General features: G+C 44.3%; 3 protein-coding genes across 3 annotated transcripts in view; 1 reads left to right on the top strand and 2 right to left on the bottom strand.

Moving 5' to 3' along the window:
* Nucleotides 1–2,705, bottom strand: part of LOC109866786 (snRNA-activating protein complex subunit 5) — a 7,137-nt gene extending 4,432 nt beyond the window's left edge. The window contains exon 1 of the mRNA XM_020455621.2: nucleotides 2,408–2,705. The gene's annotated coding sequence lies outside the window, so the exon portion shown is untranslated. The remainder of the gene's footprint in view (nucleotides 1–2,407) is intronic.
* A 24,295-nt stretch (nucleotides 2,706–27,000) lies between these two features.
* On the bottom strand, nucleotides 27,001–45,253 carry LOC116356316 (collagen alpha-1(I) chain-like). Its single transcript, XM_031801476.1, has 3 exons — nucleotides 44,875–45,253; nucleotides 27,516–28,687; nucleotides 27,001–27,012 (listed from the first exon to the last, which is right to left on the bottom strand). Exons 1-3 carry the CDS (start codon nucleotides 45,251–45,253, stop codon nucleotides 27,001–27,003), a joined length of 1,563 nt encoding a protein of 520 aa, XP_031657336.1.
* A 1,966-nt stretch (nucleotides 45,254–47,219) lies between these two features.
* On the top strand, nucleotides 47,220–48,703 carry lg22h15orf61 (linkage group 22 C15orf61 homolog). The gene is made up of 2 exons (XM_020456513.2): nucleotides 47,220–48,018; nucleotides 48,311–48,703. The coding sequence occupies exons 1-2, from the start codon at nucleotides 47,661–47,663 to the stop codon at nucleotides 48,433–48,435; spliced, it is 483 nt and encodes a 160-aa protein (XP_020312102.1). The 5' UTR covers nucleotides 47,220–47,660; the 3' UTR covers nucleotides 48,436–48,703.
* Nucleotides 48,704–72,089: the final 23,386 nt, after the last annotated feature.

The following is a 72,089-nucleotide window of genomic DNA, read 5'->3' as shown; positions in this document are numbered from 1 at the left end:
AGAGATACTGGGGTGCAAAAGAGCAAGAGGGTAAGTAATAATATGGGGATGAGGTAGCTGGATGGGCTATTTACAGATGGGCTGTGTACAGGTACAGTGATCTGTGAGCTGCTCTGACAGCTGATGCTTAAAGTTAGTGAGGGAGATATAAGACTCCAGCTTCAGTGATTTTTGCAATTTGTTCCAGTCATTGGCAGCAGAGAACTGGATGGAAAGGCGGCCAAAGGAGGTGTTGGCTTTGGGGATGACCAGTGAAATATACCTACTGGAGCGCAAGCTACGGGTGGGTGTTGCTATGGTGACCAGTGAGCTGAGGTAAGGTGGCGCTTTACCTAGCATAGACTTATAGATGACCTAGAGCCAGTGGGTTTGGCGACGAATATGTAGTGAGGGCCAGCCAACGAGAGTATACAGGTTGCAGTGCTGGGTAGTATATGGGGCTTTGGTGACAAAACGGATGGCACTGTGATAGACTGCATCCAATTTGCCGAGTGTTGGAGGCTATTTTGTAAATGACATCGCCAAAGTCAAGGATCGGTAGGATAGTCAGTTTTACGAGGGTGTTTGGCAGCATGAGTGAAGGATGCTTTGTTGCGAAATAGGAAGCCGATTCTAGATTACATTTTGGATTGGAGATGCTTAATGTGAGTCTGGAAGGAGAGTTTACAGTCTAACCAGACACCTAGGTATTTATAGTTGTCCACATATTCTAAGTCAGAACTGTCCAGAGTAGTGATGCTAGTCTGGCGGGAGTGTGCGGGCAGCAATCGGTTGAAGAGCATGCACTTAGTTTTACTTGCATTTAAAAGCAGTTGGAGGCCCCTGAAGGAGTGTTGTATGGCATTGAAGCTCATTTGGAGGTTTGTTAGCACAGTGTCCAAAGAAGGGCCAGAAGTATACAGAATGGTGTCGTCTGTGTAGAGGTGGATCAGTGAATCACCAGCAGCAAGAGTGACATCATTGATATATACAGAGAAAAGAGTCGGCCCGAGAATTTAACCCTGTGGCACTCCCATAGAGACTGCCAGAGGTCCAGACAACAGGCCCTACGATTTGACACACTGAACTCTGTCTGAGAAGTAGTTGGTGAATCAGGCGATGCAGTCGTTTGAGAAGCCAAGGCTGTTGAGTCTGCCGATAATGCGGTGATTGACAGAGTCAAAAGCCTTGGCCAGGTCGATGAAGACGGCTGAACTGTCTTTTATTGATGGCGGTTATGATATTGTTTAGAACCTTGAGCATGGCTGAGGTGCACCCATGATCAGCTCTGAAACCAGATTGTATAGTGGAGAAGGTACGGTGGGATTCAAAATGGTCGGTGATCTGTTTGTTAACTTGGCTTTCGAAGATTTAAGAAAGGCAAGGCAGGATGGATACAGGTCTGTAACAGTTTGGGTCTAGCATGTCACTCCCTTTGAAGAGGGGATGACTGCGGCAGCGTTCCAATCTTTGGGGATCTCAGACGATACGAAAATTTCAGCAGATAATTATAGAAAGTGAGGGTCCAGATTGTCTCGTCCGGTTGATTTGTAGGGATCCAGATTTTGCAGAGGAGAAGCGGGGCGGGGGCTTGGGCAAGTTGCTGCAGGGGGTGCTGAGATGTTGGTAGGGGTAGCCAGGTGGAAAGCATGGCCAGCTGTGGAAAATAAGCATTTGAAATGATTGATTATCGTAGATTTATCAGTGGTGACAGTGTTTCCTATCCTCAGTGCAGTGGGCAGCTGGGAGGAGGTGTTCTTATTCTCCATGGACTATACAGTGTCCCAGAACTTTTTGGAATTAGTGCTACAGGATGAAAATATATGTTTGAAAAAGCTACCCTTAGCTTTCCTAACTGACTGAGTATATTGGTTCCTGACTGTGTCTGAGAGAGATAAAGTTAAGCCTACAGGAAACACAGCCCTTATTTTAAGTGTCTCTAAAATCCCCTAATGGGAAAATGAATGGTGGGAAAACTATTGGAACCATTTCCCTATTTGACCACTAGGTTTTATGGGACGCCTCCACTTTGGGGCTCTAATGTAATGGAACAGAGACTTATGATCAAGGGACTAGTTGAGTACAGTTTAAAAAAATAAAGAGTAGATAACATATGTTGTTAGGATGTATTGATGAGGGATGTGCTGAATGAGTCTAATTAAGATAAAATTCCCGCCAAAACATAATTCAAAATCCCTCTGTAGAGAGGGAGGGTGGTAGCTAGTTCATGTTCTCATGCAACTTTGTTTCCATTTTTCAACATTTTGGAACATTCTAGAACATGTGAAAAATAACCATCCCGTCTGCAGTTGATTCAATCAGGAAAAATAACCTTATCTGAAGCTAGCTAATATGCTACCAACAACAATATCGGGTTTGTAAAATCATGCACAATGGTATTGTAAATAGTTCACAACAAGTGCTTTACCGTTACAAAAACGCCCGTGTGTGTATCTCCTATTTGTAGCAGAAACAAATCCAAGGCTACTTGCAGGCTAGCTACGTGCACATTCCAAGTTGGTGCAGGCTTTGATTGAATGGTGATGGCTAGCCAGCCAGCTAACATAAGCAAGCTACCTCATGTTACGTTGTACTGTACCATACTGTTGGTTTTAAACTGCTACTCGTAATGTTTGGGATGAAACTAGGCTTTGTGCATTAAGCTGGTTAGCAATATTATCTAATGTTTTTGTAGCCTCCGTCATTCATTCATTCACGTGGGTTGTTTCCAGACATTTCCGGTTCTAGTTGCCGTCCACAACAGCTTGACGTGATCCTTTGGTGACACCTTGTGGTCTCCGACTTCATTACATTTCGACCCTTCTTGTGATTGAAAATACAATACCAGTCAAAGGTTTGCACATACTCATTCCAGCCTTTTCCTTTCTTTTTACCCAGTGAAGACAACACAACTATGACACTATGACACAACACATATGGAATCATGTAGTAACCAAAAAAGTGTTAAACATATCAACGTTTATTTTATTTTTAGACTCTTCAAAGTGGCCACCGTTTGCCTTGATGACAGATTTGCACACTTGGCATTCTCTCAACCAACTTCACCTGTCACCTGGAATGCATTTCCAGCAGACTTGAAGGAGTTTCCATATATGTTGAGCACTTTTTTTTGTTGAGCTGCTTTTCCTTCACTCTTTGGCCAAACCATCTCAATTGGGTTGAGGTTAGGTGATTGTGGATCCTTATTGGTCAAATAGCCCTTACACAGCCTGGAGGTGTGTTGGGTCATTGTCTTGTTGAAAAACAAATGATAGTCCCACTAAGCACAAATCAGATGGGATGGCGTATTGCTGCAGAATGCTGTGGTAACCATGCTGGCTAAGTTTGCCTTGAATTCAAAATAAATCACTGACAGTGTCAACAGCAAAGCACCCCCACACCATCACACCTCCTCCATGCTTCACAGTTGGAACCACACATGCAGAGATCATCCGTTCATCTACTCTGTGTCTCACACGGCGGTTGGGACCAAAAATCTAAAGTTTGGACTCATCAGACCAAAGGACAGATTTCCACCGGTCTAAAGTCCATTTCTCGTGTTTCTTAGCCCAAGCTAGTCTCTTCTTCTTATTGGTGTCGTTTAGTAGTGGTTTCTTTGCAGCAATTCGACCACGAAGGCCTGATTCACGCAGTCTCATCTGAATAGTTGATGTTGAGATGTGTCTGTTACTTGAACTCTGTGAAGCATGTATTTGGGCTGCAATTTCTGAGGCTGGTAACTAATTAACTTATCTGCAACAAAGGTGACTCTGTGTCTTCCTTTCTTGTGGCGGTCCTTATGAGAGACAGTTTCATCGTAGCTCTTTATGGTCTTTCTGACTGCACTGAAGAAACTTTCAATGTTCTTGAAATGTCCCGAATTGCAAGATCGAATCCCCGAGCTGACAAGGTAAAAATCTGTCGTTCTGCACCTGAACAAGGCAGTTAACCCAGTGGGTTCAGGTGCAGAACGACAGATTTTTCCTAGGCCGTCATTGAAAATAAGAATTTGTTCTTAATTGACTTGTCTAGTTAAATAAAGGTGTATATATATATATATATATATATATATATACATAATAAGCAAAGATTTACAAAATTTAAAAAAACATATATATTTATTTATTTATTTATTTTAATCTTTGCTTATTTGAGCTGTTCTTGCCATAATATGGACTTGGGCTTTTACAAATAAGGCTATCTTCTGTATACCACCCCTACCTTGTCACTACACAACTGATTGGCTCAAACACATTAAGAAGGAAAGAAATTCCCCAAATTAACTTTTAAAAAGGCATACCTATTAATTTAAATGAATTCCAGGTGACTACCGCATGAAGCTGGTTGAGAGAATGCCAAGAGTGTGCAAAGCTGTCATCAAGGCAAAGGGTGGCTACTTTGAAGAATCTCAAATCTAAAATATAAAAAGTGGTAAAATATAAAAAACCCTTGAATGAGTAGGTCCAAACCTTTGACTGGTACTGTATATAATATGGTACTTGCACTGTATATAATATGTACATGTTTTCAGACCCCTTGACCTTTTCCACATATTGTTACGTTACTGACTTATTCTAAAATGGATTAAGTAAATTCCTCAGCAATCTACACACAATAGCCCATAATGACAAAGCGAAAAGAGCTTTGTAGAAATTTTAGTAAATTTATAAAAAATAAAAAACAGAAATACCTTATTTACATAAGTATTCAGACCCTTTGCTATGAGACATGAAATTGAGCGTAGGTGCATCCTGTTTACATTGATCATCCTTGAGATGTTTCTACAACTTGATTGGAGTCCACCTGTAGTAAATTAAATTGATTAGACATGATTTGGAAAGGTGCACATCTGTCTATATAAGGTCCAACAGCAGACAGTGCATGTCAGAGCAAAAATCAAGCCATGAGGTCGATAGAATTGTCCGTAGAGTTCAGAGACAGGATTGTGTCAATGCACTGATCTGGGGAAGGGTACCAAAACATTTCTACAGCATTGAAGGTCCCCAAGAACACAGAGGCCCCCATCATTCTTAAATGGAAGAAGTTTGGAACCACCAAGACTCTTCCTAGAGCTGGCTGTCCAGCCAAACTGAACATTTGGGGGAATAGGGCCTTGGTCAGGGAGGTGACCAAGAACCCGATGGCCACTCTGACAGAGCTCCAGAGTTCCTCTGTGGAGATGGGAGAACATTCCAGATGGAGACCGAAGCTTCTCCTCAGGAAAAGGCACATGACAGCCCACTTGGAGTTTGCCAAAAGGCACCTAAAGACTCTCAGACCATGAGAAACAAGATTCTCTGGTCTGATGAAACCAAGATTGAATTCTGAATGCCAAGCATCTGGAGGAAACCTGGCATCATCCGTACAGTGATGCACGGTGGAGGAAGCATCATGCTGTGGGGATGTTTTTCAGCAGCAGGGACAGGATCAAAGATGAATGGAGCAAGGTACAGAGAGATCCTTAATGAAAACCTGCTCCAGAGTGCTCAGACTGGAGCGAAGGTTCACCTTCCAACAGGACAACGACCCTAAGCACACAGCCAAGACAACGAAGGAGTGGCTTCGGGACAAGTCTCTGAATGTCCTTGAGTGGCCCAGCCAAAGCCCGGACTTGAACCCGATCGAACATCTCTGGAGAGACCTGAAAATAGCTGTGCAGCGACACTCCCCATCCAACCTGACAGATCTTGAGAGGATCTGCAGAGAAGAATGGGAGATACTCCCCAAATACAGGTGTGCCAAGCTTTTGGCGACATACCCAGGAAGACTCAAGGCTGTAATCGCTGCCAAAGGTGCTTCAACAAAGCACTGAGTAAAGGGTCTGAATATTTATGTAAATGTGATATTTCAGTTCAAAAATTCCCCAAACCATGATTTTGTTGCATCGTTATGTGGTAATTATTGTTATTGAATACATTTTGGAATAAGGCCATAACCTAACAATATGTGGAAAAGGGGTCAGACTGAGACTGTCATGGTGCAAGGTAACAGACTATTTAAAACAGACGGAGACTGTCATGGTGTAAGGTAACAGACTGTTTAAAACAGACTGGGACTGTCATGGTGTAAGGTAACAGACTGTTTAAAACAGACGGCGACTGTCATGGTGTAAGGTAACAGACTGTTTAAAACAGACGGCGACTGTCATGGTGTAAGGTAACAGACTGTTTAAAACAGACTGGGACTGTTATGGTTCCATAGCTGCAGGCAGAACAGTTGAAACTGGAGTAGCAGGACAACCAGGTGGATTTTTTTTTTTTAAATGTAAAATATTTTGTTTACCTTTATTGAACTAGGCAAGTCAGTTAAGAACAAATTCTTATTTTCAATGACAGCCTAGGAACAGTGGGTTAACTGCCTGTTCAGGGGCAGAACGACAGATTTGTACCTTGTCAGCTCGGGGGTTTGAACTTGCAACCTTCCGGTTACTAGTTCGACACTCTAACCACTAGGCTACCCTGCCGCCCAAGGTACAGAGAGGATGTGGACAGCCAGGAGTCATCAGGCCAGGTAGCCAGCCCTGGGGCATGGTCCTAGGGCTCATGTCCTCCGGGAGGGGAGAGAGAGATCGGAGAAATTGTTAGTTAGTGGTCTGTTGATATCCTTCTAGTGGTGTGGGGGCTCTGCTTTGGCAAAATGGGTGGGTTGTCTCTGTCCGGGGGTGTCGTTATACGGGGCCACAGCAGGTGGCTGGTTACTGGATCGAATCCCCGAGCTGAGAAGGTACAAATCTGTTGTTCTGCCCCTGAGCAAAACTGCACAGCCCCCACACCACTAGAGGGATATCAACAGACCACCAATTTACTACCGTGAGACATGGCTGAGTACACCATTAAACCTCGTCCTGGAGTTTCCATTGAGCATGCTTTATAGTCCAGGAGTAGGCTTAATCCGGTTCCTGGAAACTGGCCTGTTTCAAAAGGATCTGAGTTCCTATCTAAGCCAAGTCTTCTATTTCAAAGCGGTTCTACAGTGGTTAAAACACTTCATAAGAGTGGTTGATTGGTTCTCTCTCCAGTAGATTATGTCGACAGTAGATTACTCCTTTCTAGGGAGTTTTTCCTAGCCACCGTGCTTCTACACCTGCATTGCTTGCTGTTTGGGGTTTTAGGCTGGGTTTCTGTACAGCACGTTGAGATATCAGCTGATGTACGAAGGGCTATATAAATACATTTGATTTGATTAAATGACTGAGGTAATATGAGTTGTTTTCAGTGTCAGTACATATTTTCTTTCTACTCTTAAATTGATGTGATTTGTATCCCTTTCTCTCATATAAATGTGTTTTTTCCTTGTGTTACTGTTGTGTGATTGTGGAAGCAGAGTTATTATTGTAATGATCTTTGTTTTGTTATCACCTTTTAATAAAATTGAATTAAATAAATAAACTACTTTTTCTTTTTTGTCCAGATGCAATATCTACACCAACCCCTTTAAAGGAGAGTTAATGACAATCTTTATGGAAAGCGTGTGGAGATGTCAACCTCTATATTATAATACCATTAGCCACAAACTTACCGTGGGCTCTGATCCTACAATTTTGAACAGATTTTCTTCATAATATAATAAAACAGACAGTTAATGAGATGACTTATCATTTATTTAGCTCTTTAACAATCAGAGAAGTTGAAAAGATGGAATGTAATTGCAATGTCTTACAAATTATTTGAAGTTAAAAGGCACTTCCCATCTAACAATAAACGCTCCCACAACTTTAGAGAATGTTCCCTTAAGAGTCTCATTAGGTCGTTGATAGGAATGTTCCCGTGATGTGCAAGGAATGCTTCAAGAGACCATTCACTTAATGTCAAATGTAACTTACCCAGAAAGTGGTTACCATGTTCTCAGAACTTGTTAATGTTCTAGTATGGTGACTCATATTCCGAAATTGAATTTCAGCCTAAAATACATTTCTATAGTTTTTCCCTATTTTTACACTTTTCTTGACAAACATACAGTATACAATGTTGCTGAAGTTATCTTACCAACAACCACAGATGGGGAGAGGGAGAGAGAAAGAGAATATGAACATAACAGAACCCAGCTAACAACAAACATTCCCACAATGTGAGAAAGTTCCCTTAAGAGTTTAGTTCATTAACTAACGTTTTCATAGGAATGTTCTCGTTATGTGCAAGGAATGTTTCCAAGAGACCATTCACTTAATGTCACATAGAACTTACCCAGAACATGGTTACAATGTTCTCAGAACTTAAAATAATAATGTTCTAGACACACTTCATGGGAACATTGCAAAGAAATGAATGTGTCCAGTTTCTGTGAGTTAGGAGAATATTCCATCAACATTCACCAAACAACCTGGTGGGTTTGAGACCCTACTCTCACATTCACCAAACATTCTGGTGGGTTCGAGACCCTACTCTCACATTCACCAAACATTCTGGTGGGTTCGAGACCCTACTCTCACATTCACCAAACATTCTGGTGGGTTCGAGACCCTACTCTCACATTCACCAAACATTCTGGTTGGTTCGAGACCCTACTCTCACATTCACCAAACATTCTGGTGGGTTCGAGACCCTACTCTCACATTCACCAAACATTCTGGTGGGTTCGAGACCCTACTCTCACATTCACCAAACATTCTGGTGGGTTCGAGACCCTACTCTCACATTCACCAAACATTCTGGTGGGTTCGAGACCCTACACTCACATTCACCAAACATTCTGGTGGGTTCGAGACCCTACTCTCACATTCACCAAACATTCTGGTGGGTTCGAGACCCTACTCTCACATTCACCAAACATTCTGGTGGGTTCGAGACCCTACTCTCACATTCACCAAATATTCTGGTGGGTTTGAGACTATACTCTCACATTCACCAAACATTCTGGTGGGTTCGAGACCCTACTCTCACATTCACCAAATATTCTGGTGGGTTTGAGACTATACTCTCACATTCACCAAACATTCTGGTGGGTTCGAGACCCTACTCTCACATTCACCAAACATTCTGGTGGGTTCGAGACTATACTCTCACATTCTTAGCATGTTAATGTCATTATTTCTGTTTTAACTTGGACATTTTGTTAGACGTAATATTTATGCATCTTTGTTTATTATAGCGTGTATAGATTCTCCTCTTTCACGCTTTGTGCACAAACTCCAGATGCTTCTTCAGGCTTGATGTGGTTTCTGGACCAAGAGATCAATGCTGCCTTTGCGTAGTTTGGATTTGACTGAAATGTTGTTCTCTTTCTCCTCGAATAACTAAAAAATAATGGGAGCATTTCTCTGAGAAAAATATTATAAGCGGGGTAAAAACCCAGCTGCCATCTTTCTCAGCTTTTACGATAGCCTGCAGCATAAATCCCATTAGCACGTGAGACAAGGCTTTCAAAAAAATACACAACACGCCGGTAGAGATATGCTTCTGAAAGTAATATACAGGCTATCAAAAAGAAAGGAACACCAAGGTACTTGCCTTGTTCATGTTCAATGGTGGTGGATAGATCCTCCACATCCATGGAGACTAATAAGGAACATGTAGCTATACAGGCTACATATATTACAACACTGGTCCCAAGATATTCTGTTCATTATAATTATTACTATTCTGTTGCCATTTGTCCATTGGTTCACATTAAAACTTGGAGATCTCTGTGTTGTCTGCTGTTTTGGTATAACTGGCATCATCATTGGTTAAATGACAAATGTAAGAAAGTACAGACATGCTACTGAAAATATACATCTTTCTGATATTCTGAGACTGTGTTTCTTATTAGCAGCAACCCTGACATGTTTGTTTTAAATGGTATACTGTATGTGGTGTGGATTTCAAAACCACGGTAGAGTTCTCCTTCAGATGCTCAGCTAGAATTCTACGAATTCCCATCTTTCAATGAGAAACTCATTTGAATTATATCAGATAAGTGTAACTGTTGCTAAAATAATTACATTAACAGATATTGCTTAGAATGTGAGAGAAGGGTGTCTTTCCTACCGGGTCTCAAACCCAGGCCACGAGCACCAATGACAAATGCCCTACACACTGTCCCAATAAGGGATATCTCTATGACATGTGCTTATTGAGCCAGTATAGTTAGGGCCTGTCCTGAATAACCCCTAACCCCTCCTCATCAGTATAGTTAGGCCCTGTCCTGAATAACCCCTAACCCCTCCTCCCCAGTATAGTTAGGCCCTGTCCTGAATGACCCCTAACCCCTCCTCCCCAGTATAGTTAGGCCCTGTCCTGAATAACCCCTAACCCCTAACCCCTCCTCCCCAGTATAGTTAGGCCCTGTCCTGAATAACCCCTAACCCCTAACCCCTCCTCCCCAGTATAGTTAGGCCCTGAATAACCCCTAACCCCTCCTCCCCAGTATAGTTAGGCCCTGTCCTGAATAAGCCCTAACCCCTAACCCCTCCTCCCCAGTATAGTTAGGCCCTGTCCTGAATAACCCCTAACCCCTCCTCATCAGTATAGTTAGGCCCTGTCCTGAATAACCCCTAACCCCTCCTCCCCAGTATAGTTAGGCCCTGTCCTGAATGACCCCTAACCCCTCCTCCCCAGTATAGTTAGGCCCTGTCCTGAATAACCCCTAACCCCTAACCCCTCCTCCCCAGTATAGTTAGGCCCTGTCCTGAATGACCCCTAACCCCTCCTCCCCAGTATAGTTAGGCCCTGAATAACCCCTAACCCCTCCTCCCCAGTATAGTTAGGCCCTGTCCTGAATAAGCCCTAACCCCTAACCCCTCCTCCCCAGTATAGTCAGGCCCTGTCCTGAATAACCCCTAACCCCTCCTCCCCAGTATAGTTAGGCCCTGTCCTGAATAACCCCTAACCCCTCCTACCCAGTATAGTTAGGCCCTGAATAACCCCTAACCCCTAACCCCTCCTCCCCAGTATAGTTAGGCCCTGAATAACCCCTAACCCCTCCTCATCAGTATGGTTAGGCCCTGTCCTGAATAACCCATAACCCCTCCTCCCCAGGATAGTTAGGCCCTGAATAACCCCTAACCCCTAACCCCTCCTCCCCAGTATAGTTAGGGCCTGTCCTGAATAACCCCTAACCCCTCCTCATCAGTATAGTTAGGCCCTGAATAACCCCTAACCCCTAACCCCTCCTCCCCAGTATAGTTAGGCCCTGAATAACCCCTAACCCCTCCTCATCAGTATGGTTAGGCCCTGTCCTGAATAACCCCTAACCCCTCCTCCCCAGTATAGTTAGGCCCTGAATAACCCCTAACCCCTCCTCATCAGTATAGTTAGGCCCTGAATAACCCCTAACCCCTAACCCCTCCTCCCCAGTATAGTTAGGCCCTGAATAACCCCTAACCCCTCCTCATCAGTATGGTTAGGCCCTGTCCTGAATAACCCCTAACCCCTCCTCCCCAGTATAGTTAGGCCCTGAATAACCCCTAACCCCTCCTCATCAGTATAGTTAGGGCCTGTCCTGAATAACCCCTAACCCTTAACCCCTCCTCCCCAGTATAGTTAGGCCCTGTCCTGAATAACCCCTAACCCCTAACCCCTCCTCCCCAGTATAGTTAGGCCCCGTCCTGAATAACCCCTAACCCCTCCTCCCCAGTATAGATAGGCCCTGTCCTGAATAACCCCTAACCCCTAACCCCTCCTCCACAGTATAGTTAGGCCCTGAATAACTCCTAACCCCTAACCCCTCCTCCCCAGTATAGTTAGGCCCTGTCCTGAATAACCCCTAACCCCTCCCCCCCAGTATAGTTAGGCCCTGTCCTGAATAACCCCTAACCCCTAACCCCTCCTCCCCAGTATAGTTAGTGCCTGTCCTGAATAACCCCTAACCCCTCCTCCCCAGTATAGTTAGTGCCTGTCCTGAATGACCCCTAACCCCTCCTCCCCAGTATAGTTAGGCCCTGTCCTCAATAACCCCTAACCCCCCCCCAGTATAGTTAGGCCCTGTCCTCAATAACCCCTAACCCCTCCTCCCCAGTATAGTTAGGCCCTGAATAACCCCTAACCCCTCCTCCCCAGTATAGTTAGGCCCTGTCCTGAATAACCCCTAACCCCTCCTCATCAGTATAGTTAGGGCCTGTCCTGAATAACCCCTAACCCCTCCTCCCCAGTATAGTTAGGCCCTGTCCTGAATAACCCCTAACCCCTCCTCCCCAGTATAGTTAGGCCCTGAATAACCCCTAACCCCTCCTCCCCAGTATAGTTAGGCCCTGTCCTGAATAACCCCTAACCCCTCCTCCCTAGTATAGTTAGGCCCTGTCCTGAATGACCCCTAACCCCTCCTCCCCAGTATAGTTAGGGCCTGTCCTGAATAACCCCTAACCCCTCCTCCCCAGTATAGTTAGGCCCTGTCCTGAATGACCCCTAACCCCTCCTCCCCAGTATAGTTAGGCCCTGTCCTGAATAACCCCTAACCCCTCCTCCCCAGTATAGTTAGGCCCTGTCCTGAATAACCCCTAACCCCTCCTCCCCAGTATAGTTAGGCCCTGAATAACCCCTAACCCCTAACCCCTCCTCCCCAGTATAGTTAGGCCCTGTCCTGAATAACCCCTAACCCCTCCTCCCCAGTATAGTTAGGTCCTGAATAACCCCTAACCCCTAACCCCTCCTCCCCAGTATAGTTAGGCCCTGTCCTGAATAACCCCTAACCCCTCCTCCCCAGTATAGTTAGGCCCTGAATAACCCTTAACCCCTCCTCCCCAGTATAGTTAGGCCCTGTCCTGAATAACCCCTAACCCCTCCTCATCAGTATAGTTAGGGCCTGTCCTGAATAACCCCTAACCCCTCCTCATCAGTATAGTTAGGCCCTGAATAACCCCTAACCCCTCCTCCCCAGTATAGTTAGGCCCTGTCCTGAATAACCCCTAACCCCTCCTCATCAGTATAGTTAGGGCCTGTCCTGAATAACCCCTAACCCCTCCTCCCCAGTATAGTTAGGCCCTGTCCTGAATAACCCCTAACCCCTCCTCCCCAGTATAGTTAGGCCCTGAATAACCCCTAACCCCTCCTCCCCAGTATAGTTAGGCCCTGTCCTGAATAACCCCTAACCCCTCCTCCCTAGTATAGTTAGGCCCTGTCCTGAATGACCCCTAACCCCTCCTCCCCAGTATAGTTAGGGCCTGTCCTGAATAACCCCTAACCCCTCCTCCCCAGTATAGTTAGGCCCTGTCCTGAATGACCCCTAACCCCTCCTCCCCAGTATAGTTATCCCTGTCCTGAATAACCCCTAACCCCTCCTCCCCAGTATAGTTAGGCCCTGTCCTGAATAACCCCTAACCCCTCCTCCCCAGTATAGTTAGGCCCTGAATAACCCCTAACCCCTCCTCCCCAGTATAGTTAGGCCCTGTCCTGAATAACCCCTAACCCCTCCTCCCCAGTATAGTTAGGTCCTGAATAACCCCTAACCCCTAACCCCTCCTCCCCAGTATAGTTAGGCCCTGTCCTGAATAACCCCTAACCCCTCCTCCCCAGTATAGTTAGGCCCTGAATAACCCTTAACCCCTCCTCCCCAGTATAGTTAGGCCCTGTCCTGAATAACCCCTAACCCCTCCTCATCAGTATAGTTAGGGCCTGTCCTGAATAACCCCTAACCCCTCCTCATCAGTATAGTTAGGCCCTGTCCTGAATAACCCCTAACCCCTCCTCCCTAGTCAGTTGTATAGATCTGAAACAACTTGATTGGTCTAATCAATAGGGTGAATGCACTTTGAAGTGAATCTCATCTCGTTAATAGTACACAAGAACAACGCGTTTTGATAGTAGTTATTCAGGAGTATCTTTAGCTAGGTTTCCATTGGTGACAGATTTACATACGAATATTCTAAAATCTGCATTAAAAACAACATGTGTACTTTCCATCAGAGATGTGTTTCCATCAAATTGACTTGTTGCAGATAAAAGGCTGTGCTTGATGATATAAAAATAGCTTTTGCGGTTAAATTCCCGAATAAAAAATACAAGTTAAATGGGTTTACATCACAGTTTCAACTGTATGTCAAATCTTTTATTTATCATAGTGATTCAGGAGTATCATTAAAACAGTTTAATATGCCCCACCAACATTAGACAACTATACAGAAAACCCTTAAATTGTTGAAATAAGTAAATCAAATCAATGATGACTGAATAGTCAAATTCAGCGATAACTGACACGGACATGCTGGCGTAGCAGGAAGATCTGAATGCTGTGAACCAAGAGATTGTGAGTTCAAATCCCAGGTGTTGAATAATAATTACTATAATAATAATTACTATGAACACGCACAATGTAATCATGTCAGAATGGGTTAAATATGTACGTTGAAAGCCTTGTGTGTGTATTCCTAACCTTGCCAATAGACAGAGCAATGAATGGATCAGTGGTTCACCAATCAGGGCCTTGATGGACTTGGCAACAGTAATGATGACAAAGGTTCTTATCAACATTCCCATGAAATGTGTCTAGAACATTAATCTTACATTGTAAGCAGAACTTAACATTGAGAGAATATTTCAACTTTATCACCAAAAGATGCTAAATAGGTTCTTGCTAATATATACCCAACAAAAACATAAACGTAAAGTGTTGTTCCAATGTTTTATGAGCTGAAATAAAAGATCCCAGGCACTTTCCATACACACAAAAAGCTTATTTCTCTTAAATGTTGTGTACAAAAATAGTTGACATCCCTGTTAGTGAGCATTTCTCCTTTGCCAAGAGAATCAATCCACCTGACAGGTGTGGCATATCAAGAAGCTGATTAAACAGCATGATCATTACACCGATGCACATTGTGCTGAGGAAATTAAAAAGCCACTCTAAAATGTTCAGTTTTGTCACACAACACAACGCCACAGATGTTTCAAGTTGAGGGAGCTGTTGCCAGAGAGTTGAATTTTCATTTCTCTACCAGCCTCCAACGTTGTTTTAGAGAATTTCCAACAGGCCTCACAACCACGCCAGCCCAGCACCTCCACATCAGGCTTCTACACCTGCAGGATCTTCTGAGACCAGCCACCCGGACAACTGATGAAACTGTGGGTTTGCACAACCGAAGAATTTCAGCACAAACTGTCAGAAACCATCTCAGGGAAGCTCATCTGTGTACCCTTCGTCCTCACCAGGGTCTTGACTTGACTGCAGTTCAGCGTCGTAACTGACTTCAGTGGGTAAATGCTGACCTTCGATGGCCACTGGTACGCTGGAGAAGTGTGCTCTTCATGGATGAATCCCGGTTTCAACTGTACCGGGCAGATGGCAGACGTCGTGTATGGCGTCATGTGGGTGAGCGTTGTGTCAACGTTGTGAACAGGTGTTGTCTGTCCCCTGTACGTCTCCCAACACCACCACAATGTTGGGCCTTATATGCGTCACGGAAGTTAGAATAACAATGATCCAGGGTTTTACCAGCCCTGGTAGCACAATCGATATGCTGATAGAATTTAGGTCTTGATTAGTCTTGTTAAAATCCCCAGCTAAAATGAATGCAGCCTCAGGATATGTGGTTTCCAGTTTACATAGAGTCAAATAAAGTTCGTTCAGGGCCATCGATGTGTCTGCTTGGGGGGGAATATTTACGGCTGTGATTATAAACGAAGAGAATTACCTTGGTAGATAATGCGGTCGACATTTGATTGTGAGGAAGTCAGGTGAACAGAAGGACTTGAGTTCCTGTATGTTGTTATGATCACACCACGTCTCGTTAATCATAAGGCATACACCCCCGCCCTTCTTCTTACCAGAAAGGTGCTTGTTTCTGTCAGCGCGATGCGTGAAGAAACCAGCTGGCTGCACCGACTACAAAAGCGTGTTTCGAGTGAGCCATGTTTCCGTGAAGCAAAGAACGTTACAGTCTCTGATGTCTCTCTGGAATGCTACCCTTGCTCGGATTTCATCAACCTTGTTGTCAAGCGACTGGACATTGGCGAGTGGTGCGCGATGTGCCCGTCTCCGGAGCCTGACCAGAAGACTGCTTCTTTTGCCCCTTTTACGGCATTGTTGTTTATGGTCGCCGGCTGGGATCCGATCCATTGTCCTGGGTGGAAGGCAAAACACAGGATCCGCTTCGGGAAAGTCATATTCCTGGTCGTAATGATGGTGAGTTGACGTTGCTCTTATATTCAGTAGTTTCTCCCGACTGTATGTAATGAAACCTAAGATTACCTGGGGTACCAATGTAAGAAATAACAAGTAAAAAACAAACAAAATACTGCATAGTTTCCTAGGAACGCGAAGCGAGGCGGCCATCTCTGTCGGCGCCGGAAGTATAGATTACATTGTTATGTATATCATTAACTTTTTATGGCTGCAGGGGCAGTATTGAGTAGCTTGGATGAAAGGTGCTCATATCAAAACTGCCTGCTCCTCAGTCATAGTTGCTAATTTTTGCATATTATTATTAGTATTGGATAGAAAACACACTGAAGTTTCTAAAACTGTTTGAATGATGTCTGTGAATATAACAGAACTCATATTGGCAGCAAAATCCTGAGTTGAAATCAAAACAGGAAGTCAGAAATCTGAGCTTGTTTGTATTCACCAGAGTCCCCAATGAAATCCCCTTGAGATATGAATGATGTTGCACTGCCTAGGGGTTCCACTAGATGTCAACCATCTATATAAATTATAATGAGGCTTCTATGTTGTGGGAGTGAATGAGAGCAGAATATATCAGATGTCCATCAAGCAGCCATTTTGTGATAGCACTTTTTCCTCATGGTAGTTACTTGCGTTCCATTGCTCACGTAGACAAGATGAATACTCCGGTTGGAACTTTATTGAAGCTGTATGTTAACATCCTAATGATTGATTCTGTACTTAGTTTGAACTGTTTCTTCCACCGGTAATATCACTTCTAGAAGTTCTTGTCCGATATAACACTGACCAGAATTAGCGTTTGGATATGTATACCAAACGCGCTAACAAAAGAAGGCATTTGGACATAAATAACGGACATTTTCGGACAAAACAAACATTTATTGTGGACCTGGGATTCCTGAAGTGCTTTCTGATGTAGATCATCAAAGGTAAGGGAATATTTATCATGTAATTTCTTGTTTATGTTGACGCCATCTTTGCGGCTGTGGTGTTTTTACTTTTGAACGCCGTCTCAGATTATTGCATGCGTTTCTTTTTCCGTAAAGTTTTTTTGAAATCTGACACAGCGGTTGCATTAAGGAGAGGTATATCTATAATTCCATGTGTATTATCATCTACATTTTATGATGAGTATTTCTGTTGAATGATGTGGCTATGCAAAATCACTGGATGTTTTTGGAACAAGTGAATCTAACGTGCCAATGTAACCTCAGATTTTTTTATATAAATATGAACTTTATCAAACAAAACATGTATGTATTGTCTAACATGAAGTCCTATGAGTGTCATCTGAAGAAGATAATTCAAGGTTAGTGATTAATTTGATCTTTATTTCTGTTTTTTGTGAATGCTATATTTTGCTGGAAAATGGCTGTGCTTATTGTGGTTTGGTGGAGACCTAACAATCGTTTGTAGTACTTTCACTGAAAAGCCTATTTGAAATCGGACACTTTGGTGGGATTAACAACGAGAATAGCTTTAAAATGATATAAGACATGTATGTTTTAGGATGTTTATGTTTATGTTTTACAGAAAGCCCTGGTTGGTACTTAATGTGGGCAAGACCTAAATACATGTTGTTCTCTAGTTCTAGCAAGAATGTTTCAGATGAACTACATATTCATTCTCCCATTGATCAGGTTCCCGCCTATAAATGTCTGGGCATTTGGATTGACAAAGTTATTGTTTAAAAAACGTACAGTATGTACTAGCTAGTTAAAAAGCAAAGATTTTTCTTATGTACAGTGCCAGTCAAATGTTTAGACACATGTACTCATTCAAGGGGTTTTCTTTATTTAAATAATGTCTACATTGTAGACTAATAGTGAAGACATTAAAACTATGAAATAAAACATATGGAATCCTGTAGTAACCAAAAAAGTGTAACAAATTAAAATATATTTTAGATTCTTAAAAGTAGCCACCCTTTTCCTTGATGACAGCTTTGCACACTCAACCATCTTCACCTGGATTGTTTTGTCTTGAAGGAGTTCCCACATATGCTGAGCACTTGTTGGCTGCGTTTCCGTCACTCTGCGGTCCAACTCATCCCAAACCATCTCAATTGGGTTGAGGTCGGGTGATTGTGGAGGCCAGGTCATCTGATGCATCACTCCATCACTCTCCTTCTTGATTGTGTCTTGAATTCTAAATAAATCACAGTGTCGCAAGCAAAGAACCCCGACACCATCACACATTCTCCTCCGTGCTTCACGGTGGGAACCACACATGCAGAGATCATCCGTTCACCTACTATGCATCTCACAAAGACAAGGCGGTTGTAACCAAAAATCTAATCAGACCAAAGGACAGATTTCCAGCGGTCTAATGTCCATTGCGGCAGGGTAGTGGTTAGTGGTTAGAGCGTTGGACTAGTAACCGAAAGGTTGCAAGTTCATATCCCCGAGCTGACAAGGTACAAATCTGTCGTTCTGCCCCGTACAGGCAGTTAACCCACTGTTTCTAGGCCGTCATTGAAAATAAGAATTTGTTCTTAACTGACTTGCCTAGTTAAATAAAGGTAAAATAAAAAATTGCTTGTGTTTCCTGGCCCAGAATTAACCAAGATGTGACAGACAAAGTATCAAACTGTAGTACATCTGAAATACCAAGCAAGCAATCCTGCAGAGCCATTAATAAAACCCCACCCTGCACCTGAGAGACCAGACCAAAAGCTAGGAGCTGACCTTTTCACATGTAATGTCACAGGCTCCTACTCCCTGTATCCAGAGGTTTGTAGGCTGAGCACCACCACCTCAGACGCTGTGATAACCTGTATGAAATCCAACTGAACTCCAACCTGGGGACAACGTGAGGAACAAGAAACCTACCTGAACTCCAACCTGGGGACAACGTGAGGAACAAGAAACCTACCTGATATCCAACCTGGGGACAACGTGAGGAACAAGAAATTACCTGAACTCCAACCTGGGGACAATGTGAGGAATAAGAAACAACCTGAACTCTAACCTGGGGACAACGTGAGGAACAAGAAGCGACCTGAAATCCAACCTGGGGACAACGTGAGGGACAAAGACAAACAAACACATGGACACAGAACGCAACAGTGATCCCTGAAGTACAGTCAAGATCATACAACATACAAACAGAAGATGCCGCTGTTCTACGGAAAAATTATTGTGTTCTTCTTCTAAGCAACAAACCATCATGACACAGACACTGTTGAAGAGGCTCTGGCAGCAGCCCAGCTTGAAGAACAAACCATCAGCACACAGACACTGTTGAAGAGGCTCTGGCAGCAGCCCAGCTTGAAGAACAAACCATCAGCACACACACTGTTGAAGAGGCTGAAAGCACAGCTCTGGCAGCAGCAGCCCAGCTTGAAGAACAAACCATCAGCACACACACTGTTGAAGAGGCTGAAAGCACAGCTCTGGCAGCAGCAGCCCAGCTTGAAGAACAAACCATCAGCACACAGACACTGTTGAAGAGGCTGAAAGCACAGCTCTGGCAGCAGCAGCCCAGCTTGAAGAACAAACCATCAGCACACAGACACTGTTGAAGAGGCTGAAAGCACAGCTCTGGCAGCAGCAGCCCAGCTTGAAGAACAAACCATCAGCACACAGACACTGTTGAAGAGGCTGAAAGCACAGCTCTGGCAGCAGCAGCCCAGCTTGAAGAACAAACCATCAGCACACAGACACTGTTGAAGAGGCTGAAAGCACAGCTCTGGCAGCAGCAGCCCAGCTTGAAGAACAAACCATCAGCACACAGACACTGTTGAAGAGGCTGAAAGCACAGCTCTGGCAGCAGCAGCCCAGCTTGAAGAACAAACCATCAGCACACACACTGTTGAAGAGGCTGAAAGCACAGCTCTGGCAGCAGCAGCCCAGCTTGAAGAACAAACCATCAGCACACAGACACTGTTGAAGAGGCTGAAAGCACAGCTCTGGCAGCAGCAGCCCAGCTTGAAGAACAAACCATCAGCACACAGACACTGTTGAAGAGGCTGAAAGCACAGCTCTGGCAGCAGCAGCCCAGCTTGAAGAACAAACCATCAGCACACAGACACTGTTGAAGAGGCTGAAAGCACAGCTCTGGCAGCAGCAGCCCAGCTTGAAGAACAAACCATCAGCACACAGACACTGTTGAAGAGGCTGAAAGCACAGCTCTGGCAGCAGCAGCCCAGCTTGAAGAACAAACCATCAGCACACAGACACTGTTGAAGAGGCTGAAAGCACAGCTCTGGCAGCAGCAGCCCAGCTTGAAGAACAAACCATCAGCACACAGACACTGTTGAAGAGGCTGAAAGCACAGCTCTGGCAGCAGCAGCCCAGCTTGAAGAACAAACCATCAGCACACAGACACTGTTGAAGAGGCTGAAAGCACAGCTCTGGCAGCAGCAGCCCAGCTTGAAGAACAAACCATCAGCACACAGACACTGTTGAAGAGGCTGAAAGCACAGCTCTGGCAGCAGCAGCCCAGCTTGAAGAACAAACCATCAGCACACAGACACTGTTGAAGAGGCTGAAAGCACAGCTCTGGCAGCAGCAGCCCAGCTTGAAGAACAAACCATCAGCACACAGACACTGTTGAAGAGGCTGAAAGCACAGCTCTGGCAGCAGCAGCCCAGCTTGAAGAACAAACCATCAGCACACAGACACTGTTGAAGAGGCTGAAAGCACAGCTCTGGCAGCAGCAGCCCAGCTTGAAGAACAAACCATCAGCACACAGACACTGTTGAAGAGGCTGAAAGCACAGCTCTGGCAGCAGCAGCCCAGCTTGAAGAACAAACCATCAGCACACACACTGTTGAAGAGGCTGAAAGCACAGCTCTGGCAGCAGCAGCCCAGCTTGAAGAACAAACCATCAGCACACAGACACTGTTGAAGAGGCTGAAAGCACAGCTCTGGCAGCAGCAGCCCAGCTTGAAGAACAAACCATCAGCACACAGACACTGTTGAAGAGGCTGAAAGCACAGCTCTGGCAGCAGCAGCCCAGCTTGAAGAACAAACCATCAGCACACAGACACTGTTGAAGAGGCTGAAAGCACAGCTCTGGCAGCAGCAGCCCAGCTTGAAGAACAAACCATCAGCACACAGACACTGTTGAAGAGGCTGAAAGCACAGCTCTGGCAGCAGCAGCCCAGCTTGAAGAACAAACCATCAGCACACAGACACTGTTGAAGAGGCTGAAAGCACAGCTCTGGCAGCAGCAGCCCAGCTTGAAGAACAAACCATCAGCACACAGACACTGTTGAAGAGGCTGAAAGCACAGCTCTGGCAGCAGCAGCCCAGCTTGAAGAACAAACCATCAGCACACAGACACTGTTGAAGAGGCTGAAAGCACAGCTCTGGCAGCAGCAGCCCAGCTTGAAGAACAAACCATCAGCACACAGACACTGTTGAAGAGGCTGAAAGCACAGCTCTGGCAGCAGCAGCCCAGCTTGAAGAACAAACCATCAGCACACAGACACTGTTGAAGAGGCTGAAAGCACAGCTCTGGCAGCAGCAGCCCAGCTTGAAGAACAAACCATCAGCACACAGACACTGTTGAAGAGGCTGAAAGCACAGCTCTGGCAGCAGCAGCCCAGCTTGAAGAACAAACCATCAGCACACAGACACTGTTGAAGAGGCTGAAAGCACAGCTCTGGCAGCAGCAGCCCAGCTTGAAGAACAAACCATCAGCACACAGACACTGTTGAAGAGGCTGAAAGCACAGCTCTGGCAGCAGCAGCCCAGCTTGAAGAACAAACCATCAGCACACAGACACTGTTGAAGAGGCTGAAAGCACAGCTCTGGCAGCAGCAGCCCAGCTTGAAGAACAAACCATCAGCACACAGACACTGTTGAAGAGGCTGAAAGCACAGCTCTGGCAGCAGCAGCCCAGCTTGAAGAACAAACCATCAGCACACAGACACTGTTGAAGAGGCTGAAAGCACAGCTCTGGCAGCAGCAGCCCAGCTTGAAGAACAAACCATCAGCACACAGACACTGTTGAAGAGGCTGAAAGCACAGCTCTGGCAGCAGCAGCCCAGCTTGAAGAACAAACCATCAGCACACAGACACTGTTGAAGAGGCTGAAAGCACAGCTCTGGCAGCAGCAGCCCAGCTTGAAGAACAAACCATCAGCACACAGACACTGTTGAAGAGGCTGAAAGCACAGCTCTGGCAGCAGCAGCCCAGCTTGAAGAACAAACCATCAGCACACAGACACTGTTGAAGAGACTGAAAGCACAGCTCTGGCAGCAGCAGCCCAGCTTGAAGAACAAACCATCAGCACACAGACACTGTTGAAGAGGCTGAAAGCACAGCTCTGGCAGCAGCAGCCCAGCTTGAAGAACAAACCATCAGCACACAGACACTGTTGAAGAGGCTGAAAGCACAGCTCTGGCAGCAGCAGCCCAGCTTGAAGAACAAACCATCAGCACACAGACACTGTTGAAGAGGCTGAAAGCACAGCTCTGGCAGCAGCAGCCCAGCTTGAAGAACAAACCATCAGCACACAGACACTGTTGAAGAGGCTGAAAGCACAGCTCTGGCAGCAGCAGCCCAGCTTGAAGAACAAACCATCAGCACACAGACACTGTTGAAGAGGCTGAAAGCACAGCTCTGGCAGCAGCAGCCCAGCTTGAAGAACAAACCATCAGCACACAGACACTGTTGAAGAGGCTGAAAGCACAGCTCTGGCAGCAGCAGCCCAGCTTGAAGAACAAACCATCAGCACACAGACACTGTTGAAGAGGCTGAAAGCACAGCTCTGGCAGCAGCCCAGCTTGAAGAACAAACCATCAGCACACAGACACTGTTGAAGAGGCTGAAAGCACAGCTCTGGCAGCAGCAGCCCAGCTTGAAGAACAAACCATCAGCACACAGACACTGTTGAAGAGGCTGAAAGCACAGCTCTGGCAGCAGCAGCCCAGCTTGAAGAACAAACCATCAGCACACAGACACTGTTGAAGAGGCTGAAAGCACAGCTCTGGCAGCAGCAGCCCAGCTTGAAGAACAAACCATCAGCACACAGACACTGTTGAAGAGGCTGAAAGCACAGCTCTGGCAGCAGCAGCCCAGCTTGAAGAACAAACCATCAGCACACAGACACTGTTGAAGAGGCTGAAAGCACAGCTCTGGCAGCAGCAGCCCAGCTTGAAGAACAAACCATCAGCACAGAGACACTGTTGAAGAGGCTGAAAGCACAGCTCTGGCAGCAGCAGCCCAGCTTGAAGAACAAACCATCAGCACACAGACACTGTTGAAGAGGCTGAAAGCACAGCTCTGGCAGCAGCAGCCCAGCTTGAAGAACAAACCATCAGCACAGAGACACTGTTGAAGAGGCTGAAAGCACAGCTCTGGCAGCAGCAGCCCAGCTTGAAGAACAAACCATCAGCACACAGACACTGTTGAAGAGGCTGAAAGCACAGCTCTGGCAGCAGCAGCCCAGCTTGAAGAACAAACCATCAGCACAGAGACACTGTTGAAGAGGCTGAAAGCACAGCTCTGGCAGCAGCAGCCCAGCTTGAAGAACAAACCATCAGCACACAGACACTGTTGAAGAGGCTCTGGCAGCAGCCCAGCTTGAAGAACAAACCATCAGCACAGAGACACTGTTGAAGAGGCTGAAAGCACAGCTCTGGCAGCAGCAGCCCAGCTTGAAGAACAAACCATCAGCACACAGACACTGTTGAAGAGGCTGAAAGCACAGCTCTGGCAGCAGCAGCCCAGCATAAAGAACAGACCAGCAGACGATCCACACGGCAGTGAAATACTTAGTAAGTGTTGTTAAGGACTCTAAGGACAATTCAAATAATAACCCTAACAACGCTACATTACGGTGTATCCATTGAACCCTAACAACGCTACATTACGGTGTATCCATTGAACCCTAACAGCGCTACATTACGGTGTATCCATTGAACCCTAACAACGCTACATTACGGTGTATTCATTGAACACTAACAATGCTACATTACGGTGTATCCATTGAACCCTAACAATGCTACATTACGGTGTATCCATTGAACCCTAACAACGCTACATTACGGTGTATCCATTGAACCCTAACAACGCTACATTACGGTGTATTCATTGAACACTAACAACGCTACATTACGGTGTATCCATTGAACCCTAACAACGCTACATTACGGTGTATTCATTGAACACTAACAACGCTACATTACGGTGTATCCATTGAACCCTAACAACGCTACATTACGGTGTATCCATTGAACCCTAACAACGCTACATTACGGTGTAACCATTGAACCCTAACAACGCTACATTACGGTGTATCCATTGAACCCTAACAACGCTACATTACGGTGTATCCATTGAACCCTAACAACGCTACATTACGGTGTATTCATTGAACACTAACAACGCTACATTACGGTGTATCCATTGAACCCTAACAACGCTACATTACGGTGTATCCATTGAACCCTAACAACGCTACATTACGGTGTATCCATTGAACCCTAACAACGCTACATTACGGTGTAACCATTGAACCCTAACAACGCTACATTACGGTGTATCCATTGAACCCTAACAACGCTACATTACGGTGTATCCATTGAACCCTAACACTACATTACGGTGTATTCATTGAACCCTAACAACGCTACATTACGGTGTATCCATTGAACCCTAACAACACTACATTACGGTGTATCCATTGAACCCTAACAACGCTACATTACGGTGTATCCATTGAACCCTAACAACGCTACATTACGGTGTATTCATTGAACACTAACAACGCTACATTACGGTGTATTCATTGAACACTAACAACGCTACATTACGGTGTATCCATTGAACACTAACAATGCTACATTACGGTGTATCCATTGAACCCTAACAACGCTACATTACGGTGTATCCATTGAACCCTAACACTACATTACGGTGTATCCATTGAACCCTAACAACGCTACATTACGGTGTATCCATTGAACCCTAACAACGCTACATTACGGTGTATCCATTGAACCCTAACACCACATTACGGTGTATTCATTGAACCCTAACACTACAAGTGGAGCTCTGTACACATACACCAACACAGACTAGACTGCATACATGGATCATTAGGCACAAGGGTGTTTAATAGTATCAACAGATGGAGTCTTTTGTCTTTCTGTTGTGTTGTCTGTAAACAGAGCTAAATGGCAAGATTATTCAAGGACACGGGTCACAATCACTATCATCACAAATATTACAAGTCTGCTTGTGTGTGAGGGGCAAGGAGCCTGTCAAGGACACTGGTCACAAGGAGCCTGTCAAGGACACTGGTCACAAGGAGCCTGTCAAGGACACTGGTCACAAGGAGCCTGTCAAGGACACTGGTCACAAGGAGCCTGTCAAGGACACTGGTCACAAGGAGCCTGTCAAGGACACTGGTCACAAGGAGCCTGTCAAGGACACTGGTCACAAGGAGCCTGTCAAGGACACTGGTCACAAGGAGCCTGTCAAGGACACTGGTCACAAGGAGCCTGTCAAGGACACTGGCCACAAGGAGCCTGTCAAGGACACTGGCCACAAGGAGTCACATTAAAAGTTGCATGAAGATGTTATAACAAAAACATTGTAATTTGAAGAGTTTTCATACGGTGTATATCATGTTAAACTCACTATTAACCTCACTAGCGTCCCACCTGGCCAACATCCAGTGAAATTGCAGAGCGTCAAATTCAAAAATAGAAATACTCATTATACAAATTCATGAAACATACAAGTGTTATACATGGGTTTAAAAATGAACTTCTTGTTAATCCAACCAAGGTGTCAGATTTCAAAAAGGCTTTACGGCGAAAGCATACCATGCGACTATCTGAGAATAGCGCCCAGCAGACAAATCATTACAAACAGTAACAAGCCAAGTAGAGGAGTTACACAAGTCTGAAATAGTGATAAAAGTAATCACTTACCTTTGATGATCTTCATATGTTTGCACTCACAAGACTCCCATTTACTCAATAAATGTTAATTTTGTTCGATTTAACTGCACATGGGGACAAAGATCGTACTTTTTGGAGAAATGTCCTAGAACTGTTTGGCCATAATGACCATCGCTATGTTTGAAGGAAAAAGGGAGAGGCTAGCAAGCCGAAGAACACCATCCCAACTGTGAAGCACGGGGGTGGCAGCATCATGTTGTGGGGGTGCTTTGCTGCAGGAGGGACTGGTGCAAAATAGATGGCCTCATGAGGAAGGAAAATTATGTGGATATATTGAAGCAACATTTCAAGACATCAGTCATCAGGAAGTTAAAGCTTGGTCACAAATGGGTCTTCCAAATGGACAATGACCCCAAGCATACTTCCAAATTTGTGGCAAAATGGCTTAAGGACAACAAAGTCAAGGTATTTGAGTGGCCATCACAAAGCCCTGACCTCAATCCTACAGAAAATGTGTGAGCAGAAATGAAAAAGCTTGTGCGAGCAAGGAGGCCTACAAACGTGACTCAGTTACACCAGCTCAGGAGGAATGGGCCAAAATTCACCCAACTTATTGTGGGAAGCTTGTGGAAGGCTACCTGAAACGTTTGACCCAAGTTAAACAATTTAAATGGCAATTCTACCAAATACTAATTGAGTGTTTGTAAACTTCTGACCCACTGGGAATGTGATGAAAGAAATTAAAGCCAAAATAAATAATTCTCTCTACTATTATTCTGACATTTCACATTCTTGAAATAAGGTGCGGTTACTAACTGACCTAAGACAGTTGCTAGGATTAAATGTCAGGAATTGTGAAAAACTGAGTTTAAATGTATTTGGCTAAGGTGTATGTAAACTTCCAACTTCAACTGTAATTATGCGATAAATAGCAGTCATCACATTAATGATAGTTATGTTACGACACAGTGCACGACCCAGAAGACCCTGTTCAAAAGACATGCACTCGGGTTCCATTTGAGACAACCTGAGACTCCTCAGTGTCTAGCGTCAGACTGGGACATAACCTGAGGCTGGGACATGAGGCGTCCCTCAGCTGTTTTAGTGCCTAATGGTCCGATCAAACATCAATCAAACAGCTGAAGCACAGCCATACACACAGATTTACATTCATGTCTCTGAGCTGAAGTAGTAGCTATCTGTTTTATTTTTGGCCAGATATCTCCTCTTTATGTGTACACACAACCAAACAAAGGCCCTCACAGAGTGTTGCTCCCTGTCCTTCTGTCCCTTTGAAGTGCATCTATAGTCAAAGTCTCAGGATGAGGTCGCTCTTCCGTTGAGAACTAATGACAAGCTTCCCTTCCTTACATATTTTTGCAGCACCATTGTGTGCTTTATGGTGTGTGGTTGGGTGGAATCACCATGGCAGCCTGTTGACCCTGGGATCTTAGTGTACACACACACACACACACACTGTTCTGGAATATGATGATGATGACTGGTGCATGATAGAAATATCAACATCAGAACTGGCTTGAAATACTATTCTAAATAATTTAAGGACAGGCTGGAGCAAACTAACGAGCAGGTCTGATATCCTAGTCTCTCTGCTCCTGTCTGATGTCTCATGTCCACTCACAGTGGAACAGCGCTGGCCCTGGCTTCCACTGGCTGGCCCTGGCTTTCCCTTGGCTGGCCCTGGCTTTCCCTTGGCTGGCCCTGGCTTTCCCTTGGCTGGCTCTGGCTTTCCCTTGGCTGGCTCTGGCTTTCCCTTGGCTGGCTCTGGCTTTCCCTTGGCTGGCTCTGGCTTTCCCTTGGCTGGCTCTGGCTTTCCCTTGGCTGGCTCTGGCTTTCCCTTGGCTGGCCCTGGCTTCCCCTTGGCTGGCCCTGGCTTCCCCTTGGCTGGCCCTGGCTTTCCCTTGGCTGGCCCTGGCTTTCCCTTGGCTGGCCCTGGCTTTCCCTTGGCTGGCTCTGGCTTTCCCTTGGCTGGCCCTAGCTGGGCCTGGCTTGCCCTGGCTTCCCCTTGGCTGGCCCTGGCTTCCCCTTGGCTGGCCCTGGCTTTCCCTTGGCTGGCCCTGGCTTTCCCTTGGCTGGCCCTGGCTTTCCCTTGGCTGGGCCTGGCTTGCCCTGGCTTCCCCTTGGCTGGCCCTGGCTTCCCCTTGGCTGGCCCTAGCTGGGCCTGGCTGGCCCTGGCTTCCCCTTGGCTGGCCCTGGCTTCCCCTTGGCTGGCCCTGGCTTCCCCTTGGCTGGCCCTGGCTTCCCCTCGCTGGCCCTGGCTGGCCCTGGTCTCCCCTTGGCTTCCCCTGGTTGGCCCTGGCTTCCCCTGGTTGGCACTGGCTTCCCCTGGTTGGCCCTGGCTTCCCCTGGTTGGCCCTGGCTTTCCCCTGGTTGGCCCTGGCTTTCCCCTGGTTGGCCCTGGCTTTCCCCTGGCTGGCCCTGGCTTTCCCCTGGCTGGCCCTGGCTTTCCCCTGGCTGGCCCTGGCTTTCCCCTGGCTGGCCCTGGCTTTCCCTTGGCTGGCCCTGGCTTCCACTGGCTGGCCCTGGCTTTCCCTTGGCTGGCCCTGGCTTCCACTGGCTGGCCCTGGCTTTCCCTTGGCTGGCCCTGGCTTCCACTGGCTGGCCCTGGCTTTCCCTTGGCTGGCCCTGGCTTCCACTGGCTGGCCCTGGCTTTCCCTTGGCTGGCCCTGGCTTCCACTGGCTGGCCCTGGCTTTCCCTTGGCTTCCACTGGCTGGCTCTGGCTTTCCCTTGGCTGGCCCTAGCTGGGCCTGGCTTTCCCCTGGCTGGCCCTGGCTTCCCCTGGCTGGCCCTGGCTGTTTGGTTGGAGTTAATAAAATAACCCTTTGATAAATGTACAAGCATAGAAAACAAAACACTTGTTTTCTAGCCATAATGTTCTCCCATTAACTATAAACATTTTTATAGTGCACTTTTAATGTTTATTATAAATATGTCTATTGTACTGGGATACTATACAATTAAAAGAACAATGAAGCTCTTTCTCATTCAAATACGTTTTATAATCCTGTTTACATGAGCATGAAATATACCTATAAACATTTTTATTTTCTTGTGAGCAAGTCAATTAAATTGCATATCAACGTGAAGGTATAAGCAGTTATGTAGCAGTTAAGCATTTAAGCAGTTATTATTGCAGCTGTTAATAACTACATTAGCACGGTGGGCAGGTGGGACAATCAGAATACAATCATTTGCTAAACTGTTTTAAGGGGATACATTCACTGAAAGTGAAACGTGGCAATTACCATTATAATGAAGTCACAGGAGGTTGGGGAGCACAGGCTCGTGGTAATGGCTGGAGTGGAATTATGGAATGGGATTCCATTTGCTCGGTTCCAGCCATTATTATGAGCCCTCCTCCCCTCAGCAGCCTCCTGTGAATGAAGTGTCAGAGTCATCATGATTGATCTCCTGATCCCCTGATATAAACTACAGGAGGTATTGATTAGAAACAGCCTGATTGATCCCCTCATATAAACTACAGGAGGTGTTGATTAGAAACAGCCTGATTGATCCCCTCATATAAACTACAGGAGGTGTTGATTAGAAACAGCCTGATTGATCCCCTCATATAAACTACAGGAGGTATTGATTAGAAACAGCCTGATAGATGGTGGAGGGCTGGCCAACGGACACAGAGACACACACGGACACAGGGAGGTTGTTATTGAGGGAAGGTGCTGTCCTGGTGATTAAGAATTAAAACCATTAGACTGGCCTGTCAGGCCCTCTGATCATAAACTGCCACTCACATAGAAAGCCCATTTAAATGTGGTGGACACAGGGAATGTCAAAGTAAGAGAATGTGAAACATTACAAAACGGTGGATCTAATCCAATTGTAATCTATGCCAGTTATAGAAATGGAAGAGAATGCGCAGTTCTGTTTCTTTTTCAGACAGATTACTGATACAGTAACCTCTCTTAGCCTTCGATTCACAGACATACAAATGAAAGACCATGGATATATCTTATCTAATTAAGACACACTGTATGGTAGTTGTAGAAGACAGCCTCTCCCTCAGTCTCCTCCTCCGAAAGATAGTAAACAGTAGCAGAAGCGTATGTGATGAGACAAAGTTAGTGCAAAAAGGGATCAATGCAGCTAGCTATTTAGCAGTCTTAAGGCATTGGGTAGAAGCTGTTCCAGAATTGCTGCATCAGTACCGCTTGCAGTGCAGTAGCAGAGCGAACAGTCTGACTTGATTGGCTGGAGTATTTGACAATTTTTAGGGCCTCCCTCTGACACCGCCTGGTATAGAGGTCCTGGATGGCAGGGGGCTCGGCCCAAGTGATGTACTGGGCCATACTCACCACCCTCTGTATCACTCTTTATTTTTTATTTTTTTAAATACCCTCTTCATGGCTGTGTTGGTGTGTGTGGACCATGATAGATCCTTAGTGATGTGGACACCAAGGAACTTGAAACTCTCGTCCCACTCCACTACAGCCCCGTTGTTGTGAATGGGGGCATACTCGGCCCTCCGTTTCTTGTAGTCCACGATCAGCCCCTTTGGGTTGAGGTTGTTGTCCTGGCACAACACTGCTGCCTAATCGTTGTCAGTGATCAGTCCTATCACCGTTGTATCATCAGCAGACTTAATGGTGTTTGAGTCGTGGCCACACAGTGGAGAACAGGGAGGACCTCCCCCATGTTGATGGTCAGCATGGTGGACGTGTTGTTGCCTACCCTCACTGCCTGGGGGCGGTCTGTCAGGAAGTCCAGGATCCAGTTGCAGAGGGAGGTGTTCAGTCCTAGGGTCCTAAACTTGGTGATGAGCTTGGAGGGGACTATGGTGTTGAATGCTGAGCTGTAGTCATTCTTACATGGGTGTTCCTTTTGTCCAGGTTGGTGAGGGCATTGTGGAGTGCAATAGAGAGCGTTATCTGTGGATCTGTTGGGGCGGTACTGTATGTGAATTTGAGTGTGTCTGGGATGATGGTGAGCATTTTATGGCTATAGATGTGAGTGCTACACGGCAATAGTCATTTAGGCAGGTTTCCTTGCAGTTCTTGAGCAGAGGGACTATGGTGGTCTGCTTGAAACATGTAGGTATTACAGACTGGGTCAGGGAGAGGTTGAAAATGTCAGTGAAGACACTTGTCAGCTCATGCTCTGAGTAAGTATACTAGTATTCAGTGTGACCCCGTGGCCTCTCAAATGTTAACCTGTTTGAAGGTCTTACTCACATCAGCTACAGAGAGCGAGATCACACAGTCGTCTGGAACAGCTGGTGCTCTAATGCATGGTTCATTGTTGCTGCCTCGAAGCGAGCATAGAAAGCTTGCGGCGCTTGCGGCGCAGGGAAGTTCGGTTTTGGGTTTCCAATTGTAATCTGTGATAGTTTGCAAGCTGCTCATCAACAGTAATGTTGGCCCCAGGGTTGTAAAACAGGTGAAGGTGGTCCACCCACATGTCCCACATGGACCTGATTGCAGCTAGCTTGTCTCTCTGCCGCGGATAATCCTAGAAATAATGTGGAAGTTTTCCAGAGACATTGTTGCACGGAAAAGTTCTCTGACAGTTTCTGCATTCCACAGAGATTCTGTGAATTCCCCATTGGATCAGAAAACACCAGCAAGGATAAGAACCCCAAAGTATGCATGTTAATGAGTTTGGTAACCTCTTAAAACAACACCATATAGTTTAGTAGAGTCCCCCAGCTTATACGGGGTGGCAGCGTAGCCTAGTGGTTAGAGTGTTGGACTAGTAACCAGAAGGTTGCAAGTTCAAATCCCCGAGCTGACAAGGTACAATTCAATTCTGTCGTTCTGCCCCTGAACAGGCAGTTAACCCACTCCCTCTAGGCTGTCATTGAAAATAAGAATTTGTTCTTAACTGACTTGCCTAGTTAAATAAAGGTAAAAAAGACAGGGTTTATTTTTATGGGTTAAATATATATCATGGAATATTATCCATCTGTCTCAATGACCCACATTGGTCCATGCAGACACAGTGTTGATTTATGAGCACAACTGGGCCCTGTTTCAGAAAGCGGGCTTAATGAAAAGTCATAGCTCTGAGTTGAAGGAAACTCAGGGTTTCAGTTCAGCTTAACTGTTACAACTGAATGGCGACATACTCTGTGAAGCTAACCTGCTCGCTGGCAGGTTTTTTTCAACTAACTCAGTTTCTCCTCTTTAGCTGAAGCCTGCATACTGAAGGAGGTGTCAGAGATGGCGTGTCCTTTTCTTGAAGAGCCAGTTGATATTGAAGGACGAATACTCAGGTCGGGAAGAGGGTGATCAGACCCCACTTGGATGTTTTATCCCTGATGACTATGTGTTTGAGCGTTTCTGCACAACCGATCATTCATCTGAACAATCTTCTCAGCCCTCATATCGTTCATATGACACATCGTGGACATGCTCTCAATTACCATCATTTCTGATTGACCATCACCTCCCCAGTGTCAAATAAAGACAATATGCTACCATCATTTCTGATTGACCCGTCACCTCCCCAGTGTCAAATAAATACAATATGCTACCATCATTTCTGATTGACCCATCACCTCCCCAGTGTCAAATAAAGACAATATGCTACCATCATTTCTGATTGACCCATCACCTCCCCACTGTCAAATAGAAACAATATGCTACCATCATTTCTGATTGACCCATCACCTCCCCAGTGTCAAATAGACTATGTTACCATCATTTCTGATTGACCATCACCTCCCCAGTGTCAAATAAAGACAATATGCTACCATCATTTCTGATTGACCCGTCACCTCCCCAGTGTCAAATAAATACAATATGCTACCATCATTTCTGATTGACCCGTCACCTCCCCAGTGTCAAATAAATACAATATGCTACCATCATTTCTGATTGACCATCACCTCCCCAGTGTCAAATAAAGACAATATGCTACCATCATTTCTGATTGACCCATCACCTCCCCACTGTCAAATAGAAACAATATGCTACCATCATTTCTGATTGACCCATCACCTCCCCAGTGTCAAATAAAGACTATGTTACCATCATTTCTGATTGACCATCACCTCCCCAGTGTCAAATAAAGACAATATGCTACCATCATTTCTGATTGACCCGTCACCTCCCCAGTGTCAAATAAATACAATATGCTACCATCATTTCTGATTGACCCATCACCTCCCCAGTGTCAAATAAAGACAATATGCTACCATCATTTCTGATTGACCCATCACCTCCCCACTGTCAAATAGAAACAATATGCTACCATCATTTCTGATTGACCCATCACCTCCCCAGTGTCAAATAGACTATGTTACCATCATTTCTGATTGACCATCACCTCCCCAGTGTCAAATAAAGACAATATGCTACCATCATTTCTGATTGACCATCACCTCCCCAGTGTCAAATAAAGACAATATGCTACCATCATTTCTGATTGACCCATCACCTCCCCAGTGTCAAATAAAGACAATATGCTACCATCATTTCTGATTGACCATCACCTCCCCAGTGTCAAATAAAGACTGTTACCATCATTTCTGATTGATCCATCACCTCCCCACTGTCAAATAGAAACAATATGCTACCATCATTTCTGATTGACCCATCACCTCCCCAGTGTCAAATAAAGACAATATGCTACCATTTCTGATTGATCCGTCACCTCCCCAGTGTCAAATAAATACAATATGTTACCATTTCTGATTGATCCATCACCTCCCCAGTGTCAAATAAAGACAATATTGTCACGCCCGCTCCCCCTCCCGGGCACTCGAAGGCGCCAGGTTCCCAGCATTACGTACTCTTGCCACCATCATTACGCAAACCTGCCTTTCCCTGTTACGCACATCAGCGATTATTGGACTCACCTGGACTCAATCACCTCTGTCATTACCTCCCCTATATCTCTCTGCTCCCAAACTCTGTTCCCTGTCAGGATGAATGTCTACCCGGTTCTGACACTGTCCTGGTTGATGTCTGTTCCCTGTCAGGATGAATGTCTACCCGGTTCTGACACTGTCCTGGTTGATGTCTGTTCCCTGTCAGGATGAATGTCTACCCGGTTCTGACACTGTCCTGGTTGATGTCTGTTCCCTGTCAGGATGAATGTCTACCCGGTTCTGACACTGTCCTGGTTGATGTCTGTTCCCTGTCAGGATGAATGTCTACCCGGTTCTGACACTGTCCTGGTTGATGTCTGTTCCCTGTCAGGATGAATGTCTACCCGGTTCTGACACTGTCCTGGTTGATGTCTGTTCCCTGTCAGGATGAATGTCTACCCGGTTCTGACACTGTCCTGGTTGATGTCTGTTCCCTGTCAGGATGAATGTCTACCCGGTTCTGACACTGTCCTGTTGGATGTCTGTTCCCTGTCAGGATGAATGTATACCCGGTTCTGACACTGTCCTGGTTGATGTCTGTTCCCTGTCAGGATGAATGTATACCCGGTTCTGACACTGTCCTGGTTGATGTCTGTTCCCTGTCAGGATGAATGTCTACCCGGTTCTGACACTGTCCTGGTTGATGTCTGTTCCCTGTCAGGATGAATGTCTACCCGGTTCTGACACTGTCCTGGTTGATGTCTGTTCCCTGTCAGGATGAATGTCTACCCGGTTCTGACACTGTCCTGTTGGATGTCTGTTCCCTGTCAGGATGAATGTATACCCGGTTCTGACACTGTCCTGGTTGATGTCTGTTCCCTGTCAGGATGAATGTCTACCCGGTTCTGACACTGTCCTGTTGGATGTCTGTTCCCTGTCAGGATGAATGTCTACCCGGTTCTGACACTGTCCTGGTTGATGTCTGTTCCCTGTCAGGATGAATGTCTACTCGGTTCTGACACTGTCCTGGTTGATGTCTGTTCCCTGTCAGGATGAATGTCTACCCGGTTCTGACACTGTCCTGGTTGATGTCTGTTCCCTGTCAGGATGAATGTCTACCCGGTTCTGACACTGTCCTGGTTGATGTCTGTTCCCTGTCAGGATGAATGTCTACCCGGTTCTGACACTGTCCTGTTGGATGTCTGTTCCCTGTCAGGATGAATGTCTACCCGGTTCTGACACTGTCCTGTTGGATGTCTGTTCCCTGTCAGGATGAATGTCTACCCGGTTCTGACACTGTCCTGGTTGATGTCTGTTCCCTGTCAGGATGAATGTCTACCCGGTTCTGACACTGTCCTGGTTGATGTCTGTTCCCTGTCAGGATGAATGTCTACCCGGTTCTGACACTGTCCTGGTTGATGTCTGTTCCCTGTCAGGATGAATGTCTACCCGGTTCTGACACTGTCCTGGTTGATGTCTGTTCCCTGTCAGGATGAATGTCTACCCGGTTCTGACACTGTCCTGTTGGATGTCTGTTCCCTGTCAGGATGAATGTCTACCCGGTTCTGACACTGTCCTGGTTGATGTCTGTTCCCTGTCAGGATGAATGTCTACCCGGTTCTGACACTGTCCTGGTTGATGTCTGTTCCCTGTCAGGATGAATGTCTACCCGGTTCTGACACTGTCCTGTTGGATGTCTGTTCCCTGTCAGGATGAATGTATACCCGGTTCTGACACTGTCCTGGTTGATGTCTGTTCCCTGTCAGGATGAATGTCTACCCGGTTCTGACACTGTCCTGGTTGATGTCTGTTCCCTGTCAGGATGAATGTCTACCCGGTTCTGACACTGTCCTGGTTGATGTCTGTTCCCTGTCAGGATGAATGTCTACCCGGTTCTGACACTGTCCTGGTTGATGTCTGTTCCCTGTCAGGATGAATGTCTACCCGGTTCTGACACTGTCCTGGTTGATGTCTGTTCCTTATTACATGTTCTACTCCCCGTACCTGCTGCTCTTCAGCATCGGTCCTTACAAATAGGTCTTTTTATGAAGTCTTCTTTATTTCCTGCAAGTACAGATGCAGTACAGTAGGTCATATTTTTGATGTTGTTCAAACAAGTAAAATCACCCACCTGTGGTCACCTCACCGACCTTTAACAAACTCTGAATTTAAATCTGAACTCTGGTTTAACTAACTCTGAGCTGTCAAACTCTGAGTTTTCGGTTTCAGAACAGGTGATAACAATTAGTTCAATCAACTCTGAGTTAAGTTAACCACTTGCATGAGGAGATAAAAAGCCCTCATCAATGGAACACAGATAACATGATTCATCATGGCAACGGCAATGGAGAAAAGGGCTCGAACCTCCGACTCCTCCCCAGTGGAGTTAGAAATATGAATGAATGTGTATGTAGAATATGAGTATATATTTATGAAAAAAAAGCAATCTAGTAGCAGCAGCAAATGAACGTGAGCTGGCGTGGCAGAGAATTGCTGACCGAGACAATGAGTGAGTATTAATTGTTTTATCTCGAGTGTTCAACTTATTCAACGTGTGTGTTTATATTTATGCAGGTGCAATCCAACAGACACAAAACATTCTTGGCAGCAACTGAAGATGAAATATAAAATATACTTCAAAACAAGGTATAATTTCATTACAAGCTATTGTGATGTTGTTTAGCTTACCCTACCTAATTAAACAACATTCAGTGGCTACATTCAACATGTGATATATTTAAGTAGTTTGTGAAATTTGAGGCAAAAGAAAAGTACATTTTTCAGCCATCCCAACACTGGCATTATATAATATTGTCTATTTGAAAGTAACACCCAAATGCCTTTATACAGTGGCTTGCAAAAGTATTTTTCCTATTTTGTTGCCTTACAACCTGGAATTAAAATAGATTTTTCATTGGGGGGTGTGTGTGTGTGTGTGTGTGTGTGTGTATATCATTTGATTTACACAATATGCCTACCACTTTGAAGATGCAAAATATGTTTTATTGTGAAACAAACAAGAAATAAGACGAAAAAACTACTTGAGCGTGCATAATTATCCACCCCCCCCCCAAAGTCTATACTTTGTAGAGCTGCCTTTTGCAACAATTACAGCTGCAAGTCTCTTAGGGTATGTCTCTATAAGCTTGGCACATCTAGCCACTGGGATCTTTTCCCATTCTTCAAGGCAAAACTTCTCCAGCTCCTTCAAGTTGGATGGGTTCCTCTGGTGTACAGCAATCTTTAAGTCATACCACAGATTGTCAATTTGATTGAGGTCTGGGCTTTGACTATGACATTTAAATGTTTCCCCTTAAACCACTCGAGTGTTGCTTTAGCAGTATGCTTAGGGTCATTGTCCTGCAGTAAAGTGGACCTCTGTCCCAGTCTCAAATATCTGGAACAGGTTTCCCTCAATTTCCCTGTATTCAGCGCCATCCATCTTTCCTTCAATTCTGATCAGTTTCCCAGTCCCTGCCGATGAAAAACATCTCCATAGCATGATGCTGCCACCACCATGCTTCACTGTGGGGATGGTGTTCTCAGGGTGATGTGAGGTGTTGGGTTTGCGCCAGACATAGCATTTTCTTGATGGCCAAAAAGCTCAATTTTAGTCTAATCTGACCAGAGTACCTTCTTCCATATGTTTGGGGAGTCTCCCACATGCCTTTTGGCGATCACCAAACGTGTTTGCAATTTTTTTCCCTTTCACTTCTTTCGGATCAGTGGGACGCTAGCGTCCGCTACTATAAATATTTAACTTCTTATGGCTGGGGGCAGTATTGAGTGGCTTGGATGAATAAGGTACCCAGAGTAAACTGCCTGCTCCTCAGTCCCAGTTGCTAATATATGCACAGTATTAGTTTATTTGGATAGAAAACACTCTGAAGTTTCTAAAACTGTTTGAATGATGTCTGTGAGTATAACAGAAATCATATGGCAGGCAAAAACCTGAAAAAGAATCCAACCAGGAAAGTAACAAAAGTAGCTAAATGGACATTATTGAACAAATCAAACATTTATTGTGGAACTGGGATTCCTGGGAGTGCATTCTGATGATCATCAAAGGTAAGTGAATATTTACAATGTTATTTCTGACTTCTGTTGACTGCACAATATGGTGGATATATTTTTGGCTTGTTGGGTCTCTGAGCGCCGTACTCAGATTATTGCATGGTTTGCTTTTTCCGTAAAGCTTTTATGAAATCTGATACAGCAGTTGCATTAAGGAGAAGTGTCTATATTTCCATGTATAACACTTGTATTTTCATCAACATTTATAATGAGTATTTCTGTACATTGATGTGGCTCTCTGCAAAATCACTCAATGTTTTTCTAATTACTGAACATAACGCAAACTTTATCGAACAAAACATACATGTATTGTATAACATGAAGTCCTATGAGTGTCATCTGATGCATATCATCAAAGGTTAGTGATTCATTCTCTCTCTTTCTGATTTTTGTGACTCCACTCTGGCTGGAAAAATGGCTGGGTTTTTCTGTGACTTGGCTCTGACCTAACAATTGTTTGTGGTGCTTTCGCTGTAAAGCCTATTTGAAATCGGACACTGTGGTGGGATTAACAACAAGATTACCTTTAAAATGGAATAAAATACTTGTATGCTTGAGGAATTTTAATTATGAGATTTCTGTTGTTTTGAATTTGGCACCCTGCACTTTCACTGGCTGTCATATCGATCCCGTTAACGGGATTTCAGCCCTAAGAAGATAATATAAATATTTAACTTTCATAAAATCACAAGTGCATCAAAATAAAGTTTAACTTATTGTTAATCCAGCCGCCAGATTTCAAAAAAAGCTTTACGGCGAAAGCAAACCAATGCGATTATCTGAGGCCCCGCATACCAACACATAAAAAGCATTTCAACCAGGCAGGTGCGGCACAAAAGTCAGAAAATGTGATATAACGGACGTCTGAAGAAGTGGACCAAAGCGCAGCGTGGTAAGCGTACATTTTATTTTATTTTGTCAAATGTCGCCAACAAAACAAGAAACAAAGAAACGACCGTGAAGCTTACGAGGGCTATAGTGCCACTAACAAAAATAATTACCCACAAATAACAAAAGGAAAAAAGTCTGCCCCATCAGAGACAATGATAGACAGCTGTCCCTGATTTGAGAACCATACCCGGCCAAAACATAGAAACACAAAACATAGAAATCAGAACATAGATTGCCCACCCAAATCACACCCTGACCAAACCAAATGGAGACAACAAAAGGCTCTCTAAGGTCAGGGCGTGACAATAATAAATGCATTACCTTTGAAGATCTTCTTCTGTTGGCACTCAAATGTCCCAGAAACATCAAATGGTCCTTTTTGTTCGATAAATTCTTTCTTTATAGCCCCAAAATGTCAATTTATTTGGTGCGTTTGATTCAGAAATACACCGGTTCCAACACGCCCAACAAAGTATCTAATAGGTTACCTGTAAACAAGGTTCAAACATTTAAAACAACTTTCCTAATCCAACCTTAGATATCCTAAAATGTAAATAATCTATCAAATTTAAGACTGAATATACTGTGTTCAATAATGGATAAAAACAACGTGGAGCGAGCTCCAGTTCACGCGTGCCACACAGAGTCCACTTGGCTTGACACTCAGTCTGAACAGCCCTACTTCTTCATTTCTCAAAGGAAAAACATCATCCAATTTCTAAAGACTGTTGACATCTAGTGGAAGCCATAGGAACTGCAACCAGGTGCCTCATGAATCTAGTTTCGCATAGAAACTAATAGAAAACACAGTGAACTGAAATGTATTTTTTCCTGGATGGTTTGTCCTCGGTGTTTCGCCTGCCAAATAAGTTCTGTTACACTCAAAGACATCATCTTAGAAACTTTAGAGTGTGTTCTAAAACTTATCTAAATCTACCAATTATATGCATATCCTAGCTTCTGGGCCTGAGAAACAGGCAGTTTACTTTAGGCACGCTTTTAATCCGGAATGAAAATACTGCCCCCTATCCTAATGATGTTAAGCAATGGCTTTTTTCTGGCCACACTTCCCTAAAGCCCAGCTCTGTGGAGTGTATGGCTTAAAGTGGTCCTATGGACAGATACTCCCATCTCCTCTGTGGAGCTTTGCAGCTCCATTAGGGTTATCTTTGGTCTCTTTGTTGCCTCTGTGATTTAATGCCCTCCTTGCCTGGTCTGTGAGTTTTGGTGGGCGTCCCTCTCTTGACATGTTTTTAAAATATTTATTAATATTATTAATATTTACAATAAGAAATTTAATAAAGACAGCAATACTAACATTGACATTCATTGTCCTGTTGAATGTGATTTAGTACTTGTACTGTTGAATGGGATGGCCCATTTAGAGGACAAAACTTAACTCACACACACACAAAATAAAACAACATCCTATTAGGTGGTACATGTATAAGAAGACAGCATATAGTCATTACAAGCAGTGTAGTTAAGCCAAAAATAAATATTGAGTGGAGTACAACACAGAGTAGCAGCAGATCGTGGAATCGATTCGATACAATACCTCCAATAGAAGTTCAATGTTTAAAAAAAATTGGCAGGTTTGTTGTGGTGCCATATTCTTTCCATTTTTTAATAATGGATTTAATGGTGCTCCATGGGTTGTTCAAAGTTTCTGATATTTTCTTTAACCCAACCATGATCTATACTTCTCCACAACTTTGTCCCTGACCTGTTTGGAGAGCTCCTTGGTCTTCATGGTGCCGCTTGGTGGTGTTAGACTCTGGGGTCTTTCAGAACAGGTGTGTGTGTGTAATATATATATATATATATATATATATATATATATATATATATATATATATATATATATATATATATATATATATATATATATATATATATATATATATATATATATGAGGTCATGTGACACTTAGATTGCACACAGGTGGACTTTATTTAACTAATGATGTGACTTCTGAAGGTAATTGGTTGCACCAGATATTATTTAGGGGCTTCATAGCAAAGGGGAGGGGCTTCATAGCAAAGGGGAGGGGCTTCATAGCAAAGTGGTGAATACATATACACACACCACTTTTCCGTTAACTTGTAAAATAATGTAATTGTTTTTCATTTCATCAATTTGGACTATTTTGTGTATGTCCATTACGTGAAATCCAAATAAAAATCCATTTCAATTACATGTTGTAATGCAACAAAATAGGAAAAACGCCAAGGGGGATGAATACTTCTGTAAGGCCCTGTACATACAAGTTTCCAAATTTGACCTCCATTATAGCGAATAGAAAAAAAATCTGAGGACCACAGAGGCTGAAGAGATGTCCCTCAGTCAAAACAGGTGGGGGTCCACCACAACTCTGAGGCTGAAGAGAATTCTGCCAATTACTGATGGTGTCACCTGTCTGGTGGAGCCTTCTGCCAGTTACTGATGGTGTCAATCTGTCTGGTGGAGCCTTCTGCCAGTTACTGATGGTGTCAATCTGTCTGGTGGAGCCTTCTGCCAGTTACTGATGGTGTCAATCTGTCTGGTGGAGCCTTCTGCCAGTTACTGATGGTGTCAATCTGTCTGGTGGAGCCTTCTGCCAGTTACTGATGGTGTCACCTGTCTGGTGGAGCCTTCTGCCAGTTACTGATGGTGTCAATCTGTCTGGTGGAGCCTTCTGCCAGTTACTGATGGTGTCAATCTGTCTGGTGGAGCCTTCTGCCAGTTACTGATGGTGTCAATCTGTCTGGTGGAGCCTTCTGCCAGTTACTGATGGTGTCAATCTGTCTGGTGGAGCCTTCTGCCAGTTACTGATGGTGTCAATCTGTCTGGTGGAGCCTTCTGCCAGTTACTGATGGTGTCAATCTGTCTGGTGGAGCCTTCTGCCAGTTACTGATGGTGTCAATCTGTCTGGTGGAGCCTTCTGCCAGTTACTGATGGTGTCAATCTGTCTGGTGGAGCCTTCTGCCATAACAGACCTCCATGCAGTTATTATAAGTACTCTTAATACTCCACAGATGTTTCATAATGGGTTTAGAGTGGAACACTATATACAGATGTTTCATAATGGGTTTAGACTAGAACACTATATACAGATGTTTCATGGGTTTAGACTAGAACACTATATACAGATGTTTCATGGGTTTAGACTAGAACACTATATATAGATGTTTCATAATGGGTTTAGACTAGAACACTATATACAGATGTTTCATAATGGGTTTAGACTAGAACACTATATACAGATGTTTCATAATGGGTTTAGACTAGAACACTATATACAGATGTTTCATAATGGGTTAGAGTACAACACCAACATTGTTCATTTTCATTACAGAAGGATGAAGACAGTCAGCTGCCACAGAGAGGGAAGCTGCCACAGAGAGGGAAGCTGCCACAGAGAGGGAAGCTGCCACAGAGAGGGAAGCTGCCACAGAGAGGGAAGCTGCCACAGAGAGGGAAGCTGCCACAGAGAGGGAGGCTGCCACAGAGAGGGAGGCTGCCGAGAGGCCTATTGAGGTTTACACCTTAAAAATAACATCGAACTGTTGATGATAGTGTTGTACCATAATAAAACGTGCACCTTCCTTTTCTCTAACAGAGCAATGCTGGAATTTACAATGAGGAAGAAGGGTTCATCCACCTTCACGGCACAACTTACCTCAGTAAGATGTTGTTCAGCATTGACCCATTACTTACAATGAAACTAAGTAGACCTGGCACTGTGAAATTCAATGTCATTTTTGTGTTCCTATAGCTCCCTGTGAAACAGCTGTACAAGGTGTACTTAGAGAAACAAATTGAAAATGTAATTTAGAAATTGAACATAGAGCAGTTTACACTCGGTAATCCGCAACTGCTGTTATTATATCATACATTAATTTACATTCTGTGTGTGTGTGTGTCACTGAAGCAGCAGCACAGCGTTTTATCTCATACTAGTCGCTCCACAACGTGATGATGTCTGTAGAACTGGCCCGTCATTAGAGACCGCTGGATATTACAAACAATTAAATCTGCTGGACAGACAGTCTTTTGAACACAACAATAAAAGTCTGTCTTTGATTATTGTTGTGTGAGGAGTCTGAGGAGACGGGCTCTGACAAGTGGAAGCACATGGCCATCACAACGACTTCTGATCTTAAACTGGGTCTGAAGCACACGGACTTATATGCTGCTGCCTGTGTTCTGTTAGCTGGCCCTCAAAACTGCTGTCTGTGTTCTGCTAGCTGGCTCACGACCCTGCTGCCTGTGTTCTGCTAGCTGGCTCACGACCCTGCTACTGCCTGTGTTCTGCTAGCTGGCCCACGACCCTGCTACTGTCTGTGTTCTGCTAGCTGGCTCACGACCCTGCTGCCGGTGTTCTGCTAGCTGGCCCACGACCCTGCTACTGCCTGTGTTCTGCTAGCTGGCCCACGACCCTGCTGCTGCTGCCTGTGTTCTGCTAGCTGGCCCACGACCCTGCTACTGCCTGTGTTCTGCTAGCTGGCCCACGACCCTGCTACTGCCTGTGTTCTGCTAGCTGGCCCACGACCCTGCTGCTGCTGCCTGTGTTCTGCTAGCTGGCCCACGACCCTGCTACTGCCTGTGTTCTGCTAGCTGGCCCACGACCCTGCTACTGCCTGTGTTCTGCTAGCTGGCTCACGACCCTGCTACTGCCTGTGTTCTGCTAGCTGGCCCACGACCCTGCTACTGCCTGTGTTCTGCTAGCTGGCCCACGACCCTGCTACTGCCTGTGTTCTGCTAGCTGGCCCACGACCCTGCTACTGCCTGTGTTCTGCTAGCTGGCCCACGACCCTGCTACTGCCTGTGTTCTGCTAGCTGGCCCACGACCCTGCTGCTGCTGCCTGTGTTCTGCTAGCTGGCCCACGACCCTGCTACTGCCTGTGTTCTGCTAGCTGGCTCACGACCCTGCTACTGCCTGTGTTCTGCTAGCTGGCCCACGACCCTGCTACTGCCTGTGTTCTGTTAGCTGGCTCACGACCCTGCTACTGCCTGTGTTCTGCTAGCTGGCCCACGACCCTGCTACTGCCTGTGTTCTGCTAGCTGGCCCACGACCCTGCTACTGCCTGTGTTCTGCTAGCTGGCCCACGACCCTGCTACTGCCTGTGTTCTGCTAGCTGGCTCACGACCCTGCTACTGCCTGTGTACTGCTAGCTGGCCCACGACCCTGCTACTGCCTGTGTTCTGCTAGCTGGCTCACGACCCTGCTGCCGGTGTTCTGCTAGCTGGCCCACGACCCTGCTACTGCCTGTGTTCTGCTAGCTGGCTCACGACCCTGCTACTGCCTGTGTTCTCCTAGCTGGCCCACGACCCTGCTGCTGCCTGTGTTCTGCTAGCTGGCCCACGACCCTGCTGCTGCCTGTGTTCTGCTAGCTGGCCCTCGGCCCTGCTACTGCCTGTGTTCTGCTAGCTGGCTCACGACCCTGCTGCTGCCTGTGTTCTGCTAGCTGGCCCACGACCCTGCTACTGCCTGTGTTCTGCTAGCTGGCCCTCGACCCTGCTACTGTCTGTGTTCTGCTAGCTGGCTCACGGCCCTGCTACTGTCTGTGTTCTGCTAGCTGGCCCTCGACCCTGCTACTGCCTGTGTTCTGCTAGCTGGCTCACGACCCTACTACTGCCTGTGTTCTGCTAGCTGGCCCACGACCCTGCTACTGCCTGTGTTCTGCTAGCTGGCTCACGACCCTGCTACTGCCTGTGTTCTGCTAGCTGGCCCACGACCCTGCTACTGCCTGTGTTCTGCTAGCTGGCTCACGACCCTGCTGCTGCTGCCTGTGTTTGCCTCAGAGTAGAATCACACTTAGTATCTTGTATCTGGCACCAATTAATTATGGAAGGCCCAACAGTTAACCCACATGCCCCTGCTACCCAGTGCTCATCATGTTCACTAAACCCACATAGCCCCTAAAACACCCTTATTACAATCCCACATTGTATTACTTACACAACTAATATAAGGACATGACATGAGAGTAGAAACTAACATGGGCATTGTTTAATGCGTTTTACAGGAAAAACATTACAAGCATTCCAATGTATGTAAGCAGGGGGGTGTTACAGGTGCCCTAAAGGGACAAACTACAATATCAATACACAACACACAGTCCCTAAACACCATTATTACAATCCCACATAGTCCCCAAACACCGTTATTTGTCACGCTGAGCGCAAGAGCAGACTCAGACGAGGAGACTGGGATGAGGTAACCAAGATATTTATTGAAACACAGGGGTATGATGGGGTGCAGGCCAGGGGAAGCTCGGGCGGGTTGCAGGAAGCCTGGCGCAGAGGCTGAGGCTGGAGCGAGGGGAGTTGGGACTGGGCTAGCAGGTCCAGAGGCTGAGGCTGGAGCAAGGGGAGTTGGGACTGGGCTAGCAGGTCCAGAGGCTGAGGCTGGAGCGAGGGGAGTTGGGACTGGGCTAGCAGGTCCATAGGCTGAGGCTGGAGCGAGGGGAGTTGGGACTGGGCAAGCGGGTCCGGATAGGAATCCAAGGACGCAGTGGAGTTGGGGGGGTTCAGGAGTAGCAGGACTGACGAGATGTGGGACTGGAGACGGACCAAAGTCAGAGCGGGCAGAACTGTAGCGGACAGGACAGAAAGCGTCAGGCAAGGGAAAACAGGCATAACACAAAAACAAGATCTAAGCAGGAACAAAAGCAACAACAAAAACTGACTGCCTGAGCAGCAGTTACGATCTGGCAGCGTGGAAGTGGCAGGGCTGAGTATTTGTAGAGGCCTTGATTATGAAACAGGTTGCAGCTGGTGGGGATCTGCTCTGCCTCCAGCACACTTGTCTCCAATCACACAATCAGATGCACCCACACAGAGAGAGAGAGAGAGGGAGAGAGCACTGGGGGATTAGCTAACACAACGTGCCATTGGAACACAGGAGTGATGGTTGCTGATAATAGGCCTCTGTACGCTTACAATTGGCTCATTCATCCCCCTCCTCTGCCCTCTAACTATTCCCCAGGTCGTTGCTGTAAATGAGAATGTATTCTCCGTCTACTTGCTTGGTAAAATAAAACATTTTATGTAGATATTCCATTAACAATCTGCTGTTTCCAGCTACAATAGTCATTTACAACATGAACAATGTCTACACTGTATTTCTGATCAATTTGATGTTATTTTAATGGACAAAATAAGGACATTTCTAACTTGACGTAATTTATTTTTATGAATTGTAATTTTCTTCCTGGAAGTGTATATGAACAGATTTCATGTTTCTAAAATCGTGTCAGTTCCATTTTAAGGTACGCTTTTAATGAGCTAACAATCTGAAAAATAAGTTACAGCCAATGTGTGGTGTTATGATATTAGGGTCCTATTATGACTTGATGAACAACTTAACAGTGAAGTGAATGTTCAGTGTATTCCTGAGTTATGAAGCTGTATCCACTGCAGGACCAGATTAGGGACATAGAAGATGTGTTGGGAATGACATTCCAGAAAAAAGCCCAGGGTCCAGGGAATGACAGTCCAGAATAAAGCCCAGAGACCAGGGAATGACAGTCCAGAATAAAGCCCAGGGACCAGGGAATGACAGTCTAGAATAAAGCCCAGGGACCAGGGAATGACAGTCCAGAATAAAGCCCAGGGACCAGGGAATGACAGTCCAGAATAAAGCCCAGGGACCAGGGAATGACAGTCCAGAATAAAGCCCAGGGACCAGGGAATGACAGTCCAGAATAAAGCCCAGGGACCTGGGAATGACAGTCCAGAATAAAGCCCAGGGAATGCCAGTCCAGAATAAAGCCCAGGGACCTGGGAATGACAGTCTAGAATAAAGCACAGGAACCTGGGAATGACAGTCTAGAATAAAGCACAGGGACCAGGGAATGACAGTCCACAATAAAGCCCTGAGACAAGGGAATGACAGTCCAGAATAAAGCCCAGGGACCTGGGAATGACAGTCTAGAATAAAGCACAGGGACCAGGGAATGATTGTCCATAATAAAGCCCTGAGACAAGGGAATGACAGTCCAGAATAGAGCCCAGGGAATGACAGTCCAGAATAAAGCCCAGGGACCAGGGAATGACAGTCCATAATAAAGCCCAGAGACCAGGGAATGACCGTCCAGAATAAAGCCCAGGGACCAGGGAATGACAGTCCAGAATAAAGCCCAGGGACCAGGGAATGACAGTCCAGAATAAAGCCCAGGGACCAGGGAATGACAGTCCAGAATAAAGCCCAGGGACCAGGGATGGTATACCTTCCAGAGGTTGTAGCTATATTGTATAGTGTATTACTGTGTGATTATGTTTAGGCTTTTTAAATTGAACCTTTATTTAACTAGGCAAGTCAGTTAGAACAAATGTTTACTTACAATGACGGCCTACCGGGGAACAGTGCTGCCTTGTTCAGGGGCAGAAAGACAGATTTTACCATGTCAGCTTGGGATTCGATCCAGCAACCTTTTGGTTACTGACCCAACGCTCTAACCAGTAGGCTACAGTATGAAATATCAAGCTGTACTTATTTAGAACAACTCAAGTTATTAAGAAGATACAAACGTTATTATAGATTAAAATAGAAATTTAAATGTAAAGAGCGATCTATTTAGATCACTATGGGGGAAAGCGCAGACTTCAGCTAGGAACTCCAGTTTGATGTGCTGTGTTGCTAGACGGACGGAACACGTTTCCGGTTTAGTTACGACGGTGAGTTAAAAGTTGATCGATAAAAAGGTTTGAATGAACAACGGACTTGAGATGACATTTTATGGAGCATGCTGTCTTGCGCTTAAGAGGAGACTGTTTGCCAAATAATACACAGATCTGTTCGGCTCGTACTCCTGTGTTGAACTCTAACAGAGCTAGATAACTAGTTGGCGTGGTGGTCTTTACAGCTAGCTTCATAGCTAGCAAGTGACTTTGCTTATATAACATGACATTAATGAATAAGACACAAATTAGAAGGTATTCGTGCTTTGAACAACGTCCACACTTTATCCCCTCTGCACTAACATTATACTGGTGGCATAAGCTAGCCATTTTACTGGTAAAACCACCTGCCAATCAATAAGCTATGATCCATAGCATGAAAGAAGTACTCCGGCGGATACACAACATATTCCTCAAAGTCGCTCTGTTTCCGAGCGCACTGCGGACGAAAGGACGGCTGCGTCCCGCAGCTTCGGAGGTGTTGACATGTCACCTGCTCCAGCGGAACCTCCCTCCCTGGACCTCCTTCTGTGTCCGCTACAGCGTCGTCAATAACGACCAGTTCGGGAGGTCCAACTTCAACTGGACGGTACAGGGAGCCAATTACCAGATACTGAGGACGGGGTGTTTCCCCTTTATCAAGTACCACTGTTCCAAAGCACCAGCACAGAACTTAGACTACGAAGACACGTTTTTCAGCATGTTAAAAGTCATCAATCTAGGTCAGTGGAAAAAAAGCCAAGGGGAGACTAGTATTTAATAGTGTCTCTTGAACCTCAACCTGGCCTTCACATGATTCATATTGATTTAGTAGACAGTTAACTAGTTGTTTCCCCTCATTTCGAGAATAACTTCTTATTCTCATCATGTATGTTTTTTTGTTGTCCCAGAATTGTACATGTCATGAACCGTAAGCATGTCACACTATAGACCTTAAACTGTACATTCTACTGCAAGCAGAGTGCAACACAAAACACATTTAATTGTTCCATGTTTTCTTCCCCTGTCCTGCAGGCATCCCGTGTTTCGCCTATGGCATGGGCTGTCTGATGGTAATAACAGCTACAGAGATTGTACAGACTAGTGCTGGACCTGTCACTGTATATTTTGCCTTCAAAGAGAAAGACACACACTATTAAAACGATCTATTTATGTGCTTGGAAGCTAGTTTATTTTCAGTGTTAATATCGTGCACTGAATTGAGACACTTGAACTGTCATGTTTAGATTGAACTGTGCCTGTGGTGACAACAAGCAAATCCTAATACGACCTGATATTTCAGCACCACAGGGCAGTGGACAGCTGTAAGACGCCTGAAGGGGAATGCTCCCCAAGACTGTTCTGCCATAATGATTTCAATCCCTTAAAATTGTAAATATTAGGGAATAAATCTGCAAATAATTGAAATAGACGTCTCCAGTGATGATTTGTTATACTGCATCAACTCTGCTCCCGATGAACTTGTCTTCTGTAATGTTCATCAGATTCCTATTTTGTTTTTTTTTTGGGGGGGGGGGGGGCTTCAGCTTTAATATTGCATATAGATTGTGGCGTCCAATGTAATTGTCGTCTGTAGAATTTCCAATCCCCTATTAAAAAAAGTGTAAATATACAGTACCAGTCAAAAGTTTGGGGACACCTACTCATTCAAGGGTTTTTCTTTATTTTTACTCCTTTCTACATTGTAGAATATTAGTTAAGACATCAAAACTATGAAATAACACATATGGAATCATGTAGTAACCCAAAAAAGTGTTAAACAAATCAAAATATATTTTATAGCCACCCTTTGCCTTGATGACAGCTTTGCACATGCTTGGCATTCTCAACCAGCTTCACCTGGAATGCTTTTCCAACAGTCTTGAAGTAGTTCCCACATATGCTGAGCACTTGTTGGCTGATTTTCCTTCAGTCTGCGGTCCCACTCATCCCAAACCATTTCAATTGGCTTGAGGTCGGGTGATTGTGGAGGCCAGGTCATCTGACGCAGCACTCCCATCACTCTCCTTCTTGGTCAAATAGCCCTTACACAGCCTGGAGGTGTGTTGGGTCATTGTCCTGTTGAAAAACCAGATAGGATGGTGTATCGCTGCAGAATGCTGTGTAGCCATGCTGGTTAAGTGTGCCTTTAATTCTAAATAAATCACAGTGTCACCAGCAAAGCACCATCACACCTTCTCCTCCATTCTTCACGGTGGGAACCACACATGCGGAGATCATCCGTTCACCTACTCTGCGTCTCACAAAGACACGGCGTTTAGAACCAAAAATCTCAAATTTGGACTCATCAGACCAAAGGACAGATTTCCACCGGTCTAAAGTCCATTTCTCGTGTTTCTTAGCCCAAGCTAGTCTCTTCTTCTTATTGGTGTCCTTTAGTAGTAGTTTCTTTGCAGCAATTTGACCATGGAGGCCTGATTCACGCAGTCTCATCTGAAGAGTTGATGTTGAGATGCAATGTTACATAGATGGAAAAAAGCTGTCTGTCAAAAGAGATCAGGGTCCAGAGTAACGCCGAGGTCCTTCACAGTTTTATTTGAGACGACTGTACAACCATCAAGATTAATTGTCAGATCCAACAGTAGACATCTTTGTTTCTTGGGACCTAGAACTAGAATCTCTGTTTTGTCCGAGTTCAAAAGTAAAACATTTACCTCCATCCACTTCCTTATGTCTGAAACAAAGGCTTCCAGGGTAGGCAATTTTGAGGACAGATACAGAGCAGAACAGTCCGAAGCCATTAATATTTAATTCACCACCTTCATGAGTGCAGTCTCAGTGCTATGATGGGATCTAAAACCAGACTTTTTAAAACATTATATTTTACCTTTATTTAACCATTTACAACTGCGACCTGGCCAAGATAAAGCAAAGCAGTGCGACAAAAACAACACAGAGTTACACATGGAATAATCAAACGTACAGTCAATAACACAATAGAAAATCTTTATACAGTGTTTGCAAATGGAGTAAGGAGGTAAGGCAATAAATAGGCCAATAGTGGCGAAGTAATTACAATTTAGCATTAACACTGGAGTGATAGATGTGCAGATGAGGATGTGCAAGTAGAAGTACTGTTGTGCAAAGAGCAGAAAAAACAAATATGGGGATGAGGTAGGTAGTTGGTTGGATGGGCTATTTACAGATGGGCTGTGCACAGGTACATCGATCGGTAAGCTTTTGTTTTTAAATTTATTTAATGCACTTTGAGATTATTCTGTATAATGAAAAGTGCTTTACAAATGTAATTTATTATTATTCTTATATTAAGCTGCTCTGACAGCCGATGCTTGAAGTTAGTGAGAGAGATATAAGTCTCCAACTTCAGTGATTTTTGCATTTCGTTTCCAGTCATTGGCAGCAGAGAACTGGAAGGAAAGGCGGCCAAAGGAGGTGTTGGCTTTGGGGATGACCAGTGAGATATACCTGCTGGAGCGTGTGCTACGGGTGGGTGTTGTTATCGTGACCAGTGAGCTGAGGTAAGGTGGAGCTTTACCTAGCAAAGACATATATGACCTGGAGCTAGTGGGTTTGGTGGCGAATATGTAGCGAGGACCAGCCAACGAGAGCATACAGGTCGCAGTGGTGGGTCGTATATGGGGCTTTGGTGGCAAAACGGATGGCACTGTGATAGACTGCATCCGATTTGCTGAGTAGCACCTCAGGTGCTGAACAGTTGAAACTGGAGCAGCAGCACGGTCAGGTGGACTGGGGACAGCAAGGAGTCCTCATGCCAGGTAGTCCTGAGGCATGGTCCTAGGGCTGAGACAGGAGGGTCAGGGGTCAGGAGATGCTTAATATGACTGAAGCATTTCGTATACATTCCATTATTTGCTGCCAACAGCTTTTGATTTTTTTGTGAGAGGAATGGAAGATTTGATTCGTTTTTTAAATTTATTTTCCGGGTCAAGTTTTTTATTTTTTTTGTAGGGGCTTTTAGTGAGTTTGGTTCACATCCTGAGGATAGGGAACCATTTTTTATGTTCAACATAGGAGTCCAAGCACAGGAAGTAGCTCTTTCAGTAGTTTTAGTTGGAATTGGGTCCAGTATGCAGCTTGAAGGTTTAGAGGCCATGATTATTTTCATGAATGTGTCAAGAGATATAGTACTACAAAACTTGAGTGTCTCCATTGATTCTAGGTCCTGGCAGTTCTGTGCAGACTCAGAACAACTGAGCTTTGGAGAAATATGCAAATTTAAAGTGGAGTCTGTAATTTGCTTTCTAATGATCATGATCTAAAAATCTGTTGTTCTGCCCCTGAACAAGGCTGTTAACCCACTGTTCCTAGGCCATGATTGTAAATGTGAATTTGTTCTTAACTGAATTGCCTAGTTAAATACATTTTAAAAAAATGCAAAAATAAGTTCTGAAAGCCTCTCTTGGGGATCATGATCTTTTCCTCAAAGAAGTTAATGAATTTCTCACTGCTGAAGTGAAAGCCATCCTCACTTGGGGAATGCTGCTTTTTAGTTTAGCTTTGTGACAGTATCCAAAATACATTTTGGATTGTTCTTTTTCTCAATTAAATTGGAAACACAGGATGATGGAGCACCAGTGAGCGCTCTTCGATACTGCACGGTCTTTCCAAGCTAGTCAGAAGACTTCCAGTTTGGTTGAGAGCCATTACCGAAACAATTTTCTGGAAGCTTGTTTCAGGGGTATTTTTTGTATACCAGGGAGCTAGTTTCTTATGACAAATGTGTTTAGTTTTTAGTGGTCCGACTGCATCTATGGTATTATGCAAGGTTAAATTAAGCTCCTCAGTTAAGTGCTCAACCTATATCGAGGCACAGACACGGTCTCAATGGGGATAGCTGACTGTGCTACATTGACTGTGCTAGTGGCAGACTCGACTATGCTGGCTGGCTAACAGCCTGCTGCCTGGCCTGCACCCTATTTCATTGTGGCGCTAGAGGAGTTAGAGCCCTGTCTATGTTCGTAGATAAGATGAGAGCACCCCTCCAGCTGGGAAAGAGTCCCTCACTCCTCAGCAGGCCAGGCTTGGTCCTGTTTGCGATTGAGTTGTGAGACTCTGCTGTAGAGCTCATCACTCCCCCTAACTGGGAGGGGGCCAGAGACAATTACTCGATGCTGACACATCTTTCTAGCTGAAGCTATGTTGTGATCTCCTCTCAACCCCTCCCATCTATCTATGAACACGATCAAGTTTTGATATATTTTTGCCATATACTTTTCAACTGTGATGTAATGTTTCACAAAAGTTCTGAACCTTTCTGTTCTCATAGATTCTACAAATAATGTTGTAATGTATCGGTATTTATGTAGTCTAATATAATGTATCTGTGTCTATGTAACCTAATGTAATGTGTCTGTATATATGTAGTCAAATAAAAGATGCTCGACTATGCATATAATTGACAGCTTTGGAAAGAAAACACTCTGACGTTTCCAAAACTGCAAAGATATTGTCTGTGAGTGCCACAGAACTGATGTTACAGAAAAAACCCAGATAAAAATCCAAACAGGAAGTGCCGCATTATCTGAAACCGCCTCATGGCAATGACTCCTTATATGGCTGTGGAGGAGCTAGGAGTCAGCTTACCTTTTCCACGTTTTCTCCAAGGTGTCTGCAGCATTGTGACATATTTGTAGGCATATCATTGGAAGATTGACCATAAGACACTACATCTACCAGGTGTTCGCTTGGTGTCCTCCGTCGCAATTATTGCGTAATCTCCAGCTGCAGTATTTTTCCGTTTGCCTCGGATGAGAAACCGACTGCCAGGAATGATTTTTCATCGAATAGAATTGTGAAAAACACCTTGAGGATTGATTCTAAACAACGTTTGCCATGTTTCTGTCGATATTATGGAGCTAATTTGGAAAAAAGTTTGCCGTTGTGTTGACTGCATTTTAGTTTTTTTACTTAGCCAAACGTGATGAACAAAACGGAGCTATTTCTCTTACACAAATAATATTTTTGGAAAAAATGAACATTTGCTATCTAACTGAGAGTCTCCTCATTGAAAACATCCGAAGTTCTTCAAAGGTAAATGATTTTATTTGAATGCTTTTCTTGTTTTTGTGAAAATGTTGCCTGCTGAATGCTAGGCTAAATGCTATGCTAGCTATCAATACTCTTACACAAATGCTTGTGTAGCTTTGGTTAAAGCATATTTTGAAAATCTGAGATGACAGTGTTGTCAACAAAAGGCTAAGCTTGTGTTTCAATGTATTTATTTCATTTCATTTGCGAAACGTCGCGTTATGGTAATGAGCTCATTATGGTAATGAGCTTGAGGCTATGATTACGCTCCCGGATACGGGATTGCTCGACGCTAGAGGTTAAAAAGGTCAACATTCACAAAGCCGCAAGGCCAGACGGATTACCAGGATGTGTGCTCAGAGCATGCGCGGATCAACTGGCAAGTGTCTTCACTGACATTTTCAACCTCTTCCTGACCGAGTCTGTAATAACTACATGTTTCAAGCAGACCACCATAGTCCCTGTGCTCAAGAACACCAAGGAAACCTGCCTAAATGACTACCGCCCCATAGCACTTACATCAGTAGCCATGAAGTGCTTTGAAAGGCTGGTCATGGCTTATATCAACTCCATCATCCCAGAAACCCTAGACCCACTCCAATTCACATACCGCCCCAACAGATCAACAGATGATGCAATCTCAATCGCACTCCACACTGCCCTTTTCCCCTGGACAAAATGAACACATACTGTATGTAACAAGTTCATTGACTACAGCTCAGCGTTCAATGCCAATGTGCACACAAAGCTCATCACTAAGCTAAGGACCCTGGGACTAAACACCTCCCTCTGCAACTGGATCCTGGACTTCCTTGAAGGGCCACCCCCAAGTGGTAAGGGTAGGCAACAACAGATCTGCAACGCTGATCATCAACACGGGGGTCCCTCACGAGTGCATGCTCAGTCCACTCCTGTACTCACTGTTCACCCATGACTGCAAGGCCAGGCACGACTCCAACACCATCATTAAGTTTGCTGATGACACAACAGTGGTAGGCCTGATCACCGACGACGATGAGACAGCCTATAGGGAGGAGGTCAGAGACCTGGCAGTGTGGTGCCAGGACAACAACCTCTGCCTCAACGATGAGACAGCCTATAGGGAGGAGGTCAGAGACCTGGCAGTGTGGTGACAAGATAACAACCTCTCCCTCAACGTGAGCAAGACAAAAGGAGCTGATTGTGGACTACAGGAAAAGGAGGACCGAATACACATCGACAGGACTGTAGTGAAGTGGGTCTAGAGTTTCAAATTCCTTGGAGTCCACAAACTATCATGGTCCAAACACACCAAGAAGTTGTGAAGAGGGTACAACAATGCCTTTTTCCCCTCAGGAGACTGAAAGGATTTGGCATGGTTCCCCAGATCCTCAAAAAAGTTCTACAGCTGCACCAGCGAGAGCATCCTGGCCGGTTGCATCACCGCCTGGTATGGCAACTGCTTGGCATCCGACCGTAAGGTGCTACAGAGTGTGGTGCGTACAGCCTAGTACATCACTGGGGACAAGCTTCCTGCTATCCAGGACCCTTATACCAGGTGGTGTCAGGAAGGCCAAAACATTCTCAGACTCCAGTCACCAAAGTTGTAGACTGTTCTCTCTGCTACTGCACGGCAAGGGGTACCGGAGCACCAAGTCTAGGTCCAATAGGCTCCTTAACAGCTTCTACCCCCAAGCCATAAGACTGCTGATTGGCCACCCGGACTGAAATGGCCACCCGGACTATTGACATTGACACCCCCGCTTTGTTTTTACACTGCTGCTACTCGCTGTTTGTTATCTATGCATAGTCACCCCTACCTACATGAACAAATGACCTCAATTAACCTGTACCCCCGCACATTGACTCGGTACCGGTACTGCCTGTATACAGCCTCCACATTGACTCGGTACCGGTACTGCCTGTATATAGCCTCCACATTGACTCGGTACCGGTACCCCCTGTATATAGCCTCCACATTGACTCTGTACCGGTACCCCCTGTATATAGCCTCCACATTGACTCTGTACCGGTACCCCCTGTATACAGCCTCCACATTGACTCTGTACCGGTACTGCCTGTATATAGCCTCCACATTGACTCTGTACCGGTACCCCCTGTATACAGCCTCCACATTGACTCGGTACCGGTACTGCCTGTATACAGCCTCCACATTGACTCTGTACCGGTACCCCCTGTATATAGCCTCCACATTGACTCTGTACCGGTACTGCCTGTATATAGCCTCCACATTGACTCGGTACCGGTACTGCCTGTATATAGCCTCCACATTGACTCTGTACCGGTACTGCCTGTATATAGCCTCCACATTGACTCGGTACCGGTACTGCCTGTATATAGCCTCCACATTGACTCGGTACCGGTACTGCCTGTATACAGCCTCCACATTGACTCTGTACCGGTACCCCCTGTATATAGCCTCCACATTGACTCTGTACCGGTACTGCCTGTATACAGCCTCCACATTGACTCTGTACCGGTACCCCCTGTATATAGCCTCCACATTGACTCTGTACCGGTACTGCCTGTATATAGCCTCCACATTGACTCTGTACCGGTACCCCCTGTATACAGCCTCCACATTGACTCGGTACCGGTACTGCCTGTATACAGCCTCCACATTGACTCTGTACCGGTACCCCCTGTATATAGCCTCCACATTGACTCTGTACCGGTACTGCCTGTATATAGCCTCCACATTGACTCGGTACCGGTACTGCCTGTATATAGCCTCCACATTGACTCTGTACCGGTACTGCCTGTATATAGCCTCCACATTGACTCGGTACCGGTACTGCCTGTATATAGCCTCCACATTGACTCGGTACCGGTACTGCCTGTATACAGCCTCCACATTGACTCTGTACCGGTACCCCCTGTATATAGCCTCCACATTGACTCTGTACCGTAATACCCTGTATATAGCCTCCACATTGACTCGGGTACCGGTACTGCCTGTATATAGCCTCCACATTGACTCGGTACCGGTACTGCCTGTATACAGCCTCCACATTGACTCGGTACCGGTACTGCCTGTATACAGCCTCCACATTGACTCTGTACCGGTACCCCCTGTATATAGCCTCCACATTGACTCTGTACCGTAATACCCTGTATATAGCCTCCACATTGACTCGGTACCGGTACCCCCTGTATACAGCCTCCACATTGACTCTGTACCGGTACCCCCTGTATATAGCCTCCACATTGACTCTGTACCGGTACTGCCTGTATATAGCCTCCACATTGACTCTGTACCGGTACCCCCTGTATACAGCCTCCACATTGACTCGGTACCGGTACTGCCTGTATACAGCCTCCACATTGACTCTGTACCGGTACCCCCTGTATATAGCCTCCACATTGACTCTGTACCGGTACTGCCTGTATATAGCCTCCACATTGACTCGGTACCGGTACTGCCTGTATATAGCCTCCACATTGACTCTGTACCGGTACTGCCTGTATATAGCCTCCACATTGACTCGGTACCGGTACTGCCTGTATATAGCCTCCACATTGACTCGGTACCGGTACTGCCTGTATACAGCCTCCACATTGACTCTGTACCGGTACCCCCTGTATATAGCCTCCACATTGACTCTGTACCGCAATACCCTGTATATAGCCTCCACATTGACTCGGTACCGGTACTGCCTGTATATAGCCTCCACATTGACTCGGTACCGGTACCCCCTGTATATAGCCTCCACATTGACTCTGTACCGTAATACCCTGTATACAGCCTCCACATTGACTCGGTACCGGTACTGCCTGTATACAGCCTCCACATTGACTCTGTACCGGTACCCCCTGTATATAGCCTCCACATTGACTCTGTACCGGTACCCCCTGTATACAGCCTCCACATTGACTCTGTACCGGTACCCCCTGTATACAGCCTCCACATTGACTCTGTACCGGTACCCCCTGTATACAGCCTCCACATTGACTCTGTACCGTAATACCCTGTATATAGCCTCCACATTGACTCTGTACCGGTACTGCCTGTATATAGCCTCCACATTGACTCTGTACCGGTACCCCCTGTATACAGCCTCCACATTGACTCGGTACCGGTACTGCCTGTATACAGCCTCCACATTGACTCTGTACCGGTACCCCCTGTATATAGCCTCCACATTGACTCTGTACCGGTACTGCCTGTATATAGCCTCCACATTGACTCGGTACCGGTACTGCCTGTATATAGCCTCCACATTGACTCTGTACCGGTACTGCCTGTATATAGCCTCCACATTGACTCGGTACCGGTACTGCCTGTATATAGCCTCCACATTGACTCGGTACCGGTACTGCCTGTATACAGCCTCCACATTGACTCTGTACCGGTACCCCCTGTATATAGCCTCCACATTGACTCTGTACCGTAATACCCTGTATATAGCCTCCACATTGACTCGGTACCGGTACTGCCTGTATATAGCCTCCACATTGACTCGGTACCGGTACCCCCTGTATATAGCCTCCACATTGACTCTGTACCGTAATACCCTGTATACAGCCTCCACATTGACTCGGTACCGGTACTGCCTGTATACAGCCTCCACATTGACTCTGTACCGGTACCCCCTGTATATAGCCTCCACATTGACTCTGTACCGGTACCCCCTGTATACAGCCTCCACATTGACTCTGTACCGGTACCCCCTGTATACAGCCTCCACATTGACTCTGTACCGGTACCCCCTGTATACAGCCTCCACATTGACTCTGTACCGGTACCCCCTGTATACAGCCTCCACATTGACTCGGTACCGGTACTGCCTGTATACAGCCTCCACATTGACTCTGTACCGGTACTGCCTGTATATAGCCTCCACATTGACTCTGTACCAGTACCCCCTGTATACAGCCTCCACATTGACTCTGTACCGGTACCCCCTGTATACAGCCTCCACATTGACTCGGGTACCGGTACTGCCTGTATACAGCCTCCACATTGACTCTGTACCGGTACTGCCTGTATACAGCCTCCACATTGACTCGGTACCGGTACTGCCTGTATATAGCCTCCACATTGACTCGGTACCGGTACTGCCTGTATATAGCCTCCACATTGACTCGGTACCGGTACTGCCTGTATACAGCCTCCACATTGACTCTGTACCGGTACTGCCTGTATACAGCCTCCACATTGACTCGGTACCGGTACTGCCTGTATATAGCCTCCACATTGACTCGGTACTGGTACTGCCTGTATATAGCCTCCACATTGACTCGGTACCGGTACTGCCTGTATACAGCCTCCACATTGACTCTGTACCGGTACTGCCTGTATACAGCCTCCACATTGACTCGGTACCGGTACTGCCTGTATATAGCCTCCACATTGACTCGGTACTGGTACTGCCTGTATATAGCCTCCACATTGACTCGGTACCGGTACTGCCTGTATACAGCCTCCACATTGACTCGGTACCGGTACTGCCTGTATACAGCCTCCACATTGACTCTGTACCGGTACTGCCTGTATATAGCCTCCACATTGACTCGGTACCGGTACTGCCTGTATACAGCCTCCACATTGACTCGGTACCGGTACTGCCTGTATACAGCCTCCACATTGACTCGGTACCGGTACTGCCTGTATACAGCCTCCACATTGACTCTGTACCGGTACTGCCTGTATATAGCCTCCACATTGACTCGGTACCGGTACTGCCTGTATACAGCCTCCACATTGACTCGGTACCGGTACTGCCTGTATATAGCCTCCACATTGACTCGGTACCGGTACTGCCTGTATATAGCCTCCACATTGACTCGGTACCGTAACACCCTGTATATAGCCTCCACATTGACTCTGTACCGGTACTGCCTGTATATAGCCTCCACTTTGACTCGGTACCGGTACTGCCTGTATATAGCCTCCACATTGACTCTGTACCGGTACTGCCTGTATATAGCCTCCACATTGACTCTGTACCGGTACTGCCTGTATATAGCCTCCACATTGACTCGGTACCGGTACTGCCTGTATATAGCCTCCACATTGACTCGGTACCGTAACACCCTGTATATAGCCTCCACATTGACTCTGTACCGGTACTGCCTGTATATAGCCTCCACATTGACTCTGTACCGGTACTGCCTGTATATAGCCTCCACATTGACTCTGTACCGGTACTGCCTGTATATAGCCTCCACATTGACTCGGTACCGGTACCCCCCTGTATATAGCCTCCACATTGACTCGGTACCGGTACTGCCTGTATACAGCCTCCACATTGACTCTGTACCGGTACTGCCTGTATACAGCCTCATTATTATTTATTGTGTTACTTTTCTTTTTTAAACTTTTGTAAAAATATGTAGGAAATATTTTCTTAATTGTTGGTTAAGGACTTGTAAGTAAGCATTTCACTGTAAGGTCCAGTTGTATTCGGGCGCATGTGACAAATAAAATTTGATTTGAATCAAAGCCTTTACTTATGCTTAATTTTTAAGATTGGAAACTGTTGAAAAATGTATCTATGCCTTTATTTCCCCGAAAAGGTCAGTGGTGCAATCTAGCATGCTGTCCGTAATCGAGTCACGATATTACCCCACATGTCAACACATGATTAAATACTTGTTTTAGCCACTTTAATTGCATTGCTTGCTGGTGATAAGTTGTTCCAAGGTGAAATCTTTAAATACTATTTATGTTTTAGGTAAGTAAAGGGAGTCTGTTGCTAGAGATCTGTTGATGTAAAACCATTCAAATTGCAATTAACTAGTAAGGTCTTATAATTGTCTTGTAATTAGTGGTTAATAAGGTCTATATTTCCTCTGTATAAATCAGTATATTTCTACAGTATAGCCTAGTTTGTGCCAATTGAATTCTTGGAGAAAAAAGAAACGTCTGTATAAAAATATATAACTAGATGTCAGCTTCATTGACTCGGTGGTGGTTTATGTATGCAGGCAATCAGTCCTAGTCTGTCTTATCAAATCTATTATTTAGGAGGAAAAATCACATTCATTTCCCTCTGACACAGAGATGTATGGTGTTGGCAGAAACAATTATTGTATGAACGACCTTCGCAGCTAGACGTGGGGTTTTGGTCACTGAGACAGGGTCGCAAATGACACCCTATTCCCCACTTTTAACTTCTTAACAGCCTCTAACTAGGCTCTACACAGATCCACCACCAGGCAGCACACCTATATCTACCAGCTCTGAACAGCTAGACAGCAGGGCTCTGGAGACGACTGGCTGGAAGGCCGGAGAACTGCGTAGTTATTTCTGATGGGACAGAAAAACAACATGTCTTGTGGAGTAGTGGTAGGCATGTTTTAACTAAAACAGCTACATATTATTACTTCTCATTGCAGAAATGTACTGAGTATACAGAACACTAGGAACACCTTCCTAATATTGAGTTGGACCCCCTTTTGTTGTCAGAACAACCTCAATTCGTTGGGGCGTGGACTCGACAGGGTGTCGAAAGCATTTCACATGGATGCTGGCCCATGTTGACTCCAATGATTCCCACAGATGTGTTTAAGTTGTCTGAATGTCAAGTTGAAGTTGTCTTAATGTCAAGTTGAAGTTGTCTGAATGTCAAGTTGAAGTTGTCTGAATGTCAAGTTGAAGTTGTCTGAATGTCAAGTTGAAGTTGGCTGAATGTCAACTTGAAGTTGGCTGAATGTCAAGTTGAAGTTGGCTGAATGTCAAGTTGAAGTTGGCTGAATGTCAAGTTTATGTTGGCTGAATGTCAAGTTTATGTTGGCTGAATGTCAAGTTGAAGTTGGCTGAATGTCAAGTTGAAGTTGGCTGAATGTCAAGTTGAAGTTGGCTGAATGTCCTTTGGGTGGTGGACCATTCTTGATACACACAGGAAATGTTTGAGCGTGAAAAACCCAGCAGCATCGTAGTTCCTGACACACTCAAACCGGTGCCCCTGTCATCTACTACCATACCCTGTACAAAATGTTTAGTCTTGCCCATTCACCCTCTGAAGGGTACACATACGCAATCCATGTCTCAAATGCCTCAAGGCTTAAAAATCCTTCTTTAACCTGTCTCCTCCCCTTCATCTACACTGATAGAAGTGACATCAATTAGGGATCATAGACTAACCAGGTTAATCCAGTTGAGAGCTGATGTACCTAATGTTTTGTAGACTCAGTGTAGTTTAGTAATAGTTTGGTAGGATTTGGATGTGTTGATATCCTTAGGTTTGATGTGCATAATGATGAGACGAAATGCCCTACAGTTTATTTAAAGGATTAAAATGGAAAACTGTCTTGGACAATAAATGGACTGTTAAAAGGCTGTAATGGTCACGCTGTTCCCCCTATTGTCATCACCCCCCCCTCAGTGGTCATGCTGTTCCCCCTATCGTCATACCCCCCCAACTCCCTCAATGGTCATGCTGTTCCCCCTATTGTCATACCCTCCCCACCCACCCACCACCCCCTCAATGGACACGCTGTTCCCCCTATCGTCATACCCTCCCCACCCACCCACCACCCCCTCAATGGTCATGCGGTTCCCCCTATCGTCATACTCTCCCCACCCACCCACCACCCCCTCAATGGACACGCTGTTCCCCCTATCGTCATACCCCCCCAACTCCCTCAATGGTCACGCTGTTCCCCCTATCGTCATACCCCCCCACACACCACCCCCTCAATGGACACGCTGTTCCCCCTATTGTCATACCCCCCCAACTCCCTCAATGGTCACGCTGTTCCCACTATCATTATACCCCCCCCCTCAATGGTCACGCTGTTCCCCCTATCGTCATACCCCCCCACCCCCTCAATGGTCACGCGGTTCCCCCTATCATTATACCCCCCACCCACCACCCCCTCAATGGTCATGCTGTTCCCCCTATCGTCATACCCCCCCACTCCCTCAACAGTCTTTACTCTGCCTCAACCCCAATGGAAAATGTATTTATTCATCACTACTACAGGTGATATGATGTATATAGTGGTACAGGTGATATGGTGTATATAGTGGTACAGGTGATATGGTGTATATAGTGGTACAGGTGATATAGTGGTACAGGTGATATGGTGTATATAGTGGTACAGGTGATATGTTGTATATAGGGGTACAGGTGATATGGTGTATATAGTGGTACAGGTGATATGGTGTATATAGTGGCACAGGTGATATGGTGTATATAGTGGTACAGGTGATATGGTGTATATAGTGGTACAGGTGTATATGGTGTATATAGTGGCACAGGTGATATGGTGTATATAGTGGTACAGGTGATATGGTGTATATAGTGGTACAGGTGATATGGTGTATATAGTGGTACAGGTTATATGGTGTATATAGTGGTACAGGAGTATATGGTGTATATAGTGGTGCAGGTGATATGGTGTATATAGTGGCAGAGGTGATATGGTGTATATAGTGGTAGAGGTGATATGGTGTATATAGTGGTACAGGTAATATGGTGTATATAGTGGTACAGGTGATATGGTGTATATATTGGTACAGGTGTATATAGTGGTACAGGTGATATGGTGTATATATTGGTACAGGTGTATATATTGGTACAGGTGATATGGTGTATATAGTGTTACAGGTGTATATAGTGGTACAGGTGATATGGTGTATATAGTGGTACAAGTGATATGGTGTATATAGTGGTACAGGTGATATGGTGTATATAGTGGTACATATTATATGGTGTATATAGTGGTACAGGTGATATGGTGTATATAGTGGTACATATGATATGGTGTATATAGTGGTACAGGTGATATGGTGTATATAGTGGTACACGTGATATGGTGTATATAGTGGTACAGGTTGTATGGTGTATATAGTGGTACAGTTGATATGGTGTATATAATGGCACAGGTGATATGGTGTATATAGTGGCACAAGTGATATGGTGTATATAGTGGTACAGGTGATATGGTGTATATAGTGGTACATATGATATGGTGTATATAGTGGTACAGGTGATATGGTGTATATAGTGGTACACGTGATATGGTGTATATAGTGGTACAGGTTGTATGGTGTATATAGTGGTACAGTTGATATGGTGTATATAATGGCACAGGTGATATGGTGTATATAGTGGTACAGGTGTATATATTGGTATAGGTGGAATCGTGTATATAGTGGTACAGGTTTAATGTTGTATATAGTGGTACAGGTGGTATGGTGTATACAGTGGTACAGGTGTATATAGTGGTACAGGTGATATGGTGTATATAGTGGTAGAGGTGATATGGTGTATATAGTGGTAGAGGTGATATGTTGTATATATTGGTACAGGTGATATGGTGTATATAGTGGTACAGGTAATATGGTGTATATAGTGGTACAGGTGATATGGTGTATATATTGGTACAGGTGTATATAGTGGTACAGGTAATATGGTGTATATAGTGGTACAGGTGATATGGTGTATATATTGGTACAGGTGTATATATTGGTATAGGGGGAATGGTGTATATAGTGGTACAGGTTTAATGGTGTATATAGTGGTACAGGTGATATGGTGTATATAGTGGTACAGGTGATATGGTATATAGTGGTACAGGTGTATATAGTGGTACAGGTGATATGGTGTATATAGTGGTACAGGTGGTATGGTGTATATAGTGGTATAAGTGATATGGTGTATATAGTGGTACATGTCATATGATGTATATAGTGGTACAGGTGTATATATTGGTATAGGGGGAATGGTGTATATAGTGGTACAGGTTTAATGGTGTATATAGTGGTACAGGTGATATGTGTATATAGTGGTACAGGTGATATGGTATATAGTGGTACAGGTGTATATAGTGGTACAGGTGATATGGTGTATATAGTGGTACAGGTGGTATGGTGTATATAGTGGTATAGGTGATATGGTGTATATAGTGGTACATGTCATATGATGTATATAGTGGTACAGGTGTATATATTGGTATAGGTGGAATGGTGTATATAGTGGTACAGGTTTAACGGTGTATATAGTGGTACAGGTGGTATGTTGTATATAGTGGTACAGGTGTATATAGTGGTACAGGTGATATGGTGTATATAGTGGTACAGGTGGTATGTTGTATATAGTGGTACAGGTGTATATAGTGGTACATGTGATATGGTGTATATAGTGGTACAGGTAATATGGTGAATATAGTGGTACAGGTTGTATGGTGTATATAGTGGTAGAGGTGGTATGGTGTATATAGTGGTACATGTGGTATGGTGTATATATTGGTACAGGTGATATGGTATATATAGTGGTACAGGTGTATATATTGGTACAGGTGATATGGTGTATATAGTTGTACAGGTGATATGGTGTATATAATGGTACAGGTGTATATAGTGGTACAGGTGATATGGTGTATATAGTGGTACAGTTGATATGGTGTATTTAATGGCACAGGTGATATGGTGTATATAGTGGTACAAGTGATATGGTGGTACAAGTGATATGGTGTATATAGTGGTACAGGTGTATATAATGGTACAGGTGTATATAGTGGTACAGGTGATATGGTGTATATAGTGGTACAGGTGATATGGGGGTACAGGTGATATGGTGTATATAGTGGTACAGGTGATATGGTGTATATAGTGATACAGGTGATATGGTGTATATAGTGCTACAGGTGATATGGTGTATATAGTGCTACAGGTGATATGGTGTATATAGTGGTGCAAGTGATATGGTGTATATAACGGCACAGGTGATATGGTGTATATAGTGGTACAGGTGATATGGTGTATATAGTGGTACAGGTGTATATATTGGTACAGGTGATATGGTGTATATAGTGGTACAGGTGATATGGTGTATATAGTGGTACAGGTGACATGGTGTATATAGTGGTACAGATGATAGGGTGTATATAGTGGTACAGGTGATATGGTGTGTATATAGTGGTACAAGTGATATGGTGTATATAGTGGTACAGGTTGTATGGTGTATATAGTGGTACAGGTGTATATATTGGTATAGGTGGAATGGTGTATATAGTGGTACAGGTTTAATGTTGTATATAGTTGTACAGGTGGTATGGTGTATATAGTGGTACAGGTGATATGGTGTATATAGTGGTACAAGTGGTATGGTGTATATATTGGTAAAGGTGATATGGTGTATATAGTGGTACAGGTAATATGGTGTATATAGTGGTACAGGTGATATGGTGTATATATTGGTACAGGTGTATATAGTGGTACAGGTGATATGGTGTATATATTGGTACAGGTGTATATATTGGTACAGGTGATATGGTGTATATAGTGTTACAGGTGTATATAGTGGTACAGGTGATATGGTGTATATAGTGGTACAAGTGATATGGTGTATATAGTGGTACAGGTGATATGGTGTATATAGTGGTACATATTATATGGTGTATATAGTGGTACAGGTTGTATGGTGTATATAGTGGTACAGTTGATATGGTGTATATAATGGCACAGGTGATATGGTGTATATAGTGGTACAGGTGTATATATTGGTATAGGTGGAATCGTGTATATAGTGGTACAGGTTTAATGTTGTATATAGTGGTACAGGTGGTATGGTGTATACAGTGGTACAGGTGTATATAGTGGTACAGGTGATATGGTGTATATAGTGGTAGAGGTGATATGGTGTATATATTGGTACAGGTAATATGGTGTATATAGTGGTACAGGTGATATGGTGTATATATTGGTACAGGTGTATATAGTGGTACAGGTGATATGGTGTATATAGTGGTACAGGTGATATGGTGTATATGGTGGTACAGGTGATATGGTGTATATAGTGGTAGAGGTGATATGGTTTATATAGTGGTAGAGGTGATATGGTGTATATATTGGTACAGGTGATATGGTGTATATAGTGGTACAGGTAATATGGTGTATATAGTGGTATAGGTGATATGGTGTATATAGTGGTACATGTCATATGATGTATATAGTGGTACAGGTGTATATATTGGTATAGGGGGAATGGTGTATATAGTGATACAGGTTTAATGGTGTATATAGTGGTACAGGTGATATGTGTATATAGTGGTACAGGTGATATGGTATATAGTGGTACAGGTGTATATAGTGGTACAGGTGATATGGTGTATATAGTGGTACAGGTGGTATGGTGTATATAGTGGTATAGGTGATATGGTGTATATAGTGGTACATGTCATATGATGTATATAGTGGTACAGGTGTATATATTGGTATAGGTGGAATGGTGTATATAGTGGTACAGGTTTAACGGTGTATATAGTGGTACAGGTGGTATGTTGTATATAGTGGTACAGGTGTATATAGTGGTACAGGTGATATGGTGTATATAGTGGTACAGGTGGTATGTTGTATATAGTGGTACAGGTGTATATAGTGGTACATGTGATATGGTGTATATAGTGGTACAGGTAATATGGTGAATATAGTGGTACAGGTTGTATGGTGTATATAGTGGTAGAGGTGGTATGGTGTATATAGTGGTACATGTGGTATGGTGTATATATTGGTACAGGTGATATGGTATATATAGTGGTACAGGTGTATATATTGGCACAGGTGATATGGTGTATATAGTTGTACAGGTGATATGGTGTATATAATGGTACAGGTGTATATAGTGGTACAGGTGATATGGTGTATATAGTGGTACAGTTGATATGGTGTATTTAATGGCACAGGTGATATGGTGTATATAGTGGTACAAGTGATATGGTGGTACAAGTGATATGGTGTATATAGTGGTACAGGTGTATATAATGGTACAGGTGTATATAGTGGTACAGGTGCTATGGTGTATATAGTGGTACAGGTGATATGGGGTACAGGTGATATGGTGTATATAGTGGTACAGGTGATATGGTGTATATAGTGATACAGGTGATATGGTGTATATAGTGCTACAGGTGATATGGTGTATATAGTGCTACAGGTGATATGGTGTATATAGTGGTGCAAGTGATATGGTGTATATAACGGCACAGGTGATATGGTGTATATAGTGGTACAGGTGATATGGTGTATATAGTGGTACAGGTGTATATATTGGTACAGGTGATATGGTGTATATAGTGGTACAGGTGATATGGTGTATATAGTGGTACAGGTGACATGGTGTATATAGTGGTACAGATGATAGGGTGTATATAGTGGTACAGGTGATATGGTGTGTATATAGTGGTACAAGTGATATGGTGTATATAGTGGTACAGGTTGTATGGTGTATATAGTGGTACAGGTGTATATATTGGTATAGGTGGAATGGTGTATATAGTGGTACAGGTTTAATGTTGTATATAGTTGTACAGGTGGTATGGTGTATATAGTGGTACAGGTGATATGGTGTATATAGTGGTACAAGTGGTATGGTGTATATATTGGTAAAGGTGATATGGTGTATATAGTGGTACAGGTAATATGGTGTATATAGTGGTACAGGTGATATGGTGTATATATTGGTACAGGTGTATATAGTGGTACAGGTGATATGGTGTATATATTGGTACAGGTGTATATATTGGTACAGGTGATATGGTGTATATAGTGTTACAGGTGTATATAGTGGTACAGGTGATATGGTGTATATAGTGGTACAAGTGATATGGTGTATATAGTGGTACAGGTGATATGGTGTATATAGTGGTACATATTATATGGTGTATATAGTGGTACAGGTTGTATGGTGTATATAGTGGTACAGTTGATATGGTGTATATAATGGCACAGGTGATATGGTGTATATAGTGGTACAGGTGTATATATTGGTATAGGTGGAATCGTGTATATAGTGGTACAGGTTTAATGTTGTATATAGTGGTACAGGTGGTATGGTGTATACAGTGGTACAGGTGTATATAGTGGTACAGGTGATATGGTGTATATAGTGGTAGAGGTGATATGGTGTATATAGTGGTAGAGGTGATATGGTGTATATATTGGTACAGGTAATATGGTGTATATAGTGGTACAGGTGATATGGTGTATATATTGGTACAGGTGTATATAGTGGTACAGGTGATATGGTGTATATAGTGGTACAGGTGATATGGTGTATATAGTGGTACAGGTGATATGGTGTATATAGTGGTAGAGGTGATATGGTTTATATAGTGGTAGAGGTGATATGGTGTATATATTGGTACAGGTGATATGGTGTATATAGTGGTACAGGTAATATGGTGTATATAGTGGTACAGGTGATATGGTGTATATATTGGTACAGGTGTATATAGTGGTACAGGTGATATGGTGTATATATTGGTACAGGTGTATATATTGGTACAGGTGATATGGTGTATATAGTGTTACAGGTGTATATAGTGGTACAAGTGATATGGTGTATATAGTGGTACAAGTGATATGGTGTATATAGTGGTACAGGTGATATGGTGTATATAGTGGTACATATTATATGGTGTATATAGTGGTACAGGTGATATGGTGTATATAGTGGTACAGGTGGTATGGTGTATATAGTGGTACAGGTGGTATGGTGTATATAGTGGTACAGGTGATATGGTGTATATAGTGGTACAGGTGTATATATTGGTATAGGGGGAATGGTGTATATAGTGGTACAGGTTTAATGGTGTATATAGTGGTACAGGTGATATGGTGTATATAGTGGTACAGGTGATATGGTATATAGTGGTACAGGTGTATATATTGGTATAGGGGGAATGGTGTATATAGTGGTACAGGTGATATGGTGTATATAGTGGTACAGGTGATATGGTGTATATAGTGGTACAGGTGATATGGTATATAGTGGTACAGGTGTATATAGTGGTACAGGTGATATGGTGTATATAGTGGTACAGATGGTATGGTGTATATAGTGGTATAGGTGATATGGTGTATATAGTGGTACATGTCATATGATGTATATAGTGGTACAGGTGTATATATTGGTATAGGTGGAATGGTGTATATAGTGGTACAGGTTTAACGGTGTATATAGTGGTACAGGTGGTATGTTGTATATAGTGGTACAGGTGTATATAGTGGTACAGGTGATATGGTGTATATAGTGGTACAGGTGGTATGTTGTATATAGTGGTACAGGTGTATATAGTGGTACATGTGATATGGTGTATATAGTGGTACAGGTAATATGGTGAATATAGTGGTACAGGTTGTATGGTGTATATAGTGGTAGAGGTGGTATGGTGTATATAGTGGTACATGTGGTATGGTGTATATATTGGTACAGGTGACATGGTATATATAGTGGTACAGGTGTATATATTGGTACAGGTGATATGGTGTATATAGTTGTACAGGTGATATGGTGTATATAATGGTACAGGTGTATATAGTGGTACAGGTGATATGGTGTATATAGTGGTACAGTTGATATGGTGTATTTAATGGCACAGGTGATATGGTGTATATAGTGGTACAAGTGATATGGTGGTACAAGTGATATGGTGTATATAGTGGTACAGGTGTATATAATGGTACAGGTGTATATAGTGGTACAGGTGATATGGTGTATATAGTGGTACAGGTGATATGGGGGGTACAGGTGATATGGTGTATATAGTGGTACAGGTGATATGGTGTATATAGTGATACAGGTGATATGGTGTATATAGTGCTACAGGTGATATGGTGTATATAGTGCTACAGGTGATATGGTGTATATAGTGGTGCAAGTGATATGGTGTATATAGTGGTGCAAGTGATATGGTGTATATAGTGGCACAGGTGATATGGTGTATATAGTGGCACAGGTGATATGGTGTATATAGTGGTACAGGTGTATATATTGGTACAGGTGATATGGTGTATATAGTGGTACAGGTGATATGGTGTATATAGTCGTACAGGTGACATGGTGTATATAGTGGTACAGATGATAGGGTGTATATAGTGGTACAGGTGATATGGTGTGTATATAGTGGTACAAGTGATATGGTGTATATAGTGGTACAGGTTGTATGGTGTATATAGTGGTACAGGTGTATATATTGGTATAGGTGGAATGGTGTATATAGTGGTACAGGTTTTAATGTTGTATATAGTTGTACAGGTGGTATGGTGTATATAGTGGTACAGGTGATATGGTGTATATAGTGGTACAGGTGATATGGTGTATATAGTGGTACAAGTGGTATGGTGTATATATTGGTAAAGGTGATATGGTGTATATAGTGGTACAGGTAATATGGTGTATATAGTGGTACAGGTGATATGGTGTATATATTGGTACAGGTGTATATAGTGGTACAGGTGATATGGTGTATATATTGGTACAGGTGTATATATTGGTACAGGTGATATGGTGTATATAGTGTTACAGGTGTATATAGTGGTACAGGTGATATGGTGTATATAGTGGTACAAGTGATATGGTGTATATAGTGGTACAGGTGATATGGTGTATATAGTGGTACATATTATATGGTGTATATAGTTGGTACAGGTGATATGGTGTATATAGTGGTACAGGTGGTATGGTGTATATAGTGGTACAGGTGGTATGGTGTATATAGTGGTACAGGTGATATGGTGTATATAGTGGTACAGGTGTATATATTGGTATAGGAGGAATGGTGTATATAGTGGTACAGGTTTAATGGTGTATATAGTGGTACAGGTGATATGGTGTATATAGTGGTACAGGTGATAAGGTGTATATAGTGGTACAGGTGATATGGTATATAGTGGTACAGCTGTATATAGTGGTACAGGTGATATGGTGTATATAGTGGTACAGGTGATATGGTGTATATAGTGGTACAGGTGATATGGTGTATATAGTGGTATAGGTGATATGGTGTATATAGTGGTACATGTCATATGATGTATATAGTGGTACAGGTGTATATATTGGTATAGGTGGAATGGTGTATATAGTGGTACAGGTTTACGGTGTATATAGTGGTACAGGTGATATGGTGTATATAGTGGTACAGGTGTATATAGTGGTACAGGTGATATGGTGTATATAGTGGTACAGGTGGTATGTTGTATATAGTGGTACAGGTGTATATAGTGGTACATGTGATATGGTGTATATAGTGGTACAGGTAATATGGTGAATATAGTGGTACAGGTGTATATAGTGGTACAGGTGATATGGTGTATATAGTGGTACAGTTGATATGGTGTATTTAATGGCACAGGTGATATGGTGGTACAAGTGATATGGTGTATATAGTGGCACAGGTGATATGGTGGTACAAGTGATATGGTGTATATAGTGGTACAGGTGTATATAATGTTACAGGTGTATATAGTGGTACAGGTGATATGGTGTATATAGTGGTACAGGTGATATGGTGTATATAGTGGTACAGATGATATGGTGTATATAGTGGTACAGGTGATATGGTGTATATAGTGCTACAGGTGATATGGTGTATATAGTGCTACAGGTGATATGGTGTATATAGTGGTGCAAGTGATATGGTGTATATAACGGCACAGGTGATATGGTGTATATAGTGGTACAGGTGATATGGTGTATATAGTGGTACAGGTGTATATATTGGTACAGGTGATATGGTGTATATATTGGTACAGGTGATATGGTGTGTATATAGTGGTACAGGTGATATGGTGTATATAGTGGTACAGGTGATATGGTGTATATAGTGGTACAGATGATAGGGTGTATATAGTGGTACAGGTGATATGGTGTATATAGTGGTACAAGTGATATGGTGTATATAGTGGTATAGGTGGAATGGTGTATATATTGGTATAGGTGGAATGGTGTATATAGTGGTACAGGTTTAATGTTGTATATAGTGGTACAGGTGGTATGGTGTATATAGTGGTACAGGTGATATGGTGTATATAGTGGTACAGGTGATATGGTGT

The sequence above is a fragment of the Oncorhynchus kisutch genome, linkage group LG22, assembly GCF_002021735.2.
Source record: "Oncorhynchus kisutch isolate 150728-3 linkage group LG22, Okis_V2, whole genome shotgun sequence".
In the NCBI taxonomy this organism is placed as follows: domain Eukaryota; kingdom Metazoa; phylum Chordata; class Actinopteri; order Salmoniformes; family Salmonidae; genus Oncorhynchus; species Oncorhynchus kisutch.
Note: the sequence above shows the minus strand (reverse complement) of the source record. Positions and strands in the feature narration are given on the sequence as shown.

What these genes read in the sequence shown, in the direction of transcription:
- LOC116356316 (XM_031801476.1), bottom strand. Translation starts at nt 45,253, where the DNA reads ATGCCTGTTTTCCCTTGCCTGACGCTTTCTGTCCTGTCCGCTACAGTT. An exon ending in GCCCGAGCTTCCCCTGGCCT is followed by an intron (nt 28,688 to 44,874) that starts GCACCCCATCAT and finishes CCAACCAAACAG; the next exon opens with CCAGGGCCAGCCAGGGGAAG.
- lg22h15orf61 (XM_020456513.2), top strand. Translation starts at nt 47,661, where the DNA reads ATGATCCATAGCATGAAAGAAGTACTCCGGCGGATACACAACATATTC. An exon ending in GTTAAAAGTCATCAATCTAG is followed by an intron (nt 48,019 to 48,310) that starts GTCAGTGGAAAA and finishes CCTGTCCTGCAG; the next exon opens with GCATCCCGTGTTTCGCCTAT.